Source organism: Cupressus sempervirens, chromosome 7 (assembly GCF_028749045.1).
Source record: "Cupressus sempervirens isolate cs-2001-9-10 chromosome 7, ASM2874904v1, whole genome shotgun sequence".
NCBI classification, from domain to species: domain Eukaryota; kingdom Viridiplantae; phylum Streptophyta; class Pinopsida; order Cupressales; family Cupressaceae; genus Cupressus; species Cupressus sempervirens.
The window spans coordinates 201,825,930-201,898,018 of NC_143124.1; the positions used below are offsets into that span (position 1 = coordinate 201,825,930).

The 72,089-nt window shown below is 34.3% G+C and overlaps 1 protein-coding gene across 1 annotated transcript; it reads left to right on the forward strand.

Moving 5' to 3' along the window:
• Positions 1-31,954: 31,954 nt before the first annotated feature.
• Positions 31,955-52,317, forward strand: LOC149546190 (uncharacterized). The gene is made up of 2 exons (XM_089791052.1): positions 31,955-33,241; positions 51,863-52,317. Exon 1 carries the CDS (start codon positions 32,011-32,013, stop codon positions 33,178-33,180), a length of 1,170 nt encoding a protein of 389 aa, XP_089647178.1. The 5' UTR covers positions 31,955-32,010; the 3' UTR covers positions 33,181-33,241; positions 51,863-52,317.
• Positions 52,318-72,089: the final 19,772 nt, after the last annotated feature.

The following is a 72,089-nucleotide window of genomic DNA, read 5'->3' on the forward strand; positions in this document are numbered from 1 at the left end:
AGTTTTTTTGTCACGTTTATCTGTTTGAAAAAAAGATGAAATTATTGGCTTTCATTCCTGATAAATAATTATTTCCTAATTTTATTATTCCCTACAGGAACCAAAATTTAGATGCACTGTGCCAATTATTGCAAAGCCTTTGCTCTCATAGGAGCCTTCTAAACTCCACAAACTTTGAGTTGTAAAGCATAATTGCTCGGTGGAAACAGGATATTGTGTACATTTCTTCCTCCTTCTCATTGTTTTGTATAAAATAAATCATTTGACGAACGAAACAATGGTGTGGAGGAAGAAATGTGCATGATACCTTGACTCTCATGCATCAAGCAATTACGCTTTATAATCAAGTTTTGTGTAGTTTTGAACGCTCTTATGAGAGCAAAGCTTTCAAAAAATATGGGACAATGCGTCTCAATTGCGACACATTTTGGTCTCAATTGCGACCAATATTTGTCGCAATTGAGACACCAAACTGGCAACCTTTTAGGTCGCGAGTATAGCACCGACGTCGAAAGCTAAGCATCTTTGGTCATAATTTTGACAAAAAATTGGGCAAGTTTACGTCGAAATTGAGAAAATAAAAATTTACGTTGACTAGAGTACTCGACGAAATTTGTGTCGGTAAATCCATGTTTATGTAGTCGAAATTTCGACGCGAAATGAATATGGCAAAAAACTGACCAAATTTGTGTGACGATGACTTTGGTCACTTTAGCGATGTACTCTTGTCGAAATTGAGACCTTTTTGCGTCGCAAATTAAGCCTAAATTTACTAGTGATATAGATCTTTTCATCCAAATCACCATGAAGAATGGTTGTTTAAACATCAAGTTGCTTCAAATGCAAATCTTCAATAGCCACAATACTTAAAATAGTTCGAATGAAAGTCATTTTAACAATGGGAGAGAATATCTCATCAAAATCAATGCCTTTTTTCTATGCAAATCCTTTTACAACTAACCTAACTTGAAATATTTTCTTACCTCTATCCTCTTCTTTCAACCTGTAAACCCATTTATTCTGTAAAACCCTTTTACCTACAAGCAACTTGCATAAATCCCATGTCTTATTTTTCAGCAAAGAGTCCATTTTGTCTTTCATTGCAAACTCCCACTGAATCTTAGTATCCACCTGCACAGCTTCATCATAACATTCAGGTTCACCAAAGTAAGTAAAATAGATTACAAAGAGGGAGAAAATCTTTCTAGAGGTCTAATTAGCCTTGTTGATCGTCTAACATTCACTGGTGTGTGTAGTATTTGTTGTTGCACATCATGAGGAATTGTTAGAACATCATTTTTTGGAGTATCATCCAACACTACATATAATCATCTTCTTTCTTCTCATGTTGCTGCAACAGATCCTTGTACAACACTTTCTCGTTGAATATGACATTCCTACTTCTTACAATTTTATGATTTTCAAAATTCCAAAGCCTATAAGCAAATTCAACAATGCCATATCCAAAAAACACACATTTCTTTGACTTAGCTTCCAGCTTGGTTCTATTTTGAGAATCTATATGAGCAAATGCTTCACAATCGAAGGTTTTGAGAAAAGAATACCTCACCTTCTTACCAGTCCATGCTTCCTTTGGAATACCACAACCCAAAGGAGTAGAGGGACCTCTATTAATCAAATATACAACAATATGAACAGCCTCTTCTCACATGTTTAAGGGCAACTCAACATGCAACTTCATGCTCCATTATAGTCATGTTTATGCGATCAAACACTCCATTTTTTGTGTGGAGTCCTTGGAATAATTTTTTGTCTACAAATGCCATAAGTGGAGCAATAATCTTCAAATTCATGACTGCAATACTCACTGCCATCATCAAATCTGAGACATTTTAATTTCTTACCAGTCTCATTTTCAACCAAGCATTTCCATTTCTTAAAAGTTTGAAATACATTAGATTTTTGTCTAAGGAAATAAACCCATACTTTTCTAGTTGCATTATCAATAAATTTAACATAATAATGAGAGCCACCAAGGGAAGATACCTGAGCGGGTCCCCATACATCTGTATACACAAGTTCTAATCTCTCACTTTTCTTTTCCTTCCCAATCTTCACAAAACTCACTCTCTTTTGTTTTCTATACACATAAATTTCACAAAAATCTATATTAACACATTTTAGACCTAGTGAAACTTTCTTTGAATGAATTACTTTCATATCTTTCTCACTCATGTGCCCAACTCTGTTGTGCCACAGCGTTGTATCAAAATCTACAATAGCTATTTGTTCTTCCCACTCAACAGCAACAACTATTCCTGAACATTCTTTTTTTTTTGAAACAATTGAAGTAGAAGGAACAATATGATCTATACAAAGATATAAGGTGCCTACTTTCACACCTCTTGCTACTACAAGGAACCTTTTGAAACCTTTCAATTTTTATTATTAGTAGCCAATGATTCCCATTCTGCAACTTAATCTTAACTTTTCCCCTTCCAACAATTTGATAGGGTTCATTATCCCCCAAATAAACAAGTCCAAAATCCCCTTGGACATTATCAATGAAATAACTTTTATGAGGTGTCACATGAAATGAAACACCAGAATCTAAAACCTATGAATCATCAACGCTTTCTAAAGATAGAAGCAAAGCATCCTCTTCAGATTTGTTACTTACCACATTTACCTCCTTGTCTCCATCTTGCTTTTCCCTTTCATTTTTCTTTTGAGTCCAACAATCTTTCTTCTTATGCCCTAGTTTTCCATAGTACCAACAGTTGTTTGGTCCTCTCGATTGAGACCTCTTCCCTTTTGACTTTCCTCTTGATTTCCCATGATTTCTAGAATTACTTCCTCTCTTAGTCATTCTACCTCAACTTTGTGTGTTCAAAGCACTTTCAGATGTAGATTTGCTTCAGGTTTTCCTACAAGTTTCCTCGCTCAAAATAACACCGATTATATCATCATATTTTAGAATATTATATACAGAAATGGAATTATTCACAACCATTAGCAAGCCATTCCAATTTTCAGGCAAAAAACACAAAATCAAGAGAGCCCTAATTTCTTCATCAAAATTAATACCCATAGAAGATAACTGACTAGTAACACTACTAAACTCATTTTACTAATCTACAATAGATCCATCTTCTGCCATCTTCATATTAAATAAACGCTTCATGAAAAATACTTTGTTTGAACCAAAGGGCCTTTCATACAATTTCACTAGCTTTCCATCAACTCTTTTGTCTTCGCTTTTATAATATTAAATGCCACCGATGGTGTCAGGCATAATTGAATGCTTCTAAGTGCCTTTCTATCTAAAATATCCTAGTTTTCATTTGTCATAGATCCTTGATTCTTATTTTTTCCTTCCAACGACTTCCATAAATTCTTCTGATAAAGATATTCTTCTATTTGTATCTTCCATAACTAAAAGGTTTTCCCATTAAACTTGTCAACCTGTAGCTTACCCTCATTTGCCATTGCTCCCACTCAACCGTGAGACTTTCTTACAGAGGATAACTAAAAAAAATAAAAATTTATGATACCACTTGTTAGGATTTAACCACGGACATAAATAACAATTACATGCAAATATAAACAATATAAAAAAATAATAGATCACACAAAAGAGAAACAAGACACCAAGATTTAACATGGTTCACCCAAACCTCTAGGCTACATCCACCAAACAACAAATCCAATATTATTACAATTTAGTGATTACAACCTAATTACAATCTTTAATCCCTTACAGCTCAATATTGTCGCAAGAAGCAATTTTTGCATCACACCTTATGAAACAATCCTTAACCTTAAGCCCTTTTATACAAGTATTTTTTCCGCTTTAGGGTTAAAATTAGTTACAACATATTGGCCATAAATTGGTGAATAAATAAAAGCCAATTGGTGAATAGTAGCCCAAATTTTTTTATGATGTATAGTACTTCCCTGATCGGTCACCACAAACTAACAAAATGAAACACAAGTTTTCAAAAAATTATAGCACTCTGACTATCTGTGAACAAATAATTATCCTTCTAAGGATGTCCCAATTCTTCCAAGAAGAACTGAAGCCATATCATCTCCTTGGTTGCCTCTGCAGCAGCAACATACTCTACCTTTGTAGTAGATAGAGCATTAATCTTCTATAACCTAGAAATTTAGCTCATGGCTGCCCCACCAATAGTAAAGACATAACTTATACTACTCTGCCTGGTATCAATATCCCCTGCCAAATTTGAGTCAACATAGCCCTGTAAATTAGTAGTAGAGCCCCCAAAGTGTAAACACTTATTGGATGTGCCTCTCAAATATCTGAGAATCCATTTGACTACATTCCAATGCTCAATTCCTGGATGACTCGTATACTTGCTAACAACTCCCACTGTATGTGCAATATCTGGCCCAGTGCATACATCAAGCTTCCTATAGCTAAAGCATAGGGTACCTTGGACATCTTATCCTCCTCTTCTTGTGTCTTAGGACACATCTCCTTAGTCAATTTCAAGTGACTAGGTAAAGGTGTGCTGACAACTTTAGCATTCTCCATAGAGAAACATTGCAACACCTTCTCAAAATAATGAACCTAAGATAGTGTCAATGTTTTGTTCTTCCTATCTCTGCAAATCTTCATACCAAGGATTTTTTTTGCTGCCCCCAAATCCTTCATAGCAAATGCATGTGCTAACTGGCATTTTAGCCCCTTAATATGATCCATGTTAGACCCAACTACAAGCATATAATCAACATATGAACATAAAATAATGTAGCTATAAGTATCCAACCTCTTAAAATAAACATAGTAATCTGAATGACACCTATTATATCCATGCTCATGCATAAAACTATCAAATTTCAAATACCATTGCCGAGGTGCTTCCTTCAAGCCATATAAACTTTTCTTCAATTTGCACACTAAGTTCTCCTTACCTTTGACCTCAAAACCCTATGGCTGAGCCATATATATTTCTTCATCCAAATCACCATGAAGAAAGGTTGTTTTAACATCAAGTTGCTCTAAATGCAAATCTTTAGTAGCCACAAGACTTAAAATAGTACAGATGGAAGTCATTTTAACAACAAGAAAAAATATCTCATCAAAATCAATTCCCTTTTTATCTGCAAATCCTTTTACAACTAACCTGGCTTTAAATATTTTATTACCTCCTTCCTCTTCTTTCAACCTGTAAACCCACTTATTCTGTAAAACTCTTTTACCTGTAGGCAACTTGCACAAATCCCATGTTTTATTCTTTAGCAAAGAGTCCATTTCATCTTTCATTGTAAACTTCCACTGAATCTTAGTATCCACCTACACAGCTTCATCATAACTTTCAAGTTCACTAGCATCAGTAAGTAAAATAGAAAATCTTTGTGGAGGTCTAATTTGCCTCGTTGACCACCTAACATTCATCGGTGTGTGTGGTATTTATTGTTGCGGTTGTTGCACGTCATGAGGAATGGCTAGAACATCAACTTTTGGAGTATCATCCAGCACTACATAATCATCTTCTTGCTTCTCATATTGCTGCAACATATCTTTGTACAACATTTTATCATTGAATAAATTACTTTCATACCTTTCTCACTCATGTGCCCAAGTTTTTTGTGCCACAACACTTAATCAGAATCCACAACGGCTATTTGTTCTCCCTGCTCAACTGCAGCAATTGTTCCTGAACATTCATTTTTCCTTGAAACAATCAAAGTAGAAGGAAAAATATGAACTGTACAAAGATATAAGGTGCCTACTTTCACACCTTTTTCTACTACAAGGGAACCTTTTGAAACCTTCCAATTTTTGTCATTAAAAGTAACTACACAACCCTCATCACTGAGTTGCTAGGATAAAACCACGAACATAAATAAAAACTACATGCAAATATAACCAATAACAGAAAATAATAAATCACATAGAAATGAACACAAGGCACCAAGATTTAACATGGTTCACCCAATCCCTAGGCTACATCCACCAAACAGCAAGTCCAATCTTATTACAATCTAGTGATTACAACCTGATTACAATCTGTAATCCTTTATAGCTCAATACCGTCGTAAGAACCAAATTGCATCACATCATAGTAAAAAATACCTAACCCCAAACCTCTTTATACAAGTATTTTATGTCATTTTAGGGTTATAATTAATAATTACATGTTGGCCCTGTGTACACCAATATGTTAGCAAGAAACACTAATCTATTTAAAAACAAAATCATTAACTAACAAAACTAGTATAAACTTTAAGATAGACAAAGTGAGGTCCTCAAATGAGAATATGAGCCATGGATGGGCTCTCTCAATGAGGATGATCACTTGATTTGGAGATATGTCTATTATGTGGATGTGGGATGTATGCTCAAGCTTCAAAATGCTTCAATGGAGATGGATTTGGGATTTTTGGTGTGGATATGTGAAAATGGTATGAACTTGGCTTCTCAAACTGACATGGTAACTTTAGCTTAAGGTTTTTGATTAAAATGGCTTGGGAGGGGATCCAATTTATAGGCCAAGGGCTTGAGGGATAGATGGTTAATATACAAGGAGAGATGAAAGCTTAGGGAGGGCTAGGATGCACTCAAAGGGGAGCACATGGATTGTGCTTGTTTAGCACCAATCAGGGAGTGACACATGTCATAGGGTCATTAGGTGGAGGAAAGGGCAAGGATGAGTCAACAAAGGAGGCTCAAAGCCTTAAATGGCCCTCATAATGGCTTGTAAGAGCTTTTAAGGGCATGTAAGAGCATTGAAGGCTTTGTGGTTGGGATAAAGTTTTATGGTTGGGATATTTTGAGGGAGGAGACTTTGGTTTGGCTTAGGAAAGTCTTAAGCTCACTTAGGGAATGTGACAAGGTTGGGGGGGGATTAGGCTTGGGTTAGGATTAGATTAAGGATGTTAGAGATGTGCAAGTGGATGGCATTCATGAGGGTGGGTGAGTTAGTGGCTAAGCTTAGTTAGTATGGGTGGATGGGGTGGATTAGGCTAAATGGAGGATTTAGGATAGGTTAGGGGCTATTAGATTTGAGGGCTTTATTTATCAAATAGACTTATTTAATAAATGAGGGTTTTGGAATTAGATAGAAGAATATGATTTAATTGATAAATAATAGGTTATTTGATTTATCAATTAGGACTATAGATGATTAATTAAATTAATCAACTAGGGGATGGCAAAGGATTAATTGAATAGGAGTTTAATTAATGATGCCTTTAGATAGCTAAATAGGATTACCAAAGCGGTGTAATCAAATTTAGGTGTCTACAGGCCCAAAATCTCGATAAAATAGGGCCCAAAAAAAATTTCCAGGTCGATGCCCTAAACCCCAAAGAATTATGGAGTATGTATAGTACTTTCCTAATCAATCACCACAATCTAACATCAAATTTTCTGTGAGCCAACTTTTGGCATTTAATTTATGTATGGGTATTTAATTTGTGTTGTAGTCAACTTGTGGCTCAACATATATTTAGTGTGAGGGATTTAATTTAGTTCGTAAGGAGCTAGGCCAACTTGTGGCTTAGTTGGATATAAGTAGGGGTATTGTGGAGTCTTTAAGTCATTCATCAGAGCTTGAAGAAGAGGATGGACGGTAGATGCGAACTTTGAAGAGATAGTAGCTACAACTTGAGAACCAGAGGATTTCTTGGTGGACCTGAGAGTACAAGTGTGGATTCTTTGTGGTGTTCTTATCCAGTTGTGGATCTAGACTAGCTAGCATTGAGATTGTAATTTAGATCTTGTGGGATCTTGTAGAACTAATATTGTAATTGTTTTTTGTATTTGGCCCTAACCTAGAAGGTCTTACAGCCATGCATATTGCATGTAATCAATTATTTTATAAATAAAGAGTTGTGATTTGGTATCAGATCTTGCATTGTTGTATTGTTTTTGCTATGTGGTTATTTGTTGGGGGCCCTAGGACATCTTCTTTGGGGATTATCCTGCCTTGCACTATGTCAGGTTCAATGTCTTTTTCATCCATAAAAATGAATTATTGCATAATCTTCGTTGTTCATTTCTATTAGACTTGCTATTTATTTCAACTCAACTAATTTTTAACATATGTTTATGTACTATAGATGCAATATTTATCATTTCTTAACATAGGCATAATCTTTACCTATGCATATGTCTTCCCTACATAGGCATGAACTATAAAAATTTCTAAATAGGAATGTATCCTCATTTTTGTATGATTAGCATTGAAAACCAAAATTGGATTCTTGTCCTTGGAGAGCATTTGAGAATTATTTAAAATCCTATTGTCTTCATTTGAGAACTATTTAAAATCCTATTGTCTTTATTTGAGAATGATTTAACATCCTATTATCATTTAATACATAATTATTTAGAAAGTACCTATACAAAGTTTGCACAAACATGGAGGAAATTTTGTAAGAAAATTGCCACAAAAACTAATGCTCGAGTCTTGGCCATTATAGAAAGCCATAATCTATAATGTTTTTTTTTAAGGATTTTTTTAGTGTCATAGACAATAAGAATGGATTTTGCAGATGAAACATGAATTAGCTGATTTTTTTTTGCTTCTTCTCTATTAAGTTGCTAGAATCTAACTCTAAGGAGATGAAAAACTATGTCCTTCAGCTAACACAGTTTGTTTTTATAATGTGTATGGATGAATGGACAAACCTTTCTAAGGTGGATTAATTTTTGTGTCTTTAGATATTGGACTTCTTGTTCTTTTTCCTTGCAAAAATGTGGAGTATTTCATCTAGGTGATGGGAGAAAGAGAGGAAATTGATCTTTGCCCCCTATTCAAATTGGGGAATTGTGGTTGTTTGTGCATTTTCATAAAAATAAAATTTCAATGGATTCATTCATAAATTAGTTTGAAAATTTAATCTACAAGATCTGAGAACATGAAAAAGATGAATCCATACTACCATGAGGCTTATTGTAATAACCATTTTTTCTCAGCTCTTAGCTAACAACTAGCATATCATTAAAATATAGTTACTTCTTCATATTCATGAGAAGGCACTTATAATAGTTATTTCACATGCTCATATGAAAGGGATTAATAGTTACAAACAGTTTAACTGAAATATCATAACATACAAAATGAAGGTTTAATTAAATAAAACTAAATTGAGGATTTTAAGTTTTCAATACCCTAAATTCCAAAACCAAAATCTGCCTAGGGAAACGTCTGCAAAATCTAGGTTAGTCCACATATATTTCTTAGTGCACAAAAAGTTATACCATTATATCATAATAACTAATACCATATAGGACAACAAAACTACTGTAACATCCTTTTTCCCATTGCTAATTATGACAATTAAAGGTAAATAAAAGGTATGTTCATATTTTTATTCACCTAAATGAAGGACAATTATAACAACCATCAAGTAAGCCAATCTCATGCATGCAATTACATTTCATGTTCAATTAATGAAAAATCAACTAACTGAATTAATTTTCTAATACATAAAAAAATAAATTGATTTCTAAACCTTGAAGGGAATAATTGATTAAATGATTTTAACCATCTGACATATCTTCAACTTGAAATTACTAATATCATAAAAATAAAATACTCATTACTAGAAGATATTTGAATGCAAATTATATCTTTGTCTTGTGCAAACCTTGGCATCTAGTGCAAAGGAGAAGCATTGTCAAGGGCTTAACCTCCCAACTGCAAACCCCTGTGTATACCCACACAATATCTACTGAGAAAGACCCTCCCTACCCTAGGAATATGCTTGGGACACCACTATCCAACCAGTGAGCATCTTGGTAATAGGGTGGCAACTCACTGCTCAACTATGCAACAAGGCCTGCGCTCTAGACTAACATGAGTTGACACGGGTTTTTAATCCAGACACATTGCTTGTTTTAGTTACTGATGGTTACTTCGTTTATCATGTAGGAGTATCCTTTGTTCACACACTCCATCTCAACAATACTAGTTTTCTTGGAGGATTCATCGGGTGGGTGTAAGAGTAATGATAATCACAACCAATAATTTGCCTATCTCATCTTGGCTTATTAAAGAGAAATGTGAAATCATATCTTAATTTAAAAATACAAGGATACTAAGATGGGGAGGGGGTGAATTAGTATCTTAAATAATTTAAAATGAGAAGCAAGTTAAACTATAAACATTAGGCACGGGGACACAAAAATTTATCTCATGGAAAACTTTTGGGTAAAAACCATAGTACCAATAATCAAACAATCAAAAGGGCTACAAGCCTTTTCCAAAATAGAGAGTTGCTACTCTTCTCAAGGCACGAAATAGGACATGGGCTACAACCAAGTCCTAAGGAGGCTACAACCTCAACAAATTTAGTCTGATAAATTTTTATCATTGTAAGTATTAGAATATAATGTTTATTTAATCAAAATCAACAATACATGGCAGGTGGACATTTAATGACAAATTCTAGAATTCTCCTCTTAATGTTAAGAAGACTTCAAAAAAATTTCCATCGTAGCTTCTCTAGAATCCTCTAGAGAATGCATAGATCTTTAAATAGATCAACCTCCTCTCACATTTGATGTAACAAACTTAGTAGTTCTTATTAAACAATATTGTTGTTTTAGTCTTTATATATTATATTAACTTTGTCTCTCTATTCCTCTATTCAATTGTTCCTTTGTTCTGTTGTTACTCTGTTATGCTCTATTTTAACCTTATTATGTTGTTATGATATCTCAACATGGTACCAAAGCATTCTTTGTTCTTTGAATTGTGAATATATTTTGTTTTTAGTACGAATGTTTATGCTTGGAGGATATAATTTAGGAGTAAGCAGCACCAGCATTGCTTCTTTTGGGCAAAAGAAGAATACTACAACAAGAGAAAAGAGTTTTTTTTAAACAAATTGGTGAGTGTTTTTCAATTTCAAATTTGGGTGTTAATTTTTTTTTTTAAATATCTTTCATTCTCATCCAAAAAGGAGAGAATTTTACAATGGAATCACTTGGTGTTATTTTGCCCATGGTTAAATTAAATGGGAAAAAATATTATGATTGGGTATCTCATATTGAAATAACACTAAATCTTCAAAATTGTTATGAAATTATGACTGGTAGTGAAAAAAGGCTTGAAAATCTAGGAAAGGATCAAAATAATTGGGATAGAAGGGACAAGAAGGTAGCAACACTAATCAAGATTACACTTTCAGAAGAGGTCTTTCTGGAAGTTCATAATGAGAGAAGTGGAGTCAAAGTATGGGAAATTTTGAAGGATCTATATCAAAATTCAAGGGATATATGGATTTTATCCCTCGCTACTAAGTTATATAATATGAAATTATCAAGCTCACAAGAGATAGTCCCACATTTAAGTAAATTAAAGGAAAAGAAGAATGAGCTTGCTTCTCTTGGAAAAGATATATATGATAGAGATTTTGTGCAAATTATACTACAAAGTCTTTTGGGATCTTATCAATAATTTATAAGGGGATTAGATACAATAGATAAGTTTAAAACTATTAAGTATGAATAATTTTGTGCTAAGTTAGTCCAAGAAGAGAAAAGACAAGTTAAAGAAAAAGAGTCATATGATGGTGACTCTCAAGCATTTGCATGGGTGACCTCCCGGGAAGTCTCGATGCTTCACCCCTATGAGCATCACCTAGATCCAATGAGTGCTAAGTATTCCATTTATTCTCATGAGAGATGGATTCATGTTGAATCACTACTCATGAAACATGGGTCAATGAGTTTGACTCAAAAATTACATAGTTAAATCTTGATAGCAATATCACAATTTGACTTGTTGTGGAATTATCTCCTACTTATCAATTGATGAGATTAAGGGGCTTTCTAATTAATGGTTCATAAGGCACAACACTTGGTGAAGGTTTTTCAAATGGGGTTGCAAGCTTTGGTTTTAACCATGGAGTAAATGTTGTAGTTAAGCACGATCAGGATGGAGTAGTACTGGGATGGGTGACCTCCCGGGAAGTCCCAGTGCTTCACCCCTATGAGCATCATGTAGATCCAATGAGTGCTAAGTGTTTCATTTATTCACATGAGTGATGGATTCATGTTGAATCAGTACTCATGAAACATGGGTCAATGAGTTTGTCTCAAAAATTACACAATTAAATCCTGATAGCAATATCACACTTTGGCTTGCTATGGAAATTATCTCCTACTTATCGATTGATGAGCTTAAGGGGCTTTATAATGAATGGTTAAAAAGGCACAACAGTTGCTGAAGGTTTTTCAAATGGGGTTGCAAGCTTTGGGTTTAACCATGGAGGAAACTCTATAGTTAAGAGCATTCAGGATGGCGTAGTACTGGGATGGGTGACTTCTTGGGAAGTCCTAGTGCTTCACCCATGTGAGCATCACCTAGATCCAATGAGTGTTAAGTGTTCAATTTATTATTACGAGAGATGGATTCATGTTGAATCACTACTCATGAAACATGGGTCAATAAGTTTGACTCAAAAATCACACAATTAAATCCTAATAGCAATATCACAATACTATAAGAAGTCACAAGATAATCAATCTCAAGAAAGAAATTAGAAGTATGAAAATAAAAGTGTTCCATCTATAGATCATAATAGAAGTAAATGGAAATATAATTATTGTGAAAAAATGGTTCATAAAGAAAATTAATCTTTCAAGAAGAAAGAGATACAGAGAAGAAGATAAGTAATTCTCCAAAATTTGGTGATTTTAAAATAAATGCATTTTGTGTTGCACTTAAAGAAAATAATACTTTTAAAGATGACTGGATTATTGATTATGGTGCTACACAACACATGTCTCATAATGAGAAACAATTTGAATCAATAAGTGAAAATAATATAGAGAAAATATATTTGGGAGATAATAGTGCTTTAGAAGTTAAAGGGCCTGGTAATGTCAAGGTTAAAAATGGCTTGTTAAAAAATGTGAAGTTGGTCTCTAAATTAAAAACAAATATACTTTTAGTATCTCAAATTGCAAGTCAAGGCTACAAAATAGAATTCTATAATGATAAGTGCTTAATCAAAGATACCAATGATAATTATAGAGTTACAATAGTTGGTAAAATGGAGAATGGACAATATAAGTTTCAATAATTTACTTCTAAATGTGGAGATAAACATATGCGTGCTATTGCCCAATATGATGATATGAGCAGGTTATGGCACAAGTGTTTGAGGCATGTCAATTTTCAAAGTCTCAAGCTTATGGAGAGATTACAAATGGTGCATGGGCTTCCAAAGATATCATCATATCCAAAGATATGTGAAGGATGTGCAATGGGAAAACAAAATGTGGAGAGTTTCCCACAAGGTAAATCATGGAGAGCAAAAACTTCATTGCATTTGGTTCATAGTGATGTAATGGGTCCTTTTAAAACACCTTCAATTGGAGAATCAATGTATGTTGTCACTTTTATAGATGATTATAATAGAATAATTTGGGTGTATTTTCTACAAAAGAAAGACGAAGTGTTTCAAAATTTTAAGGAGTTTAAAGCTTTGACTGAAAAACAAAGTAGAAAGAGTTTAAAGATAATAAGAAATGATAAAGGGACTGAATACATGAATAAGGCTTTATTAGATTTTTGTAAAGAACATGGTATAAAGAAGGAATCAATTGTCTCTTATTCACCCCAAAAAAATGGAGTTGCTGAAAGAAAAAATAGAACTATAATAGAAATGGCTAGGTGTATGCTTCACTCTAGAAATTTAGAAGCTAAATTTCGGGCTAAAGCAGTTCATACTACCATATATATCTTGAATAGAACACCTTCCAAGGTAGTTTTGAACATAACACTAGAAGAGGCATGGAGTGGAAGAAAACCTACAATATCTCAGTTTAGATTTTTTGGTTGTAGTGCATATGCTCACATTCCTGATGAAAGAAGAAGCAAACTTGAAAAGAAAAGTAAGAAGTGAATAATGGTTTGATATAATGAGGAAACAAAAGGATATAGGTTATACAATCCCAAAACAAATGAAATTTATATTAAAATAAATGTATGGTTTGATGAAGATGTTAAGAATGATAACTCTCCAACATTATCTTTCTTTCCAATTTTGATTGATGAAGAAAAAACTACTTCTATCAATGGTCAAAGTCAAGGTGTGCAAACTACTACAGTGGAAGAGACTCGAATTGAAGAATCAAGTGAAAGTGATAGTGAAAATCCAAGGAAATTTAGAAGCATCCAAGAAATTTATCAAAAAGGTCCTAGAAATATATTTGCTAACTATACTCTTATGACCAAGGTGATGTAGGTTGACACTCCAAGCACATATGAAGAAGCAAAAGGAAAAGATGAATGGGAAGTGACTATGCAAGAAGAATATATCTCTTTGATAAAGAATGGAATGTTGGAACTAACAACACTTCCAGAAGGAAAAAATGTGGTTGGTTGCAAGTGGACCTATAGAAAAAAAGTTTACATTTGATGGAGCTATTGCAAAATACAAAGCAAGGTTCATGGCTAAAGGTTTGTCACAAATAGAAGGTATAGATTGTACTGAAACCTTCACTCTAGTTGCCAAAATGACTTTCATTCATACAATAGTTGCTTTAGCCACAAAGTTTGGATGGATTTTTTTTCAAATGGATGTAAAAGGTGTATTTTTGCATGGTGACTTAAAGGAATAAATTTACATGCAACAATCACTAGGATTTATTAAATATGGTGAATAAAATTTGGTGTTTAGATTAAGAAAATCACTCTTTGGTCTCAAGCAAGCACCAAGGGCATGGTACTCCAAAATAAATAAGTACTTTCTACATGTTGGATTTAAAAGAAGTAAAGATGATCTAGATGTTTATGTTAAATATAGTGATGATAAACTTGTTATCATTGTATTGTATGTGGATGACTTGATTACTACAAATATGAAAGAGATCCTAGTCTATTTGGATATACATATTTTGATTATGTAGGTGACACTGATGATAGAAAATCAACTTCAAGATATATCTTCCATCTTGGATTAGGACCAATTTCATGGAGTAGCAAGAAGCAATGAACGATGTTACTGTCATCAATAGACGCTGAATATATTGGCTCATGAAAGGCATCTCAAGAAGCATTGTGGCTTAGGTGATTACTTGAAGAATTACATCATCCACAAGACTCTCCAACTATAATATTTTATGACAATCAAAGCACCATCAAGCTAGCAAAAAATCCAGTATATCATGCAAGGTCCAAAAATATAGAAGTGCATCATCATTTGTTCGAGATATAATTGATAGTTAAGAGGTGGAGTTGCAATTTTTTGGAATAGAAGACCAAGTTGTTGATGTGTTTACAAAAGCATTGTCCATAGCCAAATTTACAAAATTTAGAGATCTATTGCAACCTAAAGATGTTTCTACTCTCTCCAAATAAACATTATGATGCGGTATTAGAATATAATGTTTATTTAATCAAAATCAATAGTGCATGGCAGGTGGACATTTAATGACAAATTCTAGAATTCTCCTTTTCTTGTTAGGAAGACTTCAGAAGTTTTTCCATCGTAGCTTCTCCAAAATCTTCCAGAAACTGCATAGATCTTTAAATAGACCAACCTCCTCTCACATATGATATAACAAACTTAGTAGTTCTTATTGAATAATACTGTTGTTTTATTATTTATCTATTATATTAACTTTGTCTCTCTATTCCTCTATTCAATTGTTCCTCTATTCTACTATTTCTACTATTACTCTATTATGCTTTTTTATAACTCTGTTATGCTATTATTATATCTCAACAGTAACACAATAACACACTTGGATCTATTTCTTTATCTAAAATGATAAAGACTCTTAAATTTAATAATTAATGACCAGCACTTCTGTATTCCCAATTTACTCTAGACTTGTGAGAAATGATCTGCTCTTCTTTTCACACTCTTACTTGGCTCTACTAATATCCACTCTTCAAAAGAATTCAAAACATCATGCATACACTAGGAAGTCACTTCTATACAACACTGCCCTTGACATGCTACACCAACATACCAAATATATTTCTCCACCATTTTCCATCGCTCACAACAATCACTTTAACTTTTGAAGGCCAAGAATTAAAGTAAATTAAGGAACTTCCATCTTAGACTTGTCACGCACACTTCTCACTACCTTCTATATTTCTCATTTTCCAATATTCTTGTTGTGATCAATACTAGAACTCAATTGTTTTCTATACACACATACATCTATATTCATTTCAAAGATTATACATGCTCACCTTTTCACACGTAGCACATTTTCTTTTTCTTTTTTCTCTTAATGTTGCTCATGTTCACTATCCATGTGTTAGGAGTTGTAGATGTCATCAATGGTTTGACAATTCCAGTACTTGTTACATGGGCAAATGTAACTGCACAATATTCCTACTACCACCTAACATCCTAAGAATCTTTCATTTTTTACTAATGATGCATAGGTATATCAAAATACACTTCCCCCAACTCTCATGAGATAATAGGAATCTTTAAAACGTGGCAAGATTTTGATTTCATCTCATACCTAAAACATTACAAGAATAGATAATGCAAAACAATCTAAAGACCATTGTAAAGCTGGATGTCACTCTAACAAAGAAAATGATTGATACCCAAAAACATTTCTGCTAAAGCATATTGTTCACAAACCACATAGAATTTGGTAGCTATACAGATATATTATTGTTATTCTCTATTCCAAAGCAATGTGATAGGTTGATAATGTTATTCGGGAGCCAAGAACATCATTACCATTTGGTTGCTGGAATATAATCAGAATAGGAATAGAAAATTAGAATTCATTTTTAACTCTCTATTTGGTGTGTCAAATCAGAATTGGGAATAGGAACATGTATTCTTATTTTGCTCAAAAATGAGCATTTGTCCATTCTCCAAAATACTTGCAATTGGAATTGTTATTCCCATTCCCATTTTGAATTTTTTTTATTTGAAAATGTTTTCAGATCCACATCATTATAACTTCCTGTTGGAGCTCCCCAAAATGAAAAATCATGGCCATTTTCAAACTGATGATACTATATATATATATATATATATATATATATATATATATATATATATATATATATATATATATATATATATATATATATATATATATATATATATATATATATTCCTTAGATTCTACTCATGGAAGACCAGCACATAGTGGTGATTTGATCACTCAGTGGCACAATTTGATTGCTCAATGTGGGATTTGGATTCACCCGCTTTACTATTTTTTGCTTCAGATTCTTTTTTCAAACACCATGAATTTGTTAAAAATAAGCATGTGAGAAGATGAAACCCTTTATAAATTATGTTTTTTCTTTTTCATTCATAAAATTTGATGGGGTTCAAACCTTCAATCTTCAATTCAAGTTTGTGCAACCAAACAAGAGATAAATGGGATTGGATTGTAATTTCCTATTCTCATTCCCATTTCCATAATCATTCAAATTTTCTCTTCTAATTCCCAATTCCTATGCCTACAACCAAATGGGCCCTAGATTTAGACACCTATCACTAAGGGACAATATAGGAGTGATGGCATAAGGTAAATAAAAAACACACACCCAACATCAAGCATAATAACCACAAGTGGTCTAGTTGATGACATACCACATAGATTGACAAGTGGACACCAATTTATATAAATAATAGATATTTAGTTCATGTGCATATCTCACAGAAATAGCTCATGTAGTCACATAGCTCAAGTTGGTCAAACAACTCAAACTCCTCAAGCTCCTCATGTTGGTCAAATAGCTCAAACTCCTCAAGTTGCTCTCTAAACTTCTCTAAACTTGACATCAATAAGGAAAATATCCAACAATCTCCTCCTCTTTTTTGTCTTATTGATGGCAATACAAAAAAATGTGATAGACAACTCCCTCTTTGACATCAATGATAAAATAAGATTGAATTCAAAAAATTGTCTATGAAAAGAATATAGCAATGAAGCTCTTCGTTTGACTACATGTCATTTAATTTTGTAGTAGAATTCCTAGCTTTTTTCGAGCATACTCAAAGTAAACTCAAGGTAATGGTTTGTAAAAATGTTAGTCACTTGTTCTTTTGAGTAAACATACTCTAGCTTGACAATCTTGTTGTTGTAAATAACAATAGGGAAAGTAAACTTTGAGAGGGGAGATTGAATCAACACTTCAAAACTTTGACCATAAAAACATTCACCACACATCCATCTTATAATTTGCATATAAACTGAAATAGCAAACTACACATGTTCATCCATAGCATGAAACAAATAACACATATTGCACAAGATACAGTTACTCAGAAAGCCTCCAATGAGAAGGTAAAACTAAGGTGGGGATGATGCTCACAAATCTTCACTACTATAGCTGTAAAGTGTATCCAATAAAGGTTATAATAAGTTTGATCATGATCTATGATCTACCTTGTGAAAATGCTGCCCTGTTAAAGCCTTACAAAGACTATTAGGTCTCACCCTATTAAAGGATTTCAACACCCTACTAAAAATGTGTCTAGTTAAAGGACTTAAACTCACAATAAAGTAAGCATCTTGTTAAAGGATTTACAAAAGCTTTTCAAGACTACTCTATTAGGGGATTTTGACTGATTCACCTGCTAGAATGTTTCAACAATGATCCTTCGATTAGCACTCTATTGCTAGATGTCAAATCTTCTCTTTTATGGTGTTTACTTGATCCTGTCCTCTCTCCACTTTCCTCTATTCTCCTCTAATTGATTATGCAATTCATAACATGATCACAACCTCCATAGCCACTATGAATTCTCTCTACAATAAGCATTCACCTCTCTTGCATCTCTTTTTCTCCTTTCATGAATACAAACTATTTAGGGTTTGTCTCCTTAAGTAAACACAAGTTGGCTAGGGTTAGGTTAGAACCAATGATTACGATTCATCCATTTTTCCACTTAAATCATCTCTCAATTTGATAGGTTACATGTACTACATAGGGATTCACAATATACACCTATATACATCTTCTAGAATTGTAAAACAATCCTAAAGTCAGCCTAAAATTTTTTTACATAGGAGTTTGTGCCATTACAAACAACTATGATAAAAAAAAATCACTTGGCACTTGAACTCTCTGATGCTTGACATCCACTACATTCTCAATGTTGTAACTCGGCTCTTGAGTTACTCTTCATCCACTATTTTACTTGTCACCTAAATCATTCAGCATGTATTAACTTGTTCGACACAAGAGTGACTTGAGACTATCTTCTTAGCATATACTAGTGCTCGACACTAACTATGTATATTACTTAGCATGTATTGTCTGACACCTTAATTCTTGACATATACTACTTACTTGGCATGCACTTTAATATTGATAGAATAATGACAAAGTGTTTTGCCATTGCCTTGTCAAAACTAATCCGAGATTAATAGTTGTTAGCAACTTTCCCTTTCATATAGTGATATTTAATAGGAATGTGCTTGGTATGAGAGAGCATGATAGGGTTCTTAGAAATAGCAATAGGGCTCATATTATCACAGTATATGCAGATTGGTTCAATAAGTTGAATCTTGTAATCAACCAACATGTTTTTCATCCAAATTACCTAAGTGCAACATGAAACAACTATAGAGAATTCCACTTTAGAAGTAGAAAAAGAGGTGCAAGATTGTTTCTTGTTGAGTCATGAAATGAAATAACTTCTTAGAAAGAAAGCACACCCACTTGTTCTCTCCTTGTCCTCCACAAAGCCACCCTAGTTAGTATCTGTATAGGCTATAAGAGAGAAATCAAAACTCTTAGGAAACCAAAGATCATATTTAGTAGTGCTTTTCAAGTATTCAAAAATTATTTTAACAACTTTGACATGTGTTTATTTGGGAGAAGCTTGAAATCTAGCCACATAGCCAACAACTTGCATAATATCTAGTCTAGTGGCTGTTAAAAACAATAAACTTCTTACCATGGACCTATAGAAAGTTTGATCAACAATATAGGATACATCATCCTTACTTAATTTGCATCCGATTTCCATGGGTGTGCGAATCGGATTGCAACCTTCCATCTTAAACCTTTTGAGTAGCCCTCTGACATATTTAGCTTTTGAGATAAAAATACCATTAGCTAATTGACTAATTTACAACCCAAGAAAATAAGATTACTCCCCCATCATAGACATTTCCAATTCACTTTTTGTGCAATCAACGAATTTCTTGTTCATTTTGGAGCTATCATACCAAAAATCAAATGATCAACATAGACAACAACAATAAGAATGTTGTTTACTTCATTCTTGACATACAAATTTATATCCACATATCCTTTCTTGAAACCTTGCTATTGTAAGCAATTGTCCAGCCTATCATACCAAGCTTTAGGAGCTTGTTGCAAGCCATAGAGTTCCTTTTTCAGCTTGCACACATATTCCAAATTATTAGTTAGCATAAAACCATCTGACTATTCAACATAAACTTCTTCTTTCAGGTCTTCATTTTAGAATGTTGATTTGACATCCATTTGAAAATGCCTTAAAACCTCTAAAGGAACCAAATGCAAAAAACATTCTAATTGCTTCTAACCTAGAAATTGGAGCAAATGTCTCAAATCACAATCTATACCTTCAACTTGTAAGCAACCTTTGCAAACCAAAGAAGATTTTTTTTCTAACAACTTTACCTTCCTTGTTTACCTTATTCTAAAACACCCATTTTTTCCAATCATGTTTTTGTCCTTAGGTCTTGGCACAAGCTCCCAAGTGTTGCTCTTGATGATTTTCTTTATCTCTTCCTTCATGGTTGCAATCAATTCTCATCCTTGATTGCCTCTTCATAAAATTTTGGCTCATACAAAGTCATTAATGAAAAGTCATCACCCTCAAAGTAATTAACATCATTTCTGGCAGCCCTTGTTCTTCTTTCAGCTATTACTTCATCTAAGGGATGATTATTTTGAACAAACTTAGAAGGAATTGAGAGCAATGTTTCTGGATTAGATTGTGTGAGTTTTTTTAGCATCAACGTTTTGGATCACACTACATGATCCATCATCAGGATGAGAGAATGCCAGAATGATGGATGATTCTGGCATTCTCTCATCCTGATGATGGATCATGTAGTGTGATCCGAAACGTTGATGCTAAAAAAACTCACACAATCTAATCTAGAAACATTGCTCTCAATTCTTAATGGATTGTGGAAATATGGTAATGTTAAACTTAGAAGGAGTTTTGAATAAAGAGGGATCATCAATATCACCTTGAATATCTTTCTCAAAATGTTCATGCGATGTTCAAGTCGCATCAAGTGAAGGGACTTCACTTCCCTTAAATGATTGTTTCTTTTCTTTTGCATTTTTTATACCATTGTTTTTTGTACCAACTTGTGTGGATGGAGATGAAGTAGGTATAACAATGTTGGTCTGAACTTTTTCTTCACTTGTGCTATCCACAAAGTCACTAGAATTTTTAGTAACTTCATGAACTTTAACATTAGTACTCTCAACTATTTTATATAACCTTTTATTGTAGCATATAAAAGCCTTCCTCTTTAAGGAGTTCCCAAGAAAAATCCCTTCATCAACTCTAGAATCAAATATACCTAAGTTATCTTCATCTCTTCTAATATAACATGGGCTACCAAAGATTTTAAAATAGCTAATTGTAGATGATTTACCTTTCCAAAGTTCGTATGGAGTCTTGTTGAACTTGGACCTTAATAAGGTCTTATTTTGAGTATACACAACTGTATGGACAAATTATCTCCAAAAAGTATCACTCACTTTCATTCATTCATGAAAAAACATGTCATCTCTTGGATAGTTATGCTTTTCCTTTGCATGACACTATTTTGTTGTGGAGTTCTTGGGGCTGAAACCTGCTTTCTAATGCCATGAATTTCATAGAAGCTCATAAACTCATTAGATGTAAATTCTCCACCATTTATAGAACACAAACATTTAATCTTCAAATCAATTTCATTCTCAACAAGAGCTTTAAACACTTTAAATTTATCTAATGTTCCTAATTTTTCTTTTAGAAAAGCAATTTGTGTCAGTGTGCATAATTATCAATTAGAAATATAAAATAATTCTTTGATTAAAGGCTTGTTGTCCTAATTGGTCCAAAAATAACCATCTGCACTAATTCAAGTGGCTTAGAGCTGGTACATTCTTTTGGTTTGAATGAAACTCTAGTTTTCTTCCCTTCTTGACAATTTTTACAAACAAAGTCAACTGGATTTTCTATCATAGGCATGTCTCTAACCACTTTTTTCTTCTTGATCTTGACCATATTATCAAAATTAATATGCCCAAAAGGTTTGTGCCAAAGCCAAGCATCATCCATGCTACTTAAACATGTTTTAGTTCTAGTATCTTCAAGAATGTAAAGATTGTTAGTTGCCGTGGTTGCATTTTCGATGACATCTGTACCTTTCTTAATAGTGCAAAATTTTGAATTAAAACCAATTTTATATCCTTGATCACATAGCTAACTCACACTCAATAGATCATGTTTCAACCCTTTAACATAGAGAGATTTTTCTACAACAATTTGACCATTATTCAATAAGAGATTACCTATACCAACAACACTAGTAGAAGAACTACAAACAAACCTAACTTTTCCAATCTTCATTTTTTTATGGAATGAAACTTTCTTAAGTCACCTATCATATGTCTAGAGAAACCACCATCAATGTACCATATGTCTTTTTCATTCTTGGCTATAAGAGTGGTTAAAACAACTAGAGCCTTGAGAGTATTCTCTTGATTCTTCTTGTAGAACCTTGAGGTATAACTTAACTTGTTAGATCATTAGCATATTAAGTTAAATCTCTTAAAGGAACCAAAACCATATCTCTCAAAGCCATAAGACTTTCTTCTAGGACCAACATTGCAATCCATAGCCTTATGGCCAAAGTAATTGCATGAAAACCAATAACCATAAAAGAAGGGTTTATTCACCTTGATGGCTTCATTTTGTTGAAAATGAATATGCTATTCACAATCCAATTTCTCCTTTATTTTGGAAAAGGAGCATTCACCTTCTTCTCATCCAACTCCTTTCTTGTCAAGGGTTAATTTTTTAGAGGTGAGAATGTAATTCCAAGGACATGTTATTATATGAAAACTCCAAACTAGATAATATGGTAGATTCACCAATATTTCTAAATGAAACAATTTCAACTTCTAACTTGAATATGTTGTCTTCTTTTAGCTAGATTTGATTTTCAAGTTTCTCATGCATTACCTTGGCCTCCTCATTTAGAATTTTGACATCATTCAATTGTTTTTCAGCTTGATTAAGAGCCATAGCAACCTTTAGCTTTTCTTCACTTCCCACTTGTAGAAAATCAACAAGATTTTGATTTTTCTTCTTAAGCTCTTTAGTTTCAGCTAGGGCTGCAACCAATTCAAGATCTATGTCCACTTCATCATCATCCATAACCACATTTTCAAGGAAATCTTGGTCTTCAATCTGAGCTTATTCCCTAGCTATGTGAACCATATCTTCTTGAAGATCTTTACAATAGGTGTTAAGTAATTGCTCCCAAATCTCTTTGGTTGTATTGAGGTGAAGAACCTTTTCATGTAAGGACTATGTGAGAAAATTTATGATATTAATCACTACCTTTGCATTTGTAGTCACCCTTTATCCAAAATTTTGAGGATTAAGGGGTGGAACATATTTAGCTAAAACACATTCTCAAACCTCTAGACCAAGAGCCTTGATGTATGTCATCATTATGAAGCTCCAAATAGTGAAGGTTTTAGTTTGACTTTGATTTCCTTTCTAGGGATTTGAAGTTGATTCAAAGCTATTGCACTTACGTACTTGATTACATTCCAAGTTTAAGAGCATATTTATAGATTTGTATTACTTCATTTTAGAGCTATCACTAATACTTTCTAGCATTCTATCTTTATTTCAATTCAAAGTTAATTCCTAAACTTGGGTTTGACTAAATAAAACTTCCCCTAACAAAAAAAATAAAAAATCTTTTTTTTTTTTTTGTAGGTTTTAGATTATAGATTGACAAATAGGTTGTGGATTTGGATACCATTTTTGACTTTCTGCATAATTGTGAAATCATAATCAACATCGCACACATTCTATCAGGGTTAACTAGGATGCTCCTAATGCATCAACAGTGACTAGGTCACCCCTGATCATCAAGTGTAGTCTGGACAGATCACCAAATGATTTTTAGGTTTTGTTCGTCGCATTTTTCTCATCCTAGATCTCGAATTACAACAACATTCGATATTCTTTGGCAACCCTTTTTAAGGTTTTTATTTCACAAGGTATCTCATCTTCCCCTCTTTCATTTCTATTGACTTTATCATCTTATCATATCTTTAAATCTCATCTCTATGTTGCATATATTCTTCCTTAAATCATCTTAAGGTGGAGGTGAGAGGTAAATAAATTTGAATTATTCATCCTTTTCATTTAGGTTTTGCATTGATACAATCAAACCTAAACCTAAGGGGTGGATCTTGGTCTTCCCCCTCCATTGTGTATAGGATGGATTACTTATATTTCCCCTCTATACACTCCCAATGAGTGATTAAAAGATAATCGTAGATGAAGAAATCCCCAAAATCTTATGGTTGACACAATTTCCAATAAATATGGAAGAACCAACAAAAGGTTTCACCATTTTGCAAGATGCCAAAATGACTTCCTATGAAACAGGGAAATGGGTTAACATAAAGGTTAACCCCCTTCCACGTGGCACAACTTGTTGGCCCAACAAAGGAGCACATGGTAAAGTGTTTGAAATGTTTCACCATTTTACAAGGGGCAGAAAGTACTACGAAATAGTGAAATGTGGACAGCATAAAAGTTAGTTGCAAATCTAGTGTGTTAACCCACCATGAAGAACCCAACCCATTGAAGACCTCTTATATCAACTATCCATGACAAGTAAAATTATCCAACAAAACTTGATTGGATCGATGCTACCTCCTTTTCATCATGAAACATAAATACACAAAAGGATCTATTAGGCCCTACCCCGATTCTGTCTAGGAGGAATAAAGAAATATGAAAAGAAAGAGGAGAAATACAAATGAATTATGAAATCACATTAAATAGGTGTTAAACCATCATTTAATTGAAGTCCTTCTAATTTAAGATCATACATGGATGAAGTGTCAATTTGCTTGGACTGACAAAGCTAATAATGGTTTTGAGTGTTTGGAAAGAAAAGTTGTAGAATTTTCTTCCTTAACGCTACTTGATTTTAAAAGTCTTCATAGTGGAGTGTGAAGCTAGCAAGTTGGCCACAGGGGCAGTATTGAGTCAAGAAGACCAATCTGTGGTGTTCTTTTTAGAGAAACTTGATGAGGCTAAACATGGGTATTCCACCATGACCTAGAATTATATGCTATGGTCTAGGCCTAAAGAAATGAAGGTATTATTTTTTATCCAAAGGGTTTATAGTCTACACTAATAATTATGCACTTAGCTATTCGAATAGACAAGAGAAGTTTAATCAAAGACATCTCAAGTGGGTTGAACAATTGCAAGCCTATACATTTACCATTAAACACAAAAATGGTGGTACCAATAAGGTGACAAATGCCTTAAGCAAGAGAGTACTCACTATTTAGGAAATGTAGTTACAAAGCATAGGGTTGGATGCCTTAAAATACTTGTATAGGAAAGATAAAGACTTTGTAGAGGCTTTACTATTTTTCCTTCATTTATTAATGCCTATCATGTTGATTATTCTAACTATATATTTTAGGATGAATTGTTACTTAAAGGACACTTAATTTGTATACCTCAATGCTCCATAAGGGAAAATACAATCAAATAAAAACACCAAGGAAGTATTGGTGGACATTTTGGTCTTGACAAGAGCTTGGAATAAGCGATAAGATTCTATTATTCACCTAATATTCAAAGTGATGTTAGGAAGCTTATAGAATAATGTTCTATTTGTCAAAGAGAAAAAGTTATTTCATCTAATGAAGGGCTCTATCAACCTTTGGCTATACCTACAAGACCTTAGGGATGCCTTACCATGAACTTTGTTCTAGGCTTACCCAAAACATCTAAAGGATTTGATAGTGTGCACTGTGTATGTAGTAGTGGATAAATTCAACAAAATGACACAATTTATTCCAAGAAGGTGCACTAATGATGCCTCATACATTGCAATATTGTTCTTTAAGGAAATTATTAGAATCCATGGTCTCCCTTTTAGCATTGTCAGTGATAGGGACTCCAAATTTATAGGTCATTTCTTGAGAACATATTGAAAAAATATAAGAATTAATCTCTCTTTCTCATTAGCATATCATCTATAGTTTGATGGCTAGATTGAGGTTGTCAACATGTCATTAGGAAAGTTTCTTAAAGGTGTTTCACCAAGAAACATGGATTGTAATAAGAATTGGTAATAGGTCAAGTGAAGTATGCTTATAATGAATCAATTAATAAGAGTATTAGTAAGAATCCATTTGAATTTGTGTATGGATGTCATCCTAGAGGGACAATGGAACTCAATGATATCAATGCAATGGATAAAATGAGTGCACAAGGTGAAGGTTTTGCGGAGAATATGAAGGATGTACATGAATAGGTTAAGAAAAACTTGCAACAGAGTACACAAAAGTATAAGGCTCAATCAGATCAATCAATAAGGGAAGAACACTTCAAAGTGGGTGATTTAGTGATGGCATATCTAAGAAAAGAAAGGTTACCCAAGGGACAACCTACTAAATTTCTCATGAAGAAGATTGGACCACTCAAGGTAGTGCATAAGTTTGGGAATAATGCATATGAGGTGGAATTTCTCCCTAACTTGAGCATTTCAACCATCTTGAACATTAGTGATTTGTATCCATTCAAGGGCAACGTGATATATGTAGGGTGAAGAGATACTCCAATATAAGAATAATTAGATTGGGTGAGAAACCTTCCTCCCAGCCAACCTTTGTAGTTGGAGTGTATCCTTGAATCCTATATCATTAAATAGATGAGGAAAGGAATCTATAAAGACAATTTGGTGAAGTGTTATACACTATATGAGTTAGATATCACTTGGATGGCTGAAGTAGATATCCTGAAGCACGGAGCTATTGTGCAAGCCCTATCAACTTAAGAGACTTGAGGTTTTCCCTACCCCATGAGTATGGTGCAAGAGAACCTTCAATTACTGTGATGTCTTGTTAAGGAGTTGTAATAAGGCATAATGGTGTCAAAACATGTTGGGTTGAGCCTAATTAGACCCATTTTCCTTGAGAATCCTAAATATCGGCTTTAGTTAACCTTTGGATTGAAAGCTACCAAGTGGGTTAGTGTTATAAAAAATGCTTAGGAAGAGCAATCTTAGGTAGGGTAATTTAGGATTATTTAGGAGTTCAGATAATTTTTTATGATGCATTGAACCACTCAATGGTGATTTTGAGCACAAATGATGTAAAATTATAATGTTGCAACTTTTGCAGCAATGTTGTGAAAAATAATAAGTAGCCCCAAAAATCACTTATGATTGAAGGCAATGATTCCAAAACTAGATAAAAGGCTTTGACAATATATTTTTTAAGGTTGTGTATCAATTGAGACAATGCAAATAATTTTTTTACAATTATAGTTAATGAATCTTGCTCTGTTTCCCTATTGTATTGTTAGTTTTTGTGTTGTATGTATTGCTTCTCTTATTGATTTAGCTTTGTATTTGATTTTATCTTCAAGCTTAGTGAATTATCTCACTAAGGAACTTTGGTTGAAGTGTTGTAGTTGAATGTGTAGAGAGAGTCATAGTTTTGAAGCTTATCAAGTTTCAAACCCTTACAAACTTAGGCATGGAGAAAAAATGTGCATACCCTAGCATTCCACACTTAGAATCTCAATATCTTTCTTGGAATTATAGGATATGCTTTAGAGTATGTTTCCATTTCAAATTTGGAGTTTTGAAGAATGATCTAGTAATTTTATGGTGATGCCCTAGTCTAATCCCTAGGATGTGGTGAAGTACGAAATTGAGGAAAAAATATTGATAACATTGCAAGGAGGATTTAATGGTAAAACCTAATAGTGAGTAGGGTTCCTTGAGAAGGTAAACCCATATTTGAATGCCAAAAACTAGAGACAAGTCGATTGGTGAAGGATTTTAGTGTTAACTTGCATAGTTGGTCTTAGTTTGCAAATATTTTTCCCAATTTGGGTTAGGAGAGTTAGGAGTAAAACCTAGTTGAAAATTCTTAATATTGTTTAGTATCTTCAAAAGAGTGTTCAAATATGTCATTTGACCTAGGATTTATTCAAAATAAAACATCAAGAAAGTCAAAATACTCAATTAAGAGGGTTTATTGTATTAGGTCTCTTTTAGGCTCACTCCAACAAATTGGATTGTATGTTTTCTTGTGAAAGAACCAAAGTATATATAGTTACATGTTGAGCCTGAATAACCTCTCATATCATTCATACTCCATTAAAGTTTCTAATTTGATCATATGCTAGTTGGTAGAGCTATGATGGAAAGGTAATGATTGGGAAGGATTAGGAGTCAAGGTTAGTTTGGTTAGAAAGTTTGTATCTCAACCAAGAATTGTTAGATTCTCTTATGAAACAAATTGGGAAGGTGGAGGGAAAGTCTAGAGTAGGGTTTGGGGAAGGACCCTTGTGTATTAAACATTAGATGGTTATTAGGACCTAGACAAACTAGGTTAGTGGTCAATTTAATTAAACCACAAACCCCTCTACATCAAGAAGGCTATATAGCAATTTTCCCTTAGTGGAGAATAAGGGGAAACCATCTAGACACATTAGTAGGGGGAGCCTATCAATAGCCTTACTATAGTCTCTAGGAAGATTAAAAGTAATACAAGCTTCTTTAGTATGGAAAAGGTTCTCTTATGTGAGTGAGGGATATTAAATTTATCAACCAGCTCTTTCCATTCTATATGCTTTTCGTCAAAGATAATGTTACTAAATTTACTAATACCAGTTTTGGACCAATACCTTGGATAAGGGCCATGGACTTTTCATTTCTTTTAAGATTCCACCATATTGGTTTTTATCAATACATATTAAGTTCTTGATCCATCAACTCGTTCCTTGAGGTTGACTATCTAATGTGCTCCCATCCTTTCTAGATAGCTTGAAAAACTAGGGAGACTTCAACTTTGAGTTTCCATTTACTAGAGAGAAGGTCATTGATGTGTACTTTCTAGGATTTTTTAGCAAATGCAACTCCCTAGAGATGTTGTTTCTAATCAGTACCTTCCAAGGCTCATTCCCTTGAGTGGCCTTAGCATTCCATTTAACAACCAAGGAAATATCCTTCAATCTTAGGTCTTTCAACCCAAGTCCACCCATCTCTTTCCTTCTAACACACCATTCCCATTTAACAACATGTCTCTTATTTTTTCCTTTTCCACCAAAAAGATAAAATCATTTATTGCCTTTTGAACATAATTGTTCTAGGATTGGTTGAATAACCAAGAAGAGGAATAGTATACATTATATGTTGATAGAATCTTTTGGCAAATTTGCATTATTCGTGCCAAAGATAGATACCTATTGTTCCTCTTGGAAAGTTTATTGTCAATCTTATTTCTAACCCAATCCCACATTGCATTTAGATTGGGATGGACCAAAAAAGGAATTCCTGGGGATCTTACCTAGTGATTGGAACCCCCAAAAAATAGAAAACCTATTACACTAGAAAGGGGAGTGCTCATCCCAACCTATAATAAAATATTTGAAGGTATCTATCTTGGCCATAAGATTATCACTATTTTTTAGATAGTCTACTAGCATAGTTATATTATCTACACATTAGATTTTGGTTATCTCCTTTTGGTTGGGAAGCACAATCCCTTTGACCCTTGGAGTCATCTCTTAGTATATAGAATGAGGATTTTGCAACAATGAAAAATAGTGCAGGGACTAAAGAGAAACCCTGTCAAGGGTAAAGGAGTTAGACCTAACACCATTAATCTCCACCAAAGTTGTGGCATCAATAATGAGGGAAAGAACCATTTTGTTAAAAAAAAAATGAGGGAACCCTAGTCCTTCCATCATCACCATGATATCTTATCATATGCTTTTTCATAATCAATCAAACATGTACAAGCCTATTGGCCCACAACTTCTAGCCTAGTCTATAGCCTCCCAACAAGTAGTTAAATTTTCTAGAATATATCTTCGTTTAATAAAACTAGTTTGTGTAGAGATGATTTTTTTTGAGTAAGATGTTTTCTAGTCTTAAAGAAAGTATTTTGGAAAGAATCTCGTCGAACACATTGAGTAGAGTAGTAGGCCTCTAATTCTTGATCAAGGTTTTATCTCCTTCCTTGGTAATAAGTTTAATAAGTCTCGAGTTGGTAACAAGACCAAGAGATCTCAATTCTATAGCTTCATCATACATAATAACATCATATCTTGCCATATCCATTCAATGTTATCCCTATGGAATTATATGAGAAGCCCATCAGGCCCAAGACCTTTCTCATTGCTTATCTTCAAAATTGTATTAGTAATTTTTTCTCTAGATAGATGTTGGTCAACCATTTGACTATCTACCTTATCTATCTTCTTAGAAATGAGTTTTTTTAAATTTTGACTCATATTTCTCCCATAGAGTGTCCCAACCCATTTTAAGAGAAAAACTTGGAGTAGAATTTAGAAAAGCACAAAGGATATTCCTCTATTCCTTAATGTCCTCACCATCTTCCCAAATTTATGTTCAATTTTGTCTTTTACTTCCTTATATTTCTATTAGCTTCTCCCTCTATGGTCACGACCATTTGGGTACTAGGCCTAAGAATACAAATATGGGTAGCCAAATTCTTATCTATTTTTTGCTCTCTTCTATCTTTTTCTTCACTGCATGTCCTACATTTGAACTTGGCTCCTGTTGCAAGAGGTACTTCATTGTTGAGGGCTTGCTACAAGGATCTAGATTGTTTGAGCCACGTCAATGGTTTGCTTTGTAAAGAGAAGCCTTCTTTAGTACTCGAAGAGTTAGTTCCCATGGAAAAATAGAATAACGACCCCACTAGATAAATTGTATCTAAAAATAGTAATAAAAGGCAGAGTAATGGAGGATGGCCTTTTGCCAATGGGGGAGGCCTCCTCACTTTCAACCCTAGAGTTCGACCCTAGAGCCCTCAAGGTTTTCCTTCTTTCTCTATCCTTGGCATGTTAACGAAGTACCTAATTAGCATGGTATTAATGCATTTTATTTTTAACTTCATGACCATACATGGATTCACTAAATTAACTCAACTTGATGTCTTGCAACATCAAAATATCCAACCAATAAATGTTGTGCATTTTTATTTATTATGTTAGTTAATTTGATAGGCTTGACTTATTTTTTATTTAGTTGAAAATGATATCTAATGAAATTTGTGTGAGTTTTTATGTAGTCTCTATAAGTTCCACAATGATAAGATTTTTTTAATTTAGATTAGTTATTAATTTCTCAATAATTTCAACATTTCACAAGCAAGCATTGTTCAATATGCCCATGGCATGTTGTATGTGCAAAATAAAGGCAACCATTGCTTAGCAAAGACTAATGATATATTTTTTTAACTTTCCATTAAACTACCATTTTTACCTTTTATATAATATCAACATTTTCATCCTATCAGAAACATGTGACAAATTCAATACAAAATAATTTAATAATAAATAATGATATTTTATTATTATATGAAAGTAACTAAAGAGGACATGTGCAATGATATAAGAATTTTGATTTGATGATGTTTATAAAATAGTCTAATAAATATTTTTATATTCTATATAGAAATTAAACATATTCATCAATTTATTGTAAATATTTTCATATTCTATTAATCTACATTAAAGAAACTCATAACATAATCTAAATTGAATTCTTACACTAAATAAATCATCTATAAATTTTTAAATATATTTTATCACTAAAACAAAATTTTAGATATCTATAATTTCAATTTTAAATGACTTGCAATAACTCTTTCACCTAGTACGAAATTATTGCATAAAAGTTTTATTAATATTATGTGTAACCAATTCACTATGCAACAACTATAAACTCGGAATCCACGAGTCATGAATCCAAATTTCTTAGTTGAAGCCCTAACTTATTCCTTTCAATGAAACACAATGTCTTGCCGCAAATTATGTATTGTTACAGCAGCTTCCATGTCCTCCTCCACTTTATGCCGCAAGCTGTTTTGCATTCACCCATTTCATTTTTATTACAATGTTTTCTCAACAGATGCTCATTCACAGAGCCTCTTTTCACAGTTTGCCTCCTCTAAACTCAACATGTCGGAGGCCGAGATCACTCGGGTATTGAAGTCATCCCCCTATTTGCAGAAGCTTCGAACCCTTGCCAACGTAGAGAAGATCATTCATTCGTTAATGAACCACGGCTGTACTGGATACGAAGCTGCCAATATAGTAAGGAAAGTGTACAGGCTTATCGGTTCTACAGAAACAATATTGGAACCTAAGCTCAGACTAATGGAAGATTTCGGTTTTGTGGGTCGAGATTTGGCCAAACTTATGACAAAAAATTCATACGTTTTGAGCAATAGCCTCGAGAACAACATTCTTCCAACGATGGAGTTTCTGAAGAATGCATTTCAGTCCCGGGATATGCTTGTGAAAGCCCTGTTAAGAAATCCAAGACTTCTGACTTGTAGCTTGGAGAAGACCCTGAAACCCTCGCTTGCTTTCTGGGAAGGATGGGGTTTTTCTGGGAAGGAGCTTGTAAGCTTCTTACGGGTATTTCCTGGTGTCCTCACACGAACGTCTCTACTCCCCGCACAAGTGGATCTCATCAATAAGATTGGCGCTGACAAAGAGAACAAACTTTACAAATATATTGTGAGTATAGTGGCTATGAGCCGCTTGGAAACCTTAGAGGCCAAAATAGATAATTTCAAACTCTGCGGGCTCAAGCCTGAAGAAACCTGGCAGCTACTGGGAGCTTCCCCTCTACTCTTCTGTTTATCTATGGAAAATGTTAGGGAAAAAATGAATTTTCTAGTTAATAACATGCAGCTCCCTGCAAATTATGTACTGAAGAATCCTAATATATTAGTAGCCAGTTTGGAAAGGGCTTTGAGGCCCAGGTTTCTCGTTTGGGAGAAAATCGAAACCACCAGAGACTTCAAACCTTGTTTTTCGACGGTATTGAGGATGACAGAGGCAAAGTTTGTTAGCAAGATTATAAAAGAGCATCCTGAATCTAAAGCTTTGTGGACAATTTACGAAAATGCCCTCTCCAGTGCCTCCAAGCGCTCAAAGATCCGAGCAAAAACATAATCTTGGATGGAGGAATCGAGAGCCAGTACTCATAAAACACAACAGTCGCTTTTCAAGCAAGGTATGCCATGTAGACATTAAATATTTTAATTTAGTTGATTGCGATTACTACAGTCATTAAGTTTGATATGACAGGTGAATATTTAATAGAAAGAAGTTTGTTGTATCTGAATATTATCTTAGAAACTGTATTGTTATGTTCCAAACGGGAGCTATCCTAGCGGAAGGAGTGAACAGTTATTTATAACTTTCAGAAAACAAGTTTACTAGCCCTAAAATGTTTACAGAAGTTGTAATTATGGGTTTCACGTAGTAGCATTTACAACACAGAAGTGAGTTCTTCAAGAATACATGATTATGAAGCCAGTAAACCAAAACAGTAGGGTTTTGCAATTGCAGTGAAGTTCATCAACAATAACATCACAGAACATTATTAGTTGGAAGTCAGCTAATAAGTGGTTTAAAGCAGAATTTTGGGACTGGGCATGATCAGATCAATTTAAGGCTCTGACATGATAAATTTAAAGATTGTATTTCTGGAGAAATTAAATTGTTATTGTTTCCAATCTCAAATCTTTAACTCCTCACAATTTAAATTTCAATGAACAGGTTGCTGTGTTTCACGTACCAGAAATTGCTCCTAATTTATTATTTAATGAATTTGAGAAAATTCGTAAATTGAACAAGTTGCTGAGGGTTTACAAATTTAAAGAAACTGCTGCTAAATAAATGAATGCTGAAAATGATGATGAGTTTCTTAAGTTTTAGTGTTAAGGGTTTTGAAAACTGATTTTGACTTTTTGAAACAATGCGGTCCAAGATTGATTGAGCTGTAAAATATTTCTACCATAAACACTGAAATGTAGAAGAGCGCAGGTTTCTGTCATAATATATAAGTTAGTTGAGTGAAGGCAACAAATGCGTGTGATCTTAGGTCTTTGAGATTTGATAGTTGAACTCAGGTTTTAGCTTCTTGCAAGTCTACCACAGATGCATCATCTCTCAAAATCATGTTTTTTAACAGTGTTACCTAGATTTTAAATGTAAATTTTATTAGATCGTATTTGGTGTAGACTTTATCAAAGTGTTTGATATGTATTCTAGATTGTAGGAGACTGGTGTCTTCTTTACTATCAGACTTTTTATGTGCTTGCTGTGATGATATATTATCCTTATCTGAGATCGGTATGCCAAATTATTGATATGATCTGCAGACTCAGATTGAAACTAATATATATACATGTTGAAGCATAACTTAATAGGGGCATGACCCTATGTGGTCATGCCTCAACATGTACATACCGATTCATAATCAATTTAGTTAACATTAACAACATTAAAGTAAGCCACGGGTTAGACCTGATAACTATAACAACTTTAATGCAAGTAATGGAGCCACAGGATCATGAATCGAGGATAGCGTTTTAATACCGATTTTAATAGTATCGGTTTATGGCCTGTCGGTATAATGATTATCGGCAGAGAATACTTGACAGATATAATTCATACTAAACATCCGAATGTATAAGTTTATACAGATAAAATATTATTGAAAATACTGCATTATTAAATTGATAGTCATTATATATATGTATATATATTAATTACCAGTTATGACAGATGTTTCAATACTCTTAGCTGCTAACCTTCTTAACACTTCCTCTTTAGCAATGAGGGATTGAAACTTCTTTATACAATTAAGTATGACTCGATTATATCTGATAAAATATGATATCCGGCAAAATCCGGCCTAAATAATCATAATAGCTGATTTTCATGGTGTCCGGCAAAATCCGGCCTATAACCATGATGGATATCAATGTGTGTGGCAGGATCCGGCCTATAACAATGACACCAATGATTTCAATGATGTCCGACAGGATCCGGCCTATAATCATGATGGTTATCAATGTGTCCGGCAGAATTCGGCTTATAACAATGACACCGATAATTTTCATGATGTTTGGCAAGATCCAGCTTATAATCATGATGGATAACAATGTGTTCAGCAGAATCCGGTCTATAACAATGACACCAATAACCTTAAATACTTTTGGTATATAAAGGTTGGTCATCTATGATAAGATTGTCACCTTATAATAAAGACCTTTAACAAAATATGAAAGATCGTCACCTTTCATTCAACAAGTTTGCAAACAATAATTTAATATAATATTCATGAATAAATTTATAGAAAATGTAATTACATATTTGTCATACAATGTTTAGATCTAAAATACTCTATTTTCACTCTTGCAAGAGGTTTAGTGAAAATGTTAGCATTTGGATCATTTGTGTTAACATAGATCAGCTTGATCACATTCCTGTCAACCATGTCTCTGATGTAGTAGTAAGGAGTCTCAATGTGCTTGGATCAATTGTGAAATACTAGATTTGCTAAAAGTTTGATGCAACTCTGATTGTCACAATGGATCACAGTGGAATCTAACTTCTTTCCAAATAATCCAAATAATAGCTTCCTTAACCAAACTGCTTCACGTGCTCCCATGGAGGCTGCCATATATTCTGCTTTAGTAGAATTCAAAGCAACTGTAGGTTGTTTTCTATTGAACCACAATATCATTGTTGATCCAAGACTGAAGCAACATTCAGTGGTACTCTTTTGATTTAAGGAACAACCAGCCCAATCAGAATCAGTATAGCCCTCAAGCTTGATTCCAACATTTTTGTACTTTATTCCAAGACCAATAGTGCCACGTAAATATCTGAAAACATGTTTAGCCACCATCAGGGGTATTTTCTTAGGTTCATGCATAAAGTGACTTAGTACATTTGTGGAATAACAGATGTCAGGTCTAGTGTTTACCAAAAACATGAGAGATCCAATCATTTTTCTGTAGAGGGTAGGATCAATAGATTATGAATGTGTTGCTTCCTCTTTTAGCTTGTGTAGATTAGTTTTCATGGAATTGCAAGTGGCTTGCTGTCCATCATCCCATGTCTATTCAAAATATCCTGAGTATATTTTCCTTGGTTTAAGAATATGTAATCTTTCTTTTGACGTACTTTTAGGCCCAAAAAATAATGTAGCAAACCTAGGTCCATGTCAAATTCAGCAGCAAAGTCTTGTTTGCATTTAGCAATCAGATGGTCTTCACCTGTTATTAAGAGATCATCAACATAAAGAACCAATATGATCATATCTCCATTAGATATTTTGAAATAGATATTAGGATCAGCTTCATTTTTAGAGTACCCTAATTTAATGAGATAATTGTCAATTCTTTCATACCAAGCTCGAGGAGCTTGTTTCGGGCCATACAGTGCTTTCTTTAGTTTACATACATAAAGATTTTCATTTTTTATCACAAAACCTTCAAGCTATTTAATATAAATTCTTCATTTACAAATCCATTTAAGAATGTAGCTTTCACATCCATTTATGCACCTTCCATCCTTTCGCTACTGCTAATGCAAGAATTGTCCTGACTGGAGTAAAACGAGCAACAGGGGCAAAAGTTTCTTCATAATCAATACCTAACTTCTGTGAAAAAACTTTGAGCAACAAACCTTGCTTTATGTTTCTCAATGCTCCCATCTGCTGCATATTTGATTTTATATAGCCATTTAGAAGAGACAAAAAAATTGACTTTAGGTCTAGGTACAACGTCCCAGACATCGATTTGAAGTATTTATTGATATTCTTCAACCATAGCATCTTTCCACGCTTGGCAAGTTAGAGCTTCTTCAACATATGTAGGTTCAGATTTAGTGAGCTCAGTTATTAGTGTAGTATAACATAATTTTTTTCTAGTTTTCTTGACTTCCTTAGTAATTTCATCTGGTTTAATATCATTTTCTTCAATCATTTTTCTTGCCCACAATGGTCTCTTTTTGATATTTGAGATGTTTCTATATTTTGCATCTAGTACTGAACTCATTTCTTCTGATATACTCTCCCTTTGAATTTCAGATTGTGGACTTTCATCTAAGTCTGTTGAAAGCTCATCATTTGTGCTTATAGATAGTTTTAAGGCAGTGTTTTCCTCAAATATGACATCTCTACTTACTTCTCCTGATCTTTGTTGTCATGTCCCCTTTTCAAATAATTAAAAAATAATAATCTTTGCTAAGGCAGGCCAGGCCCAAGAAAGTGAAGTTTTGGAAAAAGGGGGTTAATCTTTGGAAACCGTTGGACTAATAAATGAAAATTATTATTAAAATATGTTTCATTAACCTCTCTTGGACGTGAGTTACATTTATGCGCTCTTTTAAGGGGGTTTGGAGGCATTTTGGGCACATTCCAGAACTTGATTTTTGCTCATTCTTTGTTATTCTTCAGAGGCTGCCAAACCTGTGGAGAAGGAGACCCAAAAACGGGAGTTTGCAGGTTTCCAGGGAGACCCAAGAACGGGAGTTTGCAGGTTTCTAGGAAGGCTAAGGACGGGAGTTTGAAGCCATTCCATGTGCATGCTCATACAGAGTATGCCTTTGTGCTGAACAGTGCAGATTTGTGAGTTTTCGGGTGTGTTTTTGTATGAGTTTGGTGTTTACAGTTGAGTATTTCATATCAGTTTGGGTTGCTGCTGTATATCAGACTTTTAAATGTTAAAATAGAGCTGAATATATATATTGGGACGTGATTAGACTTCTGAGATATATTATTAGTGTTTTTGTGGTGTTTCCGGGCATATTTTGTGTTATTTCGGGAGCCCAATGAGCATAGTTTTGGTCCTACATTTTCGAGCTGTTGTGTAAAGGCTATACGGATCTGGAAATGTCAATTTGTAGGCTGTTATGCTGCTGAAAGTTCTGTAAAAATTTCCATTTTCAGATTCATTAATAATTTGTGAAGTTGTGAAGCTTTTAGCACTATTTTCAACATACCCGATTTGGGGTTTCTTGAGGAATTTGGTGGATCTTTGGGATATTAGCTGTTTGATTTTAAAGATCTGATTAGAGGTTGAAAATATCATGAAAAATCAGAAAAGGGACATTTCAGTGGTATCAGAGCCATGATCTTGCCAGCCTGAGGGTTTGTAGAAGTTGCAGGTTAGTTTTGACAACTACCCAGATCTTGCATGTCAGTTTTGACAACTACCCAGACTTGCATGTCATAATTTGGTGGTTGCATGTTGCTTCTAATCAGTTGCATGTCCAAATCTATGGTTTCATGCTACTTCTAATCATTTGTATGTTAGTTCTTGGTGAATTTGGTGGTTGTAGAAGTTTGCATGTCAGTTTTGACAACTACCCATATCTTGCATGTCATAATTTGGTGGTTGCATGTTGCTTCTAATCAGTTGCATGTCCAAATCTATGGTTGCATGCTACTTCTAATCATTTGCATGTTAGTTCTTGGTGTTTGAAGACGTTATATCCTATTGGGGTTACACTCTACTTTATCCAGAATGGACAGGTATAGTACAGAGTCTCAGAGGGAACGATCTTGGACAATTGATAGCCAGAGTCAAAATAGTAGAAAGGATGGTTATTTAGACATTCGAGATAAACTTATGAAAATAAGCCATGACATGTCTAAACAATTGGTTGAGCACCACAGTATAATGAATGACATGTTATCTGACCCAGCTAAGGTGGATAAGTTGACTGGATTTCTATTTGGCAGATTTTCTCATAGGACAGATGACACAATTTCCAAGAACTTGCATGAGGAGTTTGAGAAACTAGCTGATAGCCAAGTAGAGGTCTCAGATTCTACTCTGCCACAGGAGGTGGTGGGAAAGGATATTACACAGATTGATAATAACGGTCAACTTGATACTCAAATTGAGACCACTATTTACAGGTTGTCAAAGGGTGATGCCACAGGTATTCAGGATGGTATAGTTACAACAGGCAGTGACTACAATGTAGTGGGTTCAGATGATGATTATGAGGATGTTGTTGTGCAGGATGGTGAGATACCTGGTAGAGATGAGCAAACATTGAGCATTCATGACTTTGCTAAGAAAGAGTACCAGGCACAGTTAGATGCTTCATCACATGAGGTTGAGGCAGGTAGTACTTCACATGATTTATCCCGCCAGCTGAAGGTGAGTAAAGATAGTATTTTGACTTCATTATCTCATCATGATAGGTATGTGGAGTTAGTTGGTATTGGTCATATTACTCAAATGAGGATTTTACTTGAGTTACCAGTTGATTCTAGTTTACAAATATGGACTCAAGATTGTTATATTGGCATTTGGGATTCAGTTGACAGGAGATCTTTAACACTTTTTGGTAGCAGTGTTTGTTTGGGTGCTATCATGGATTTGATTAGCAGATTGCACGGTGTTGTCTTTTCTTGTGCTAGCAGCTTGTCCAATGTTGGTATTAGTTTTTATACACCGATGTTGGGCTTTGTTCATATATCTAGTCGACCATACTTGCTAGAATGTGTTGATGATATTTCATATTTGGCAGTGTGTATAGATGAGTCCCAGGATCATATTGGCATTGATGACATCCAGGAGGATGCAGTGGGCAGTTTTGAAGACTTAGTTTCCTTGGGTATAGAGGAGTTGGACAGCAATGCTAATGTTTTTGATACTCCGTATATTGATATGAGCTTTAGATTTGATTCACATGATATGGATGGTAATACTCTAGAGACTAGTAACTTTGAGGATACTCTTTTAGACAATGCATTAGAGGAGGTTTGTAGGAGACAGTCAAGCCAACGCCATCATGTGTCTAATCAGTTGAGAGTTAGTGACCGAGACATTGCTATCACTTGCCAGCATTTCGATGTTGTTCATCAGTTGTTAGCAGTTTATGGATGGGGTTCTCCTACTAGTGATGAGCAGGAAGGCAGTTATCTTTCCTTGACAGAGATCCACTCTTTATGGGAGGCTATTCAAATTTTGAGACAGAATTATATGCAGTTGCTAGCCGACAGAGATTATCTTATGGAGTGGGGTAGTACAGCATATGATGCATTGTTGGCCAAGGAAGATGAGGTGAGTGAGCTTACTGAGCAGCTTGAGGTGACTTCTGAGATTCTTGAGAGTACACAGTTGGCTTTCAAGGAGTCACAGCTTCATTTGGCTAAGGTGACCATGGAGTTAGAGCAACTACAGTCTTTACCTGATTCTATACAGTCACAAGCTATGGTGTTTAGTGATCCGAGGATGTCCATGGCCGAGATTGTCAGAGACAGTGGAGATGGGGATGCATCCATCCTTGATACTAACATTGGCATATCAGGTTCATTCCCACTAGAGTCAGGTTCAGTTGATTTGGGTGTTATAGCAGATTGTTGTATGCCTGACATGGTGGTGGCCTCTGGTACTGATGGCACAGAGACTAGAGATGCATCAAAGATCATGTGTGATGTTGGTGAGTCGACAGTTGGCATGGTTCTTGCTAGTAATACTACTCCCTTGGTGATATCTTTGGAGGTAGTAGTCAGTTCCAACATGGTTAATGATCAATTGCAGTTAGTTTTATCTAGATTATAGTCTGAGCCACTGACTGAGATTGGCGCATTCTATCGGCATTACACTATGAGGTACGCTCATCAATTTACCTTTGATGACCATGTTGATGAGATTATGATACAGAGATGTACTTTGGTTCCTAGTGCTTATCATCAGTCATGGAATAGTTTGATGCCTCGAGATGAGAGTTGTGATTGTCATGACATGGCGATAGGTCCTGCAGTTGATAGCTTGATAATACATGACTTAGAGCAGGAGTTTTGGAGTGATGCTTCAGCAGGTGTTGTTATTGATTCTACTCCTTTGGCTATGACATCTCCTGACTTAGCTAGTGATCAGTCACAGTGGGTTATATCACTTGTTCATGGTGAGCTGTGGAATGAGGTTGGTTTTTTTAATCAACATTATATTGCAGGGTATGTACATCAGTTAGCAATTGATCCTTGTGTTGAGGAGTTGATGGTGGGAAAATTTGGTTTGGGTTCCATTTCTTGTTGTTTATCTTGTGATGGCTTTTCACCATCAGGGGTGCATGGGAGTAATGGTTATGAGACAGTGGCTGATGATCTACAGAGTTGTTTTGACTACAGGAGTTGTATAGTGTTTGGATTCTCCATACTTGGTATAGTTTCATTTGAGAGCATTCACCATTGTTGCAGAGTTGGATTGTACATTCCGTATAGGCCAGTGGAATGCGTTGATGGTATTTACTGTGTTGGTAGTCCACTTTACTTTGGTTTTGATGTTCTAAGAGTTTGTGTCTCGTGGGTTTCTAACTGTGGAAGTTCTGATTTTGGAGTTTGGTTGAGCTATAATTGTCAGTTTGATTATGGATTCCTCTTGGTCATATTGCAGAGGATATTGCAGGAGCCTGAGTTAATTAGTAGTAGTATAGTTCATGACTACATTTGGGATCCAGGTGGATTGATCGGTTTATTGTTCAGCCATTGCTCGAGGACAAGCAATGTTCGGGAGGGGAGGACTTGTCATGTCCCCTTTTCAAATAATTAAAAAATAATAATCTTTGCTAAGGCAGGCCAGGCCCAAGAAAGTGAAGTTTTGGAAAAAGGGGGTTAATCTTTGGAAACCGTTGGACTAATAAATGAAAATTATTATTAAAATATGTTTCATTAACCTCTCTTGGACGTGAGTTACATTTATGCCCTCTTTTAAGGGGGTTTGGAGGCATTTTGGGCACATTCCAGAACTTGATTTTTGCTCATTCTTTGTTATTCTTTAGAGGCTGCCAAACCTGTGGAGAAGGAGACCCAAAAACGGGAGTTTGCAGGTTTCCAGGGAGACCCAAGAACGGGAGTTTGCAGGTTTCTAGGAAGGCTAAGGACGGGAGTTTGAAGCCATTCCATGTGCATGCTCATACAGAGTATGCCTTTGTGCTGAACAGTGCAGATTTGTGAGTTTTCGGGTGTGTTTTTGTATGAGTTTGGTGTTTACAGTTGAGTATTTCATATCAGTTTGGGTTGCTGCTGTATATCAGACTTTTAAATGTTAAAATAGAGCTGAATATATATATTGGGACGTGATTAGACTTCTGAGATATATTATTAGTGTTTTTGTGGTGTTTTCGGGCATATTTTGTGTTATTTCGGGAGCCCAATGAGCATAGTTTTGGTCCTACATTTTCGAGCTGTTGTGTAAAGGCTATACGGATCTGGAAATGTCAATTTGTAGGCTGTTATGCTGCTGAAAGTTCTGTAAAAATTTCCATTTTCAGATTCATTAATAATTTGTGAAGTTGTGAAGCTTTTAGCACTATTTTCAACATACCCGATTTGGGGTTTCTTGAGGAATTTGGTGGATCTTTGGGATATTAGCTGTTTGATTTTAAAGATCTGATTAGAGGTTGGAAATATCATGAAAAATCATAAAAGGGACATTTCATTTTTCTAGGAACATAGACTATGTATCCTTTTGAGTTTTCACTATACTCAACAAATATTCCTTTCTTTCGCAATGGTTCTAACTTAGTTCTTCTTTCTTTAGGTATATGTATATACACAGGACAACCAAAGATCCTGAGATGACTTAAATTAGGTTTATTTCCTGTAAAGACTTCTTCAGGTGTTATATTTTCTAGAATGGAGTGTGGACATCTATTTTGTAAGTACACAACAATATTAGTGGCTTTTGCCCAAAATGAAAAATGTAGGTTTTGATCATGAAGCATAGCTTTTGCTGCCTCAACAATAGTTTTATTTTTTTCTTTCTGCTACACCATTTTGTTGAGGATTATAAGGTACAGTGTACTCCCTCTTAATCCCAACAGATGTACAAAAGGCTTTGAAATTCTCAGAAGTATATTCTCCCCCATTGTCAGATCTTAGAGTTTTAATTTTCTTTGGCACTTGATTTTCTACCAATTCTTTGAATTTTGATAACACTTTATTTGATTCCTTAACTTTTACAAAGCAAATCCAAGTCTTTCTAGAGTAATCATCAATGAAGGTTATATAATAGGAGTAACCTCCTAAGGAGAGAGTTGGCATGGGCCCACATAGATCAGAGCAAGGTCACCGGGAGACAGGGAGACTTCGAGGTCTCTGGTACTGGTACTGGTACCGGTATGACAATTTTTCAAATAGGAGATGGGGGTACTTGGAGACGGCAATTTTTTTTTTTTTTTTGAATTTTTTTTTAATAGTTTAAAGAGTCTAATACTAAAAGTAAATACAAAATTTGAAAATAGTAATACTGTAAGACTAAAGTAAATAATAATAGTAATGTCACATTAAAAATTAAAATAGACTCATAGAGTCAAAGATTTCAAAACTCACATGATCACAATATTGTATCTCATAGACATTTGTTTTTCGAATATTGCATATGATCACCATCATATCAGATTGATAATCGCTGAGATTATCATTACATATTCAAATTTTAAATTCAAAAAAGTATAGTTTGATGCTGAATTGCTGATATGCAAACAAAAATGAACACTTTGTACAATAAACAAAAAACAGATATATATCTAGTATTAGTATGTCGATGGTACTATCATCTACTCCACAAGGTTGTGATCATCCATCTCAAGGTCTTCAGCTATCATGCTCTCCAAAAAATCATCACTCTCCAAAAATATTTTAAATGATTTAATTATTTAAATTGTTGAATAAAAATATTTTTTTAAAGTGTTTCTAATGTTTTTAAAGTTATTAATTTATTAAATAAAATATTTTAAATGATTTAATCATTTAAATTGTCAGTGGTCTTAATTTTTGTATTAAAAACATTAAAATGAGGGCTAAAATATATAAAATTATTTAATATTATATTTTACATTTATATTTTACCAGGAGACTTTGGGGAGACTTCACTTTTTGGATTAAGAGACAGGGAGACTTCAGGAAACTTCGTCGTGAAGTCTCCAACCTTTTTTTAGGTCTCCAGAGACACGAAAAGTCTTCGAGACACGACTTTTAGGGGGGAGACGGGTCTCCCGGTAACCATGGATCAGAGTGAATTAATTCTAGGATTGATTTAGAATTGTGTTCACTAATTGGGAAATGTTTCTTTTTGTTTTTTTTGTTCCTAGAGCACAACCTTTACATATACTCGTATGTTTAGAATTTAGGTTTGGAATTCCAGAGGTGATTTTACCTATCTTTGGTAGTGAACTGAAACCAATATGCCCAAGTCTTCTATGCTATATTTCATTAGAATTTGTTATTTCATGATTAAGACCATGGTTTTGAATGTTACATGGTTTATATAAGGTCCCATCTCTAGTCCCTATAGTGATAGCATTTTTTAGACTTGTGTTTTTAGGCCAATACAAGACTTTGTCTTCGTTGAATGTAACTTGAAAACCTTCATCCATTAATCCAGAGATTGAGATTAGGTTTCTTTTATTCCAGGTACAAATAGGACATCTTTCAACTTTAATGTAACTCCAGTCCTTAATTGAATAGAGTAGGTCTCAATGCCTCTGACTGGATGAGTGGAGTTGTCTCCAATAGTAACTTTTTCAAATTTGTAATTTTCAAGTATTTCAAATTTGTCCCTAAATCCTGTTATATGTCGAGAAGTACCACTATCTATTATCCACACACTTTCATTAGAGTTTATCTCACTTGATAAAGTCGAGTAGAAAACTAGATTTTCATCTTTCTTATTTTCGACTAGTGAGGCTAATATTCTTTCCCTTTCAGGACATTTACTGAAGACATGTCCAAATTTCTCACACTTCTAGCATTTAACTCTTGAAAGATTAGTATTGTTGAACTTATTATTCTTCTTCTTACAGTCATGTTTCTTTCCTTTAAATTTCCTCTTTTTTCCTTCATGATTTAGAGCTGAGACAGGAGCTTGATTTTCTCCCTCTTGATTTGATACAATACCTCTGGAAATTAATCTCAACTCATCTGATGTACAGTCAGTTTTTAGTTGATCAAATGAAGGAATTCAAGGTCTATTGACAACTTGAATGAATGCTTCCTATGATAGTGGTAATCCTCTAAGTGCCAATATAGAGAGTTCTTGATCTTCTACTTTGTTTCTAATGGAATTTAGTTGATTCTTAATTTCAAAGATCTTTCCAAAATAAGATGAGATTGTTTCTCCTTTATTCATTTTAATATTCATCAATTGATTCTTCAAAGTAATCAATCTGCTTGAGTTGTTTATTTCAAATGCATTTTTTATTGTTGTGAATACTTCAAAGGCTTTTTTCAGATTTGAAATGGAAGGAAGAATGTGATCCTTTACAGAGTCTATTATGATTTTCTCGGCTTTATTGTTTCTCCTTCTCCAAGTGATTTTTCCTGTTTTATCTTCAAGAATTGGATTATCAAATTCAATGAAGGATTCTAGTTCTAGTTCTTCAAGGATTGTGGTAATCTGAATTTTCCATGAAAAGAAATTTACAGCACCTTCGGGTTTGTTTTCTACTCTTACATTATTTGACATGTTTGCAGCACTTTTGATAGTCTCTCTACCAAGTAGGCTCTGATACCATGTAAATTTTATTAGATCATGTTTGGTGTAGACTTTATCAAAGTGTTTGATATGTATTCTAGATTGTAGCAGACTGGTGTCTTCTTTACTATCAGACTTTTTATGTTCTTGTTGTGATGATATATTATCCTTATCTGAGATCAGAATGCCAATTTATTGATATGATCTGCAGACTTAGATTGAAACTAATATATATACATGTTGAAGCATAACTTAATAGGGGCATGACCCTATGTGGTCACACCTCAACATGTACATACCGATTCATAATAAATTTAGTTAACATTAACAACATGTAGTGCCTGCCCCTAGTTCGCATTTCTGTTATCATTGTCAATTTGCTTTAGGTTGATTTTATGCATTGATTAGTTTTAGAGATATTGGATTTACAATATTATGATATTATTTCATGTTTTGGATTACATATATACTTGTTGATTTCATTTCATTCATGTGTTGTTAATGATATCTTAATGATTCCTAATTAGTAAATGTGGTTTCTTTCATAAAAATGTTAACATGATGTCTTTAATGATGATTATGTTGTATTGATAGAGATGCATTATTATATGTACGCATTTGATCTTAGATTTGTGATTTTATACTTACCCCATACTTGCATGTGTATGGTGCATGTGTTTATTTTATCTTTCTGTCTGAAGTGTTTGATGTGGTTAGGGGAGGGAGTCGTAGTCACCTGCTAGTCGGGATCTACACGATGAACCACTCCTTGCCATTGTCTGTTTAGTTTAGATATATTATATACATGTACATACTTGTCTTTTATGCAGGATGCAGGAACCGGGCATCGACTTCCCTGAATTGCCAGGATGAGCGTGCCCTATTACAAATACTCAAATGGTGAGAATGGGAAGATAATGATCAGGTTCAATCCTAGCCATAAGCCTATAATACTTGTCCTGCAAGGAGGACTCGTAACAAACTGTCTACCCTTTTTAAATCCGTGAGTCCTTTGTGCGTATGTTGTTTTGTGAATCTTTGATGAATTTCTATTAATTAAGTCTAATTAATAGATTAAATTAATAATTTAATTTAATGGAAAATTATTATGATATTTTGAATATTTAATTATATTTAATTAATTGAGAAATTAATTAAATATAAAAAATTAAATTGAAGATAAAAGTTTTAAGATTAAATTTAGAACATGATAATATTTATTTAATTTAATAATAATATATTTAGAGTTCATTTTTAAATAAATGCTAACTATTATTGTTATTTAAGTTAATAAATATTTATCAAATTAAACGTTCTAAATATATTAAAAAGTTAAATAAAGTTTAAATTTAGAACGTGATTATATTTATTTAATTTAATAATAATATATTTAGAGTGCATTTTTAAATAAATGCTAAATATTATTGTTATTTAAGTTAATAAATATTTTATCAATTAAGTTTCTAAAAAAATGAAATTAAAAGTGAAAAGATATTTAATTATCATAAAGATTATAGTTCGCATGATTTATGCATGAGTTGAAAATAAAAGAGATTAATTAAAAGATAAAATATGTGAACTTAATAAAGATATTCTAAGCAAGTGTGCATGAGATTTTAAAAGGTTATTAAATTAACTTAAAAGTAAAGTGGAAAGTTAAATAAAGTAATTTAACAATTCACTTAAAGTGCATGAAGGAATAATAAAAGAATATTTTAATTTAAAAAGAAAATTAATTGTGCATGAATGAATTAATTAAATAAAATAATTATAATTTTTGAGTTGGGGAGACAGAAGCCCTAAAAGGTAATTAGATTCTATATTAGAGGGTTTTGGGTCATTATTGCACACACAGGTTTGAGGGAACACACTTTTGGAAGGGGAACAAAGAAATATTTGGAAGCTTTGAAGGGTTTGGATTAGCAAGGGTTTCACCAAATTGTTAGCATCAGATCAAGGTAGGGTTTGTGAACCATTGTAGAAATATTTTCAGATCTCTGTCTTCTTCGTGCTTGTTGAAAATTGATTTCTCAAATTCTGTTGTATGAATCTTGCCACCCTTCGTTCTACATCTTTTGATTTTTGATTCCATTTGTGAATCCGGATTGAAAAAAACTATGATGTGAATATCAGGATTTAACTGTGTGATTTTGAGTCAAACTCGATGACCCATGTTTCATGAGTAGTGATTCAACATGAATCCATCTCTCATGAGAATAAATGGAACACTTAGCACTCATTGGATCTAGGTGATGCTCGCAGGGGTGAAGCACCGGGACTTCCCGGGAGGTCACCCATCCCAGTACTACTCCAGCCTGAGCGCGCTTAACTAAACTCTTTAGTTAAGCGCGCTCAGGCTGGAGTAGTACTGGGATGGGTGACCTCCCGGGAAGTCCCGGTGCTTCACCCCTGCGAGCATCACCTAGAACCAATGAGTGCTAAGTGTTCCATTTATTCTCATGAGAGATGGATTCATGTTGAATCACTACTCATGAAACATGGGTCATCGAGTTTGACTCAAAATCACACAGTTAAATCTTGATATTCACATCACAATTTGACTAGCTGTGGAAATCATCTCCTACTTATGAAAAAAACTATTTAAATAACCTCGTTCTGCAATTGAAAGAAATTGGAAATAAATTGGGATCTGGGCTTTTGAATTAAATTGGGATTTAGAAATTTAAATTTAGAAAGGGTTTGTTGGTGGAAATGAAAATCTTATATTGAAAATTCGAAGGGTTTGATTTGTTTATTTATCTTCCTATCAGGCTAATATCGTAAACGTTCTTAAAATATATATATATGGGAATTATTTAATAAAGTTTATATAATCATAAATCTTATAAAATAAATAAAACTCTTTATATAAAAAAAAAATGTCTTACAAAACTTTTTAATAAAAATAAATTTAAAAAAAATATATATATATTATATATGTGGGGGGGCGGGGGGGTTGACCACCCCACCACCTTCCTGTCCGTCGTGCGTGCGCAGGTTGACTGCTGCACGCGGCAGCAGACAAGCTTGTAGTTACGCAGGCAACCGCACGGCTTTGCCATTATGGCCGACGGCTTTCAAAAAGCCTTCCAGCGATTTTTAAATCGCTCAAACCAATCTTTTTGTATTTTAATATATATTTTAAAGTTTAAGTAATATTCTTTAATTAATATTTATTATTTTAAAAATATTATATGTTATGTTTTAGTTTATAAAATAATAATGAATTATTATTATTAATTTCAATTATGTTTTAAATGAAATTATTATCATTATTTTTTTTAATAAATTATTAATTAATCAACAAATTTAAATTATGGTAATATTTAATTTAAAGTCTTAATCAGTGACGAAATTAGAATTAATGTGAATGTCTTATATTTTAATTAATTTAATTAAATATAATTTAATTAGAATTAATTAATATTGGAATTTGTCCAATTAAGTTTTAGATTTATTTAATTATTATAATATTGATTATAATAAAGAAAAAGAGAGTCATAGATTATATCTTTGAGAGAAACAACAAGTATTTATTTAATAATTTAAATAAATTATTCTTAGATTGTTTTTAGGAAATTGACTTAAAACAGTAAGGGTAAATTTAGAGTTAGAGTGGGTTAACTTGTAAGGGTGAATTCTGAAACATTTTACTTGAAAACGTATGTTGAACTGAAACTATAACTTTCATTTAACTCAACTATATGCTTTCAAATCAAATCAACTGTGACACTATGATGTTTTCTATGTACCGTCTATCCTTCGTGAATTTTCGAGTTGATTAGATGTTGACCAGTCTAGGATGTACATCAGAGGTTTTGTGAGTTTTCTTAGATACTATTTATGGGACTAGATGTTGTGATGTGTTTTGTGATTCATATTGGAGATTATATCTATGAGGTTTATCTTGTGGAGAAATTATGTGTACTTGGGTGGGAGAACCATCTTGTTATTAGGCTGCCTGTTAAGGAACCGAGTTTGATCTTTATGAATATTGTGGTATGGGACACAACTGTGTTTTTATGTGCTTAGGAGAGGTTGTCTAGGTACGTGACTTGGGAGTGGCTTGCATAGGGGTCCGGGACCCAAAGTGGTCAGTACCAGGGTAACCTAATGCAAGTTATGTAATAAGTGATAATCTAGTAATTAAAATTTATGGGGGGGAAACACACTAAAAAGATAAGTTAGAGATTTGATCCACCCATGCCTTGAGTGCTTGTATAGGCTAAGGATGGGAATGAGAAGAGTGCCTCGTCTTCTTGAGAGGGCTTTCTAGTTTCCATATGTGTGATGTTGAGGGTCCGGGGTTCAAAGTAACCAGTCCAGGGTAACTCAACGCTTGAGGGTCCGGGGTCTCTTAAGAGATCAGTTCAGGATAACTTAAGCAACCATGTGATGACACTCCCTAGTATGTAGCTGAGTCTCCTCTGTAGATTTTGTGTATCTCTGGTGGTGTACTTATTGTTGGATGTGGTGTACTTATTGTTGGTGGTGTATCTATTGTCGGATGTGTTTATTATGGTTATTTACTTTCATTGATGATGATTGGTGATTCATGAATGTTGTACTTTTGACATGTGGCTTTTGACTTGAGATGATTATCTTTCGTTGACTTTATCTTATGATCTTGGTATTTGGTTTATACTTGGTTTGTGTATGATGTTTGGTTATGTGGTGTCGGTATTGGATTGAGTGTTCTTACTTTTGGATTATTTTATCTTCTTTAGTAGCATGTGTCACCTTTGAGATAGTTGTGGCCTTTAGGAGTTCCATGCCTAGGAATGTTTTATGTTTGATAGCTGTATGTGGATTGTTCTTTATCTTCCCTGCACGGTGGGAGTGGAAGCCTGACTAGGTAACCACGCGGTCGGGAGGTAGTGCCTTCTTACCATTTGGGTTCCCCCTTCACATTGCCAGCTGTTGGATGTTCGTTGCAGAAGATGTACCTTTATCATTCTTATTTCTTATCTTAGAGACTTCTTTTCTGATGATGTATATATGTTATCATATATCCTGGTGTATTGTATCTATTTTCACATACCTTGCGACATGTGCAGTGGATGTTATTTAGTAGATATACTTTCATTGTATTAGATATACTTATGCTTTGCTTATGCGATTATGTATCTATTACTTCTTTATGATCTTGAGACATTGTACTTGGAACTTAAACTAATTAATTTAAAATTATTAAATGTGACTCAACGTAAAGGAACTCTTGAGGAATTGAAACTGTATCTATATTTGCATATGTGTATTTGATGTGTATGTTCATATTGCTTCCGCATTAATGTTATCTTGATGTTGTTTAAAACTTTTTTTAAAAAATAGTTCAGTAAGCATTGTAACATGTTAGGTTTAATTCTCTTGGGTTCCCAAGCAAGGCGTTACACAACATTAAAGTAAGCCACGGGTTAAACCCGATTAATATATATATATATATATATATATATATATATATATATATATATATATATATATATATATATATATATATATATATATATATATATATATATATATATATATATATATATATATATATATATATATATATATATTAATTACCAGTTATGACAGATGTTTCAATACTCTTAGCTGCTAACCTTCTTAACATTAAAGGCAGGCTGAGGCTGATAGGTTTGGGAGGTGAGTTTTCTTTGAGAATCTTTGGATGGCAATAAAAATAATATAAACTATAGAAGATTGATATTTGAAACTTGAAGCGCAAAAGACTCTAAAATAGTTGTAATTTATCATTTATGTAAATGATATGAGTAAAAGAAGCTGAAATTCAGGCGGAGTTGATGCAGGAACATCCACGTCGAGGGAGCCTTGCAGAGTTTTTTCTAATAACCATTCACTACTACATTACAACATTGACTCTATATTTAGCATGGTAATGAAAGTGGTGGTGTAACAGAGGAGTGGGGGGTTAGTGATAGTTCTTTTTTTCCCGCATTTGTAGAATGTTTTCTAGGACTTATTTATATCTGGGAGATTGAAGGGGCAGGTTTTGGGAGAAATTTTGATGTTTTTTCTTTGGGAGGATTTGTTTTGGGTGGGGGGAGGTGGTGCGGGAAGATTTTTCCATTAGTGCAGGTGTGATATGTCTGTTTTGGGGGAGTGGGATTTTGTTGTAGGTCTATGAAAGATCAAAATTAGATGAGAATGTTGTAATGCCAAGTCAATAGACTTGTGCCATTTTTTATTGCAAATTTGTTTGTGTCTGTTTCAATAAGAATTTCTCTAGTTTGCTGCATTAGTCTGCTGTCCATTTCTGTCTATTTTGCTGTTATATATTTTAGGATTAAATGTGTTTTGAGTGTTGATTTTGAGAGGTGAGAAATGGGATCCTTGCATCAAGAGTTATACAGCTGTTCAACATTTGTATCAAGGACAGCAAATCTTAGTATTTTATATCAGAGACAGAAATTCTTGCTGGGTCTTTTACCCCATTTTCAGCATCTTGAATGAAAGTTGTACCATTGACTAGGGTGTTTCATATCAACTTGTCCCAGATATTCCTGCAGTTGTGAATGACCGACAAACCACGGATGCAAGATTTACAATTCCAACCGTTAACGTGCTATGCTGATCATACAATAAACTACCACTCTTTCATGTTAAGTGGTGGGAATCTGCCAACCCTCCTCTAGTCTATGTACATGTGTTCTATATACAAGTATCTAATGAAGTCTCATGAATCGAACAATGAAAACCATTTTCATTTTCTGTAATTGAATAGTTCATAACATTTTTTTGAACATGACCTAATCACAGTCACTTTTGTTTAGCTTCTTGTCCATGTCCTACTATCATCAAGGAATGTAAGATGCATTTAATCCATCAGCACATAACAAAAAGATAAACTGCTACTTCAAAATAGACGTATCAATGCAAAACAAATATAAATGTACAAAATATATTAACACCAGCACCAGAACATGCTCTTGCATGCATAGTGTCAACAAAGCTTGGGAAATCATTTTCATATGAAAGCAATTGATCTAAATTCAGTTACTAAAGAAATCCCTATCCTAAAATAACTAGCAGTTGCATGCTGTTTTTCCTGCCAACCAGTTGATGGTCTTTGTAGTGAGGAATTGTGAGCCCATCAGTTACAATTCTGGGGAAGAAGATTTTGATTCATAAGTTTTCAAATAATTTTGGGAGCACCCCTCCCCTCCCCCTTCGCAGGAGAGCTTGTTAATGGGATGTTTGAAATGGGCAATTCTACAATTAATCCACGAGCATTGATTATAAATCTCTCTCAACTGTAAGGTGTAAGAATACAAATTAGATTTTAGAATTCATGTTTGACATTCTACACCTGCAAAACTGAGTAATATATCTTTTCATATGGTCCTCTAATTTTCTCTTTGAAGATTTCTGATCTGCAATTCAAGAAAAATCATTAAATTAGTTAGTCACATGATTTTGGAGAAAACATTAACTATAATTGAAAAGGTGCAAATTGGGTACCATCACGGATTCATCAATTTTTTTATGTTTAAATTCTTCAAGTGGTATGATCTCAACTTCAAAGGCAGGAAACAATGCATGTGCACTTGATTGGTCTTGGCAAGGATCTTGAACATACGTGAAGCTCCATGGCTGAATGTATTGTGAACCTACAAGACGATTCCCAATTTTTAATATAAAGACCGATGTTGCTTTTGTCATACAATCCAAAGGGCTACTTGAGATACATTATTAGTGTATCAATATCCAATCTCATAAGAAAATAGAGAAAGACGGCCTTCCAAGTACTTAGAACACCTGTACACTGCTGATTCACTAATTGCTGGAAACTTACACAGAAAATATCACAATGTCCACTAAGACCGGAAATTTTAATCCTCCATCCAAGCTCAGAGGATTGATTATATTATGAAGTCATATTTTCAGACTAATCAAGACTTCACTACAAAGTTGAAAAAACATACCAAGCTCAGAGGATTGATTATATTATGAAGTCATATTTTCAGACTAATCAAGACTTCACTACAAAGTTGAAGCAACATACCAAGCTCAAAGGATTGATTATATTATGAAGTCATATTTTCAGACTAATCAAAACTTAATTACAAAGTTGAAACAACATGCCAAACAAATGTACAGATGTATCGGCTCTAAGATAGTGAGCAGGCTAATTTTCAAAATAGAGGAGTTGCTTTATCATTACAAAATATTGGGAAATCAATGCCTGAAACATAGTGTTAGGGAACAGGAAAGAGAAAGCGTTGTAACCTGTAGATATTAATGAAATCAGTTAAATATAATTGCAGGTCAACGAGACCAACAATGCATGTTTTGAATGATGTAATGAGGAAAGAATTGTCCTACAAAACATAGCATAATACATAACAATCGGCTTACAAGTGTGTAAATTTCGACAACGTTCAACATTTACGCACACACTTTTAAGCCAATAATCAATATGCCCCATGCAAACCAAATTATATGCTACCACTTTTACTTTTGTGAAAATATTTTCCATTTGAAATCTACTATAGGACCCTGCCCCTCACCTGTCGTCTAATCATATGATTACAATTGCATCAAATCATTATTTTTGCAAGTAACAACTATGATGTGTTGTTGATAATATTGCCTTATTGTATAATTTCATCTAGAATATTTCTAGAAAACTATAAAGCATCATCACGGGTTTGTTTGACAAAAGTTGTAGCTCAGAATGTTTTTGAATTAACAAGCAGCCAAACAAGGGGGCTGGCCCTTACAACAGGCAAAACAGACAACTACCAGTAGAAAACCAGCAGTCAAAATTACCTCCTAATGCTTATAATCTCAAAAATATCACCCGAAAATATCAAAATAAGAGTTTTAGCAAGCATCAAACTACTATTGCCTATAGAAGTCTTTAAACAAAGGCACAACCGCCTTAAAACTATTAGAGTTCTTGCACTAACAAATTAAAAACATAGAAAACAAAGAGGAAATGGCCCTAATTGGGCTTCTTCTCATCCTGCCCTTTGAGGAGGATGTTAGCCTAGTCCTCAGCCAAGAAGTCGAACAACATTTTAGAATCTTCGTTGGTCAAATCTCCTTCCTGGTTATCCTTCAGCAAGTGCAATGTAGTAGCCGCAACATGTGTCACTTTGATTGTGAATTTGGCCAGAAGTCTCATTCTTTCCTCTAGGGCATACACTCTCTCCCTTAGCTCTTTGCCAGACAGTTTTTGAGCCTCCTCAGGGTCCTCTTGTTTTCTACGCTAATTACCATCCACCAAATTCTTAGCGACTTCCTGCAAAACCAAGTGGTTAGATATAACATTGTCATTGGTTAAAACCTTAGCAGGTGAGGACATCGTCATGGGGGATGGTACTCTTTCCATTGTGATAGGGAACCGGTCCCGCGTGAGGTCCACACACCCCAGTGCAATGGAAGCCAAAACATGAGTCGTCTCTTTCCCACCTTTAGTCACACATACCAAGCCAGACATTGAGGAGTTCGAGACCTCCACCTTCTCCTCCTCCATATTACCCCCACAAAAGCTCTAATTCATCTATTTTAATCTTTGTTTAAGGTGGGCCATTTCCTTTGAATCAGAATCTTTCTCCTGCGAGGCCTCAACTTCCTTTTAGCATTGGACTTAGCAATTCTCCCTGACCTTAGAATCTTTTGATTAAGTAAAAGCAGGTTTTGAAAGAACCCGAAACCTTTTACAAAGGACAATAAAAATATATCAATGATGATCTTAAAACAACTGTGGAAAACCACCCAACAAAAAAGAGGGACACACCAAAGTTTCCAACAAGAGGGCAAATAACCCAAGAAACCGCAGACCATCAAGATCTACATTTTTGGTCCAGTCTTTTGAGAACATAAAGACATATCAAATGAAGGTTTGGAGGATTTGTCTTTTTTTTCTTTAACTGATGTCCAACCATCCTCCACCTTCCTAGTAGCCTTCTACCAATCCCCACTAACCCCCAAAAACTCTCACAGCAGGAGAAGCACCAGCAACAGTGTTCTTGATAGATTCAATAGCAAAAATAGGGACAACATCAACATTATGACCCAAAGTTGTCAAAGGGCCAACAATCAAATCAATAGAGACATTAGCAGGTGACGAGTTAGAAACAACATTCTGATTCAAATCCGTCGTAGGGACAACATTCGAATCATCAGAAACAACAATATAATCATCAACCAAAGTGAGATCAATATGAGAAGAGCTATTCGAACAATCCACCACTATGGATACTTTCTAAACCATATTGTGATCATCTAAAAGCCCCAACCACTAAGAAGGTAATTTCTTCGATCTAACCTTGTTAGAGGAACATCATGCAACAAGATGGCCAATTTTATGGCATTTCCTACATCTGAAAGGAATACCCTCATAATCAAGAAGTTGAATCCAAGAACCCTGACCTTAAAATGTTACTCTTAAGTTAAACCAAATTTTAATGTTTTTAGTAATATCAAACTAAGCTGGATGATCTTGTGTACTACCTAGATTTTTATTCTACAAAGTCAAGGACTACTCAATGGTCCACCACATATCTCACTACAATTCGAGTGGCTCTGGATGGTAAATAGCCTTATTCCCATTCATGCACCTATGTATTGCAGTGTGTAATCCCCTACATGATTTGAGAGTTTTCCTTGGCAATGTTTTGGTGCAAACCTCCTATGGGTGTGCAACACATTGCCCTGGGGTCCAGGTTTGTCAATTACATCTTGAATCAGCTTGACAACAATCAATAGAAAGTGAAAAGTCACATCTGGAAGACAACTTTAGATCCACCATAACGGACAGTTTATTTGCAGCAAGGCATATTTATGTTTACATGTATTTGTAGCGAGATAGGAACAAAAGAGGAGATTAGATAGCCATCCTTCTCTTTTGAAAGAATTCTATGTACAGAATTAATAAGTAATTGATTATACTTTTACATCTTGCTCATATTTCATTTCTAAACATTATTCCATGGTCAGTAATTGTTCATTATTTGCTTCTACATATCACACATGAATTTGAGCTTTTACGTATTACCCACTAGATATTTCTTTGGATCCAGGTCACTGTTACTCATTGATATGTTTGTCCTTTTTATGTGAGATTTTTCAAAGCAATCTCTAATGCATTCAAGCTTTGAATTGTAAAATTATGTTCCTCTTGTATGAATTTTTCGAAGAGATTTTATGTTTTCATTTTCTAATAATGTATTGCTTTTGCCTGATTGAGTTTGCAGTAAAAGTAATCAAATACTTGTAGTCTAATAAATACAAATAGTGCTCTACCAAATAATATTTTTTACATATTTAGAATAAAAGAAAAGAATAATGGCTTTTTTACACAAGAGATCCCTTTTGCTTCAATAAGATAATCTTTATCTATTGAATAACATAAATATAAATCACCATATCCAATGTTGGAAAGCTCATTTTCTAGGGGTTACATCTTTACAATCAGCAAGTACTATCTAGAATAGTCACAACTAGCTACTTGCTTATATATTCATGAAAGGAAAGAGGTTATATCATTGTCAAAAAAAACATAGCAAGTAATGGCATTAAACATCCAGAAAGTTAAGATAATTTGCAATCCCACGAGGAAAGTAAAACTCAAATTAGCAATAATATTTTGTTGCTAAAGGTCCTTACCTCATTCCACATGGCTAAGCTTCTAAATCTAATATTTATGTGCTTAATTGCCATAGATCAATCTGTACAGATATGTGTTATTCATGGAATTAATATTCAAATATCTTAATAATGCATGCCTTAAATTCTTGGTTGATGTGCAAGGATAGATAATGTTTTCATGTTGGCCATTGGTACATAATGGTGTTATGTGATATAGAGAATCTTAGGATGGACAACTGGAATTAATATGCAAATATCTTAATAATGCATGCCATAAATTCTTGGTTGATGTTCAAGGATAGATAGTGTTTTCATGTTGGAAATTGGTACATAATGGTGTTATGTGATATAGAGAATCTTAGGATGGACAATAAAAAATATTTAATCATATTGAAAAATTTAACACAAACCTGTCACTTATTTTAATTAATTTGATACCCTGGTTTCCTTATGGAATATTTCCATAAGCAAGGAACTTATTTATTACATCTAAATCTGTCACCATGTTTAGTATAATGATTACTTGCAATTATTGTTTGTTGCTGGTTAGAATATTTTAAAAATTGATGTGATACCCTGGTTTCCTTATGGAATATTCCCACAAGCAACTTATTTATTACATCTAAATCTATCACCATGTTTAGTATAATGTTTACCTGCAATTATTGTTTGTTGTTGGTCAGTTTTTTTTTAAATATATATATATTCAGAGGAAGTGAAGGTAAATAAAAGCTTGTAGATAATGATATTGCATACTTACAATAGGCTTCAAACTTCATAATAAAATCACCAAACTTGTCATAGAAATCAAACCATCTCATAGAAATAATATAGAAGAATGGTTGTTTTCTCATGCACGATGGTGAATTTGAAATCTTTGGCGTGTACTTGTGCGTAGCCCTTGGATTTGTTGACTAATTCTTCTCCCTTGCTGGTGACGATGGGGGGTTTTGGCCTCAAGGGATGTGTTGGTGCGACTATTGAAGCTGTTGGGTTAGCCTTTGGCATGTTGTTGTGTGCTTCCGAGGGCTCCAAGGATCTCAAATGATGCCAATTGCTTGGTCTCCTTTTCTTTGTGGAGGGGGTGTTAGTATGAGCATTTCTTCTCCTGTTGTTGGGTCTGAGTTGCCTTGGTTAGGGTGGGGGGATTCTGATAAGGTATCTGTTATCTCATTTTTTGTTGATGAAGCACTTTTGCAGGGAGTTGTGGTTTGGAAGGAGGTTGTGGTGGGGGGATTCGAATGGGCCCTCTTATGTCCAATCTATTAAAGGTAGGGTTTTGAGGGCTAACATCAAGCCTGTCTCTAAAACCTTCTCAACTTGTAAATCCATCGTAATCGATTTGTATAAAGATACAGTTTCAAAGATTGAGAAAAGGTATGCAACCCTCAAGGGGGGTCTGATTATTTGTTGTTTCAAGGGCTTCTAACCCTCTCTCAAGGAGCTTCACACTTGGATTGAGAAGCACTGGGAGCCATATCTAACTAATGTTGTTTAGATCTTTCCGATAGTGAAAGGTTTCTTTATTGCTAGATTTGATAATGCAAATGATAGGAAAACCATTATGCGTGATTATTTCTTCACATAGGATAACCTCTTTCCTTTGATGATTAAACTTTGGCACATAGACTTCAACCTTGCCACTGAATGTTTCTGCAAAATAGATATATTTGTACAAGTTCCTAGCCACCCTCTTGATCCATGTAATGATTCTACTCTTGAGGAAGTAAGTGAGGCATTAGGCAATTTTTCAATGGTGGAATAGGAATCTTTTGATATATTGCATTCCACATATGCTTAGATTCTTGTTGATATTGATGCATCCAAAGGCCTTCAAACGAAGATTAAACTATATAGTCTTATTGGCTCTTGGATTTAGTCTTTTTATTATGAAGGTCTTTCATTCAGATGTAGGATTTGCTTCAACACTGGGCCTGTTGCGACAAAGTGTGAGGCTAAAAAGATCAAATTTAAGAAACCCTCCTCAAGGTGGAAGGGTGCTTTGTTGCAACATTATACAGTGTCCAAGATACCTTCATCTAAGGTGGAAGTTCCCTCTAAGGCTATTGTTGATCGTCTTGAAGGAGATATTGTCCCTTCTCCTAATTATTTGTTGAGAGTTGGTCTAGGTCCCTCTTGCGTCTACCTTTTTTCATGACCCCCGTGGGGCTACTTTAGATGTTGATGTTGATCAAAACAATGTTGTTGGTGTTGGTCTTGGTCCTTCTTGTGTCTGGTTGTGTTCATGACGTCCATGGGGATACTTTAGATGCTACTGCTGATCCAAACAATGTTGTTGGTTCTTACCAACAAGAAGATGAAGAGCCTATTATTTTTGGAAATGACCAATTAATTGGTTTTGTGGCTTCTAAGGGAAGGTCTAATGTTGTTGGTTGTGTCCTCAATGGTGGATCTGGTGTTGCTAGTTGTGTTATTGTTGGCCCTGTCATTAAAGGTGTAGGGGTTGTTGATCCTGACAACTCTGTTGATTTGTTGGCTTGACACTTGTGGTAGCCAAGATTGAGAAGGCATGAATTACAGTTAAAAGCTATCATTCGAAGAAATTTTCATCCAATTCTTCTCCTTAAGCCCACAAGTTGGAGGCTAAGGGGAAATCTTTATTTTTTTTTTGTCTTTTTTCTTTTTGTTGGGTTGTTAGTTTATTAAGGGCTTATTCTTTTTTGATCACCAGATGTTGAGTGCCATCATTTTTTAGTGTTGTGTCTTTGCCCTATTTTTTCTTTGAAGAGCTTATTGTATATCTTTCGATTTAGTTTGTAGGTTGTCTTGCTTTGCTCTTGCTTTGTATTTGGGTTTTAGGGTCCCTTCTAAACCTATTTTACTTAATCAAAAATTATAGAGAATACTAATTGGTAAATTAGTAGGGCCTACAAAGCTTTGGAAACAATCCACATAGAGGTCAACAAAATCACAACAATCTGAATTTGCCTCGCCCAATACATCCACAATCTATTTTTATTTATTTTTAATTTCTATGAGTTGTATGGAAAAGGCGATTACAATATGTGTTGATTTTCCTAGATTGCTGCAAATGTAATTGCACTTCCATGTTATGTATGTGTTTTCCAAGGGCAACAATCTTTGTCTCTATATATTATGGATGAGACATGTCTCTTTAAGGGACATGTCTATTCATTTTAAATAATATAACAATTTTTTATTTAGCTACACACACACACACACACACACACACACACACACACTCAATTTATTCTCATGAGCTTATCCAACTGAAGCTACCAAACACTAACACTCCCTCTAGTTACGGAGGATGCACACATAGATATTACACCATTGGTAATATTTGGGATGACAAAATTTAACAATATCTTTGATCAGAAGTTTTCCACCATTTTGATATTACATTTGATATCATGAGTATTGGCCTCTAGAATATCACCATATGATATTCATTAAATACTTTGAGTAGTGGCCTACAGAATATCAACATATGATATTCCCCAAGTACTCATTATGGTAATGACCAACAAGGTATATGAACACATTATATTTATACACACAACTCGTAGACTGTTAAGTACATGTTCTCTAACAATTAGTTGTTGATTTACAATATATAATTTATCATGATCTGTTTCAACATTTACATAAAATGTATGCCATGATCTAAGTTATTGTAAGATTGTCACATTCCAATAACAAATACAAGTGATAATCATTTGTTACTCTCACTTCCTCATGATGTACACAAGGGATAGGCCCATTAAAACCATACAGTCTCACACACATTGACTTTCAAACTCCCTCTGAATATCAATCATCTGAGCTCCTCATCCAAAATTATCTTTAACAAAATGTCAACCTCCCTTTGAATTTGAGAATCTAATATCAATCACCCTTTTCTTGCAATAACATTCTTAGAGGAAAAAATCAAGGCACATAGCTCTCTTATAGAAAAATAAAATAATAATGATCATTTTAATATAATATAGATAAATATCTAAGTTAAATATATACTTTAAACAGATTTGCATATATTCCATATACTTTAATCTATATTTTCAACATATTATTTCCTTATTTTAATATTAAATATAATTATGTTTTTCATATTTTAAATGTGTATCATGTATATTAACATATTGATAGTCCAAGGAAATTAGAATACATAAATATCAAAGAAACATAGGATATTACCAACTTACATTTACGAAATCAGAAGGAAACATAGTATATTACCAACTTACCTTTACAAAATTAGGAGGATTGGTATATGTTAATTAGTTTATAATATATGAAATGACCCTTACCCTCGCTTACCTTGGAGGTGGGTACCCCGAATCCTTTGTGTGACGTGTCTTTAATGGTTTCTTTCCAATTAATAATCATTGCTCTTTAAAAACAAAGTTTTTAAATAAAGAGTTTTTTCAAAATGCGCTTTGACTTTTTTCCTAGCCATCCTAGTACCAAACCAAAAATGTAATACCTTACCTGATCGAGTATCCGATTTGAGAATAGGTACCTAATCTATATTCTAAATCATGGCGCCAAATTCAAATGTAAAGGGAGTGGGGACCAATTTTAAAGATAAATATTGATTATTATTTACCAAACTCAAAGGGTAGACCAATTTTTAAGTTATATCAAATCCTAGTATAATACAGTTATAGCATAATTTGGGGGGACCGATTATTCTATATAGTTACTAAAATTTATTATATAGTATTAAATAATAATAATTTATTATATAATTATTTTACATATAGTTATTACTTATTATATATAAAAATATTATTTATTATATAATTGTTTTATATATAGTTATTACTTATTATGTATTATTATATAAATATAGATCATATATTATTATTATTTATTATATATATTACTAACCGAAGTTAATAAACTAAATGATGATGTATGTTCCTAGGGGTCCCCCTAGGGACATAAATGTCCAATCAGTCCAAATGGGTCATGGGATACCCTATGATCCATTTTGACCCATTATACGACAACATATCTTCTTAATGGTCAAAGGATGCCTAGGGACATACATCTTGTGTTTCAATGGGTAGAAAAAGGTTATGAAGCATCCTATGACCCCTTTCGACCTAACACATGATAAAATATGTTCGTAGAGGTCCTAGGACCCTTATAAATATATATGTTGTGTTATAATGGATTGAAAGGGTTCATAAAGTATCCTATGACCCTTTCGACCCATTACATGACAACATACACATACATGTTGTGTTGCAATGGGTCAAAAGGGGTCCGGTCATCAAATACCCCATGACCCCTTTCGACCCATTACATGACAACATATGTCATGGGGTATTTGATGACCGGACCCCTTTTGACCCATTGCAACACAACATGTATGACCCTAGGGTATTAGGACCCCTAGGAACATATGTTATCATGTAATGGGTTGAGATTCGACCCATTAGAGCACAATGCACATGATGATATAAGGGTCCTAGGACCCATAGCAACATATGTTCTCATGTAATTTGTCAAAAGGGGTCATAGAATACTCTATGACCACTTTCTACCCATTGAAATATAAGAGGTATGTCCCTAGGGGTCAGAGGGTATCCTATGACCCCTTTCTATCCATTGGAACACAACATATATGTCCCTAGGGGCCCTAAGATCCTTAGGAACATAAGTTGTCATGTATTTGATTGAAATGCAACCCATTTCAACATAACGTGCTTGTCCCTAGAGGTCTTAGGACTCAGAAGAACATATTTTGTCATGTAAAGGGTCAAAGGGGGTCATAGGATATCCTTTAACCCATTGGAACACAACATGTATGTCCTTAGGGCCCTACAAACCCTATGAATATATTTTGTAATGTAATAGGTTGGAATGTGTCATGGCATGCCCTATGACCCCTTTTTACCTATTACAACACATCATGTGTTTGAATGGGCCAAAAGGGGTCATAGGGTTCCCTATGACCCCTTTTGACCCATTAAACGATAACATATGTTCATAGGGATCCCAGAACACCTAGAAAAATATATCATGTGCTCAAAGTGTCGACCCCTTTCGACCCATTAAATGATAACATATGTTCATAAGGGTCCTAGAACACCTAAGGAAAATATATCATGTGTTCAAAATGTCAAAAGGGGTCATAGAGTACCCCATGACCCCTTTCAATACATTATATGACAATATATGTTCTTAGGGGTCCTAGGACCCCTAGAGACATAAATCATGTGTTTAGATGAGTTGAAAGGGGCCATAAGGTAATCTATGATATATTTTGACCCATTAAATGATAACATATGTTCCTAAGGGTCCTAGGACCACTAGGAAAATTTATCATGTATTCAAATGAGTCGAAAGAGGTCATAGTGTTCCCTATGATCCCTTTCGACATATTTCATGACTACATGTCTTTCGAGGTCTTAGGACCCCTAGGGACATATTATAATTGTTTATATGGGTCAAAAGGGGTCACAGTATAACTTATGACCCCTTTCAACAAATTTTATTACAACTTATGTCTCTAAGGGTCATAGGACACCTAGGGACATATTATAATCGTTTATATGGGTCGAAAGGGGTAATAAGACAACCTATGACCCCTTTCAACACATTTCATTACAACATATGTCTTTAGGGGTCCTAGGACCCCTAGGGACATATTAGAGTCCTTTATATGGGTCGAGAGGGGTAATAGGATAACTTATGACCCCTGTCAACACATTTCATTACAACATATGTCTCTAGGGGTCCTAGGACTCCTAGGGACATATTATAATAGTTTGTATGGGTCGAAAGGGGTCATAGGATAACCTATGACCCCTTTCGACACATTTCATTACAACATATGTCTCTAGGGTTCCTAAGAGCCCTAGGGGCATATTATAATCGTTAATATGGGTCAAAAGGGGTCATAGGATAACCTATTACCCCTTTTGACATATTTCATGATAACATATGTCTCTAAGGGTACCAAGACCCCTACGGACATATTATAATCATTTATATTTGTTAAAAGGAGTTATAAGATAACCTTATGACCCCTTTCGACATGTTTCATGACAACATTTGTCCCTAGGGGTCCTTGGACTCCTAGGGACATATTATAATCATTTATAAGGGTCAAAAGGGGTCATAGGATAACTTATAACCCCTTTGGACACATTTCATTACAACATATTTTCTAAGGGTCCCAGGACCCCTAGGGACATATTATAATCATTTATATGGGTCGAAAGGGGTCATAGGAAAACCTATAACCCCTTTCTACATTTTTAATTACAACATATATCTCTAAGGGTCCTACGAACCTTACAAAAATATTATAATCATTTATATGGGTTGGACACATTTCGTGAGATCATGTCTCTAGAGGTCCTAGGAACTCTAAGGACATATTATAATCATTTATATGGGTCGAAACGGGTCATAATATAACCTATGACCCTTTTTGACATATTTCATGACAACATATGTCTCTAGGGGTCCTATGACCTCTAGGGACATATTATAATCATTTATATGGGTAGAAAGGGGTCATAGTTTAAATTATGATCCCTATAGACACATTTTATTGCAACATATGTCTCTAGGGGTCCTAGGACACCCAAGGACATATTATAATCATTTATATGGGTCGAAAAGGGTAATAGGATAACCTATGACTCCTTTCAACACATTTCATTACAACATATGTCTCTAGGGGTCTCAGGACCCCAAGGGGCATATTATAATCATTTGAATGAGTCGAAAGGGGTCATATGATAACCTGTGACCCCTATCGACACGTTTCATTACAACATGTCTCTAGTGTTCCTAAGACTCCTAGGGACATATTATAATCATTTATATGGGTCAAAAGGGGTCATAGGATAACCTATGACCCCTTTCGACATATTTCATTACAACATATGTCTCTAGGAGTCCTAAGACCCCTAGGGACATATTATAATCATTTATATGGGTCGAAAGGGGCCATAGGATGGTCAATGACCCCTTTCGAAACATTTCATTACACCATGTCTCTAGGGGTACCCTAAGGACATAGTATAATCGTTTATATGGGTCAAAAGCGGTCATAAGATAACTTATGACCCCTTTTGACACATTTCATAACAACATATGTCTCTAGGGGTCCTATGACCCATAGGGACATATTATAATCATTTCTATGGGTTGAAAGGGGTCATAGTATAAAATATGATTTCTTTCGACACATTTCATTACCTAGGACCCCTAAGGACATATTATAATCATTTATATGGGTCGAAAAGAATCATAAGATAAGCTATGACCTCTTTCAACATATTTCATTACAACATATGTCTTGAAGGGTCTCAGGACCCCTAGGGACATATTATAAGCATTTTTATGGGTCGAAAGGGGTCATAGGATAACCTATGACCCCTTTCGACACATTTCGTGACAATATATGCCTCTAAGGGTCCTAGGACCCCTAAGGACATATTATAATAGTTTATATGGTCGAAAGTTTCATCACAATTCATTACAACATATGTCTCTAGGGGTCCCAGGACCCCTAGGGACATATTATAATCATTTATATGGCTCGAGAGGGACCATAGGATAATCTTTGACCCCTTTCAACACATTGCATGACAACATATGTCTTTAAGGGTCCCAATACCCCTAAGGACATTATAATAGTTAATATGTGGCGAAAGAGGTCATAGGATAACTTATGAAATCTTTCATCACATTTCATTACAACATGTCTCTAGGGGTCCTGGGACCCCTAGGGACGTATTATAATTGTTTATATGGGTCGAAGGAGTCATAGGATAACCTTATGACCCCTTTCAACATGTTTAATGACAACATATGTCCCTAGGGGCCCTAGGACTCCTAGAGACACATTATAATTATCTGTATGGACGATTACAATATATGTCCTTAGGGGTCCTAGGACCCCTAGGGACATATTATAATCGTTTAGATGGGTTGAAAGGGGTCATAGGATAACCTATGACCCCTTTCGACACATTTCATGATTACATATGTCTTTAGGGGTCCTAAGACCCCTAGGGATAGATTATAATCATTTATATAGGTCAAAGGAGTCATAAGATAACCTTATGACCCCTTTCGACATGTTTAATGACAACATATGTCCCTAGGGGCCCTAGGACTCCTAGGGACATATTATAATTATTTATATGGGTTGAAAGGGGTCATAGGTATTCGACACATTTCATTACAACATATGTCAAGACCCCTAGGGACATATTATAATCGTTTATATGTATTGAAAAGGGGTCATAAGTAATCTATTACTCCTTTCAACACATTTTATGACAACATATGTCTCTAGGGGTCCTAGGACCCCTAGGGAAATCTTATAATCATTTTTATGGGTCGAAAGGGATTATAGTATAACCTATGACCCATGTTGACACATATCATTATATCGTATGTCTGTAAGGGTCCTAGAACACTTAGGGACATATTACAATCATTTATATGGGTTGAAAGGAGTCATAGGATAACCTTATGATCCCTTTCGACATGTTTCATGACAACATATGTCCCTAGGGGTCCTAGGACCCCTAGGGACATATTATAATCATTTATATGGGTCGAAAGGGGTCATAGAAAAACTTATGACCCCTTTCGACACATTTCATTAAAACACATCTCTAGGGGCGGTAGAACCCTTAGGGACATATTACAATCGTTTATATGGGTCAAAATAGATCATAAGATAACTTATGACCCCTTTCAACACATTTCATGACAACATATGTCTTTAGGGGTCTCAAGACCCTAGGGACATATTATAATTGTTTATATGGGTCGAAAGGGGTCATAGGATAACCTATAATCATTTTCAACACATTTCATTATAACATATGTCTCTAGGGGTCCAAGGACCCCTAGGGACATATTATCATTGTTTATATAGGTTGAAAGGGGTCATAAGATAACCTATGAACCCTTTTGACACATTTCATTACATCATGTCTCTAGGGGTCCCAAGACCCATAGGGACATATTATAATTGTTTATGTGACTTGAAAGGAGTCATAGAATAACCTGTGACTCTTTTTGGCACATTTCATTACAACATATGTTTCTAGGGGTCCTAGGACCCCTAAGGACATATTATAATCGTTTATATGGGTCGAAAGGGGCCATAGGATAACCTATGACCTCTTGCGACATATTTTATTATAACATATGTCTCTAGGGGTCCTAGGACCCCTAGGGACATATTATAATCATTGTATGGGTTGAAAGGTGTCATAGTTAACCTATGACCCCTTTCGACACATTTCATGACAACATATGCCTCTAGCTGTCCTGTGACCCCTAGGGACATATTAAAATCATTTATATGGGTCCAAAGGGGTCCTAGGACCCCTAGGGACATACATTATGTGTTTCAATGTGTTGAATGGGACCATAAAGTTCCCTATGACCCCTTTAGACCCATTAAATAAGAAAATACATTCCTAGGGGGTGTTAGGAATATATATTATGGGTTCAAATGAGTTGAAAGGGGTAAAAGAGTATCTTATGACCCCTAAGAACACTTAATGTCATCGAATGAGTCAAAAAGGGTCATAGGTTATTGTAAGGCCCATTTTGAGTCATTAGATCACATCATTTATGTGATTAGTGGTCCTAAGATCCATAAGCACACATATTGTGATTGAATGGGTTAAAGAGTGTCAAAGGTACCTTATGACCCTTTTTGATCCTTTGGAACCATTATATGTATGGTTAAGGGTCCTAAAGCCTTTAAAAAACATATTAAGTATCCTAAAATAGAGTCATACTATTATAAAAGAATTTGAAGGAAAAAAACAATTTATAATTATTAAAAAAAAAAAAAAAAAGGTATCTGATTTGAGAATGGGTATTTGATTTGGGAATGGATACTCGATACTATCGGGTACCCGATTAGGTTTGGTTTTGCTCTGGATGCCAACCCTTCATGGTCAACACCAAAAATGTATTTTTAGCCTGTTGTAGTGTGTTTCTGACTTTGACAATGTAGCTGACGACTTTTTTTAATCCAAATTTGATGTAACAAAAAGGGTTTCTTGAGAATGTTCTCAACTTTCCATCGATATAATGTCTGCCAAATTATGAGTTAAGTAAGTAATTATTACTTATTTTCTAATGGAGTTAGCTACAAAATGTTGATTGACATACTGATTGAAAAATAACTATAACTTACAAACCTTGTAAGATTTTGAAATTCAAAAGATGCGTCACATTCTATGCTTCGACTAGTATAAGAAAAAAATTAAAAAGAAATTAACTTTGATTTTTTTAAACTATTTAAGGTGGTTAAACACTGAATTTTTTTTAATTCTGAAAATAGTACAGTAGAAAATTCATCATTAATTATTTATTTAGAATAAAAATACCCAAAAATATGTGTCACATTTGGGCATGAGTCTAATTAAGTAATTATTACTTATTTTCTAATGGAGTTAGCTAAAAAATGTTGATTGACATACTGATTGAAAAATAACTATAACTTACAAACCTTATAAGATTTTGAAATTCAAAAGATGTGTCACATTCTATGCTTTGACTAGTATAAGAAAAAAATTAAAAAGAAATCAATTTTGATTTTTTTAAACTAGTTAAGGTGGTTAAAAATTGAAGTTTTTTTAATTCTAAAAATAGTATAGTAGAAAATTCATCATTAATTATTTATTTAGAATAAAAATACCCAAAAATATGTGTCACATTTGGGCATGAGTCTACATTTTATATCTATAATTATTTTTAAAATATTATCATTTGATTTTGATTAAGTTGGCCAGGCATACACCTACTTTTTATTTTCGCACTAAATTTTTTGTAGTAGTGCATTAAAATCCTAACTTTTGACCAATCAAATATTTTTTCTCCAGATAAGGCCTAGTAGTTTAGAAACTACATTCAATTTCCTACAGATTATTTTCTTACAACTTTTTAATATAAAATCTAGAAGCACTTTAAAATTATGTGTCAAGTTCACATGACTTTTATTTGGTGGCTTTTCACTACCACTTAAGGTCATAGTTTGGTTGACCATGATCCTGCACATACCTTGTATACATATGTATGTATGTATGCATATTTATGTATATATATGTATATATATACATACATATATATGTATGTATGTATGTATGGATGTATGCGCGTACATAGATACATATAAAGTGTGTCATTATATTAATTATATTGATGAGTAGATATGTATCTTCTCTTGGTTTATTCCTCATACAAATACAAGAGGACACTGACATTTGGAAAATACAAACAAGACATTATGATAGTGCTATTACATCTAGAACGATCCTAAAAAAACAATGACATGGTATTGGAGGGAAGGTAAATAAAAGCTCCTAGACAATTTTATTCATTGTAGTGATATTGCATACACTTATAATAGGCTTCAAACTTCATAATGAAATCATTAACCTGTAATTGAAATCAAACCATATCATAGAAATAATTATAGAAGAATGGTTGTTTTCTCAAGCTCAATGGTGAATTTGAAATCTTTGGTGTGTGCTTGTGCATAGCCCTCTGATCTGCTGACTAATTCTTATCGCTTACTAGCTATGGTGGGGGGTTTTGGCCTCAAGAGATGTGATGGTGTGACTATTGAGGTTGTTAGGTTATTCTTTGGCATGTCTTTGTGTGCTTTCAAGGGCTCCAAGGATCTCGATTTATTTGATGTCAATTGCTTGGTCTCTCCTTTTTTGTGGAGGGGGGTGTTGGTATGGGCACTTCTCCTTTTGTTGTTGGGTATGAATTGTCTTGATTGGGGTGGGGGGATTTTGATAAGGTCTTCATTATCTCATTTGTTATTGATGAAGCACTTCTGCAGAGAGTTGTGTTGTGGAAGGAGGTTGTCATGGGGCTATGGCCCCTCTTATGCTAGTTTGTTAAAGGTGGGTTTTGAGGGCTAACATTAAGCTTTTCTTTAAACCCTTCTCAATTTGTGAATTCATTATAATTGATTTGGATAAAGATACATTTTCAAAGATTGAGAAATGGTTTGTGACCCTCAAGGGGGTCTGATTTTTTGTTGTTTCAAGGGCTTCTAACCCTCTCTCAAGGAGCTTCACGCTTGGATTGCTAAGCACTGGAACCATATCTAACTAATGTTGTTTAGATCTTTCCTATGGTGAAAGATTTCTTTATTGCTAGATTTGATACTACAAATGATTGGAAAGTCATTATGTGTGATCATTTCTTCACATGGGATAACCACTTCCCTTTGATGATCAAACCTTGGCACACAAACTTCAACCCTGCCAATGAATTTTTCTACAAAATGCATATATGGGTATGACTTCCTAACCACCCTCTTGATCTTTGGCATGATTTTATTCTTAAGGAAGTAGGTGAGGCTTTAGGTGATTTTTTAATGGTGGGCTTGGAATCCTTTGATATATTGCATTCTATATATGCTTATATTCTTGTTGATATTGATGCATCCAAAGGCCTTCCAATGGAAATTAAACTATGTAGTCCTATTGGCTCTTGGATTCAATCTTTATAATATGAAGGTCTTTCTTTTAGATGCAATATTTGCTTCAACACTAGGCATGTTGCGGCAAAGTGTGAGGTTAACAAGATCAAATTTAAGAAACCCTCCTCAAGGTGGAAGGCTACTTTTTTGTAACATTATACGGTGTCCAAGATGCCTTCATTTGAGGTGGAAGTTCCCTTTGAGGCTATTGTTGATCATCTTGAAGGGGATATTGTCCCTTCTCCTAATCATTTGTTAGTAGTTGGTCTAGGTCCCTCTTCTGTCTAGCTTTGTTCAAGACACCCGTGGCGTTACTTTAGATGTTGATGTTGATCAAAACAATGTTGTTGGTGCTGGTCTAGGTTCCTCTTGTGTCTGGTTCTATTCATGATGCCCATCAGGTTATTTTAGATGCTATTGCTAATCAAAACAATGTTGTTGGTTCTCCTTAGCAAGATGTTGATGAGCCTATTATTGCTAGAAATGACCAATATATTGGTTTTGTAGCTTCTAAGGGAAGGTACAATGTTGTTGGTTGTGTCCTCAATGGTAGATCTAGTGTTGCTAGTTGTGTTATTACTGGCCCTATCATTAAAGGTGTAGGAGTTGTTGATTTTGACAACTCTGCTGATTTTTTGGCTTGACACTTTGTGGTAACCAAGATTGAGGAGGGATGGATTACAGTTAAAAGCTAACATTCAAAGAAATTTCCATCCAATTCTTCTCCTTAAGCCCACAAGTTGGAGGCTAAGGGGAAATCTTAATTTTGTTGTCTTTTTTTTCTTTTTGTTGAGTGGTCAGTTTATTAAGGGCTTATTCTTTTTTTACCACCAGCCTCTGTGGGTGGGGGTTATAATATGTTGGGTGCCATCATTTGTTAGTGTCCTATTGTGTCTTTGCCATGTTTTATTTTATTTTAAAGCTTATATTGTAGACTCTGATCCAGCTACTAGAGCCCACTATTGGTATGCTTAGGCTACTATCCTATTGAGTTCAGTTGGGATTGACATTGATCATCTTCCTCCCTACCAATTCTCATTAGATGCTCTACTCATCTACTCCCCTCTCGGTAGGAGTTAAATGGGCATGTCAGGCCTGATATTTACAGGCAATATATCATATGGACCTAAGTGGATCCTCTAGGGGGACTACATCCGAGGATGGCTTTCTACACCGAGCACTTCTTGGATATTCAGAATGGGATTATTGTTTGCCCTGAGTACTTACAGAGATACTTACACAATCTCTGGATCCAAGTCGATCACCATATTGCTAAAGAGGATCGGGTGTGCACACTTTGTACCTTAGCTGAGGAACAATCTAAGACTCATTTTCTTTTCAGATCCCCATATACTATGAGATTAGAGGGAGATTTTACTGTTTGTTTAGAGATTGCAAATCTATCTCAATTTTTTTCAGGTACACCGATTAGTGTTGAATTGTGTTCTACCTTCGTG

What these genes read in the sequence shown, in the direction of transcription:
- LOC149546190 (XM_089791052.1), top strand. Translation starts at nt 32,011, where the DNA reads ATGTCTTGCCGCAAATTATGTATTGTTACAGCAGCTTCCATGTCCTCC.